General features: G+C 43.2%; 1 long non-coding RNA gene across 1 annotated transcript; it reads left to right on the top strand.

The window, feature by feature from the left end:
- The first annotated feature begins 33,960 nt into the window (after nt 1-33,960).
- Nucleotides 33,961-68,834, top strand: LOC100937940 (uncharacterized). Its single transcript, XR_008514883.1, has 4 exons — nt 33,961-34,410; nt 51,216-51,351; nt 58,347-58,435; nt 68,299-68,834. It is a non-coding gene; the product is annotated as an uncharacterized LOC100937940 (long non-coding RNA).
- The last annotated feature ends 3,255 nt before the right edge of the window (nt 68,835-72,089 follow it).

The following is a 72,089-nucleotide window of genomic DNA, read 5'->3' as shown; positions in this document are numbered from 1 at the left end:
GAAATCCTCAGCTGCACTGGTCAATCAGCCGTGCTATCCAGCCTGGCCTCCCTAAACTGGCTTGGTTCAGGGCCGGGGTCCCAAGCCTGTGTGTGTGCCTGACCAGAAGCCTCATGGTCCAGGGGTAGAGAGTTGCTGATGGGGAGATGTGGGGCAGGACACGAAGAGATGTGTCCCTGCCTGCCCTGCCCTAGTTCCAGGGGGAATCCACACAGCAGTGACAATGAATGAGTACATGGAGGCAGTGACCCTGAGAGAAATTGATCATCTAAGTTCTCGAGAAACACTGTGCACTCACAATTGACCTGCTGGGAGGCTCTGCTCAGGCAAATGGTAAGACACAGAACTGGTCTGCAAGAGACAAGAAAAATATTCCCATTTGTTTAAAAACACTAAAATCACCCATGGGCTCATTTCGCCAAAGCTGTTTTGGTTTTCACCGATTTCCTCTGGCCAGAGCGGAGCTGTGAAAACCAAAGCCAGGACTCCCATCCATTTACTCACTCTAGGCTGACCCAGGATCCTGCTTGGCTCAAGTGACCTGACTGAAATGAGCACGCACTGGATCATTTCTGAAGCCCAAACTAACACATAAGTGTTATTAGCAATAAGATTGATAATGTGCTGGATACTGTTTAAGTGCTCTTCTTCTATCAGTTCACTTAATCTGACAGGTAACATCACTGTCATTTCATCTGAGGAAACCAAAGCACCGAGAGGTTAAAGAGCATGGCTGAGATCACAGATTTGGGACTTTGAACCAGCTCATGGCCACTTAGCCATCCTGCCCCTCTGCAGAGAGGAAAGTAGATGGAGATGCTGCAGTTTACAAAATCACGTGAATGCTGTTAGTACAGACACAGTGTGTGGTGAAAAACGAAAGGAAGCAGGAGAAAAAGAGGCAGGAGGAGAAAGGAAGAAAGACATTTGGCATAAAGAACAGGAGGAGATAGGAAAAAGATAAATACATCATTAATACTTAATATTGTTATTTTTATTTATCAAATAAATAGTGTTCATGATAACCACAGGTAACATTTATGGAGAGCATAAAATACGCCATGCACTGCATTGTATGAAGCACTTCACATTCAGTTATTTAATATTCATAATGAAGCAATCAGTTATTACTACAAATCTCATTTGGAGAGAAGGAAACTGAGGCTCAGAGAGGTTATAACTTAGTCAGTATGGGACCAAAATCTAACCAGAGTAGGGCTGTGGGATTTAGCAAATAAAAATACAGGACACCCAAGTTCAATCTTAATTCCAAAGAAACCCCAAATCATCTGGCACACACTTACACTAAAACTAAAAGTCATTTAGGACATTCTTATACTAAAAAAAAAATGTATCCATTTATCTGAAATTCAAACTGAACTGGCATCTTATATTTCATCTGGCATCCCTAGGCAGAGGCATTATGAGGTTGTCTCAAGTTTTTATAGTTTTAAGCTGGCAGGAACTTGAAATGTAAGGTCCCGAGTGTATTCATCTGATCAGATTCTCAGTGCATCTGTATAGACGCCAACAGGATCCAAATTCTTAACTGGCTGCAAATCCAAAGTTTTAAGTGCCTGAGTAGAATCTCAGGCATGCACAATGACTGCCCAGCTCTGTGCTGGGGGGCATGCCCATATGGGGCCCTCATTTCACAAGGTCTCCCTTCCACGCCCTGTTACCTGCAGACTCCAGCATGGCCTCTGGACCACGTGCATTTGACCTCCTCCCCAGTCCAGCGTCTGCCTGCGTTCAAGCTCTTTCTGCCCCAAACAGGAGGCCAAGGATTTTCCCGCTTTCAGTGTGCACAGCTTCCTGGCAGCCAGAGACAGCGACCTCATCCACCCTTCTTCCTGCCTGTCCTTCCCCTAAAGTACTCCTGAATAGGGTCAGGTTCTGGCTGTGTTTTTCAGTCTCTAATTAGCAGATTCCAATTCATCACCCTGAGTATCTACTGGCATCAGCCCCGAGATTCCCTCCTCTTGCCTGGTGAATCGGTCTTCATTTAAAACCCTCTCTCTTAGCCCTAAATGAAAATCAATTCTGCAAGTTTAGCAAATAGTTAATTACTCCACAAAGAGGATTGATTGGCCTTTGATCACCAGAAAGCTCTGCAGTGCTATTAGTCTCTTTCATCTGTGATTAAACCACAGAGAGAAAGAAACAAAAACTAAATTAGGCTTCTCCTGTTATCCTACAAATATTTAATGACGGGCTAATCTCCTAGAGGTGTGTTCGGGGGATACGTGTTCCATTAGGAGCCGGCTTCCATTCAACCTTGAACCCAGATTCCATCTTTGTGGAGAGCGCAGCAAAGAACTTTACAGAGGAACAGAGCTGGGCTCAAAGAAACGCTTTGTAGGACACACTCTTTTCTGCCTTTTCTTCTCTCCTCTTCTTATGTATGTTTTAATGCAGATAAAGATTTTCCCAGTGGACTCCTGACATGAATAATAATAATAAGAGGAAACCTGGCTTAAAAAATTCTATTTGGGTTTTTCTAACTCTGTAACTAGAACCAGATCCTGGTTTGCACACACCGAGGAGTTCTTCTCTCGAGCCACAGACTCCTTCAACTAGGGGCAGAAAAGGCAGGTGCCATGGAGCTTTTTGGTGGCTACCTCTTCCTAAATAGGGACACTAAAGAGCAGGGCAGGAGCTGGGATGGTCTGCTTCATCCAGTCCTCAACATCGTCATGTACAGGAACTGACTCTTTAGAAAAGGCACTTTCTGTGATACAAGAGTCCTATAAAGGACATAAGGAAACTGAGGCACAGCAGGGAGGACAGATCAAGGACCTTGGAGTCAGGCAGAATTGAATTCAACTGCTCCCTCTACTTAATATCTGGGTGACCTTGGGCAAGTTGCTTCACATCTCAGACTATGTACAAAGGTGACCATAATGCCTACTTTCCAGGGCTGTGCTGCTGATCAGTTCCAACAGAGCATGACGGTACCAAGGACAGGGCTTGACACATAGTAGGAGCATTTGTTGCTAGGTTTGCTCCCCTCCCTTTCTTTTACTCAGGGTCACACAGCTCATTACTGAGAGAGTTGAGCCTGGAGCCGTTGTCTTTCCCAAGTCCAGGGTTTCTCTCCCCTGCATTCACGCTGCCTCTCCAGCAACCTTTCCACTGCACACTTTCCATTCTGCTTAGAATTCATCCCAGAGACCCATGTTTCTGAAATAACATCAAGGCTTCAGAATTAAAGAAGAGATCCAGGCCAAGAGTAATACAGCCAAGAAACCAACCAGGTTTTCGTTGAACGGGCACTTTCTGAATGGCGGATTCACCCCCTGCCAACCATTGCCAACCCACTGGATAAGCTACTTGGGTCTCCAGAAACAAACACAAGACAGGACGTAATTGATTGCTTTTCAGCCTGGTACGGCTGGCCCGATGAAGACCGCTGGCATGCACTTTGTAACACCCTCATTTGTTCTTCCTGCAGTCTCATGTACAGCCCCACGGGTCATTCTGGGGTTTTCCTCTTCATAATTTTATCAGACAAACCCTGCTAATTGGACTGACCTAGAGCAAGATGGTGATGTTGGCAAAGTCGGTGCTCTGTAATACTAGTTCCAGCTTTGTCTTCAACTTGTCCCCACGCTGAGATGGGACCCCTCACGGCGGTGACACATGCCTTGTTCTACATGCTAAAGACCAATGGACTCTGCACCAGATCATCCAGTGGGAGTCCCAGCTCCGACACTTACAAGCTGAGCGACCTTGGACAATACAATGGCAATGCTAACGAGTTTAATTAACATATGCTGAGCACCTTCTTGTATCAAGGACGGCGCTAGCATTTCCATGGGGATTAAGTAGACTAATTACCTGAAAGTATTTGTGGCTACCAATATTATCATTAGATTTTGTTCGGTTTCACTCACGTCCTTTCAACACTCATCCTATACATGAAGGCTGTTTGCTGCAAACACCTATGATACTCACCTGAGGGCTTTTTTTTTTTTTTTTCCTTCCTGGCCATGGGAGTCCACTAGGCCTGTGCTGGGAGGTGCCCAAGAGCTAACAGGGTGGGAAGCAGCTGTTAACCAGAGACTGACTGGGATTTCCTCCTCCCTCGGGTGGGACAACTCTGAGTGTGTGTCCCATACCACCTCCCAAAGTTACCCAGCAGAGCTCAGCTCCAATTGGCCATGGTGGAAATGTGCTAGATAATAAACATTTTATGGGCTTCTTTCCTTCCCCTCTTTCCCTTTCCCCACTCCTCTACTAGTGTTTCACCTTCCAAATAGATGATTTCTCAAATTTTTGTCTCTGGTTCTATGTCTGGGAAAACCCAAACTAAGAGAATAGATCTTAATAATAATGATATTACTCCCCACCACAAAACCCCAGCGAGAATACTTGTTACTCGACTGAAAATTTTGGGCACAAAATGCATCAGCAGGTTTGCATCTTGGAAGAAGGTTAAAATGAAATTAATTACAAAAAAATAACAAAAATTGAGAGAGAGAGAGAAAACAGGAATATGGAGAAGCAATGGTAACGTCTTCTGGGAGCAAACAAACGGTGACAGAAGTAACCTAGGGCAACTGAGATGGCAAGTAAGAAGAGTACAGGGAAGGCCAGAGCCTTCTAGAATTGAGAGAGAGGACAGAGACAGAGACAGAAAGACCCCGTTGGAGGCACACTGGGCCCTGTTACAGATGAGCTACTTTAATGTCACTGTGGTTTTGCCAGAAAACCAGAGGGCTTACCCTATAGGCCCCATTCCTTCAGGTTCTAAAAGGAGCCTAAAATGACAGGTTCCCCTTGGATCAGCAGACAGGGGAGTAGTAGGGTTCAGGCTGCACCTGGCAGGAATTTTTAGGGCGTGAGAATTTGAACCGTGGCCTGTGTCAGGAGGTGTGTAGTTTGAGTGGATTCCTCTTCTGGGTCACTCTCTCAGACTCCTCACATTCCTTTAGCTCTATCTAGAATTGCCCATTTCCCTCTTCCAGGCTTGTCTGCTCCAACCCACTTTCCATGCCCACCCACTGCTGTCTAAAATCCTTCAGGGACTTTGCACTGCTCTCAGGAGAAGGAAAGGTACCTTGGGCCAACCCAGCAACGTCTGGATCTTTCCCTGTGACCCTCCCCCCTCCCTTCTCGGGAGCATCTTGCTGCTCCGTGAATCAGCCCTGCTCCTTCCAGGGCCTCCCACCATTTCCTCCCTCTGCCTGGCTTCCCAGGCCTGGGCATGGACCTGGGCCAACTCTTCTGTATCTGTCAAGTGTCAGCTTAGGAGCTTCTTTGAGAGGCCTTGCTTTGTACGGATTTGTGGTAGGCAGCTCCCAAAATGGCCCCCAGCACCGTCCACTCCCTGGCATCCGCACTCTCGTGCAGTCCCCTCCCCTTGAGTGTGGGCTGGACTTAGTGACCCACTTCTAATGGATAGAATATGGCAAAAGTGAAGGCGTGTCGCCTGCAGGATTAGGTCACAAGGGACGGCAGCCTCCACGGTCTCTTCTCCATCACTTGCTCTGATGTGAGCTGCACTGTGAAATGGCTACGTGGCAGGAAACCGAGTGCAGCCTCTGGCCAAGAACCCATGAGAAGCTGAATCTTGCCAACGACCCGGCGAGTGAGTTCAGAAGCAGATCCTTCCCTATTCAAGCCTTGAGATGATGGTGGCCCTGGCTGACACCAAATGTAACCTTGTGAGGAACCCAAGCTAAGCTGTGCCCAGATTCCTGCCCTGTAGAAGCTAAGATGGTAAACGTTGTTTCAAGCCACTAGGTCTTACAGTAACTTGTTAGGCAGCAATGGATAACTAATGCAGATGACCTCTCATCCATATATGCAGACAGTGTACGATTTAGGGGACAATTTTGCAAAAGGCATGGACTGTAAAACAACTCTGTGTCCAGCTATGGGAGGCACAATGGCCTAGTGGCCAAGAGCAGGGCCTCTGAAGTCAGACCACCAGGATCTGAATTCTGGCTCCATTCCTTGCCAGCCAGAGGATCCTGTGTCAGTTACGTACCTCCGGGATTCAGTTCTTCATCTACAAAACAGAGGTAATAATAAGAGTCACCTTATAAAGTGGATGCAAAGATTAAACAAGATAACACTTGAAAGTTGTTTCAAACAGTACCTGGTCCATAATAAGTATTTAATAAATGCTGCCTATTATCATTCTTATGAGGAGATAAGAGAGGGTATAATATAATTTTTGGAAATTGAGCATCTTGCTTTCTGCCTAGGGAGATGCCACAGCTCGTAAAGGAAGATCATACAAGGTAATAGACAATTAGGTGCTACATCGTGTACTTTAGGTTCTAAAAGAAGGAGTTTAGAAGAGGTTTTTTTTTTTGTTGTTTGTTTGTTTGTTTGTTTGTTTTAACAAAAAGGGCTAGACTCCCCTGGAATGTTTCACAGTGAAGCTTTACCTAGGCAAGAAAGATTATTAGACTCCAAGTGGGCACAAAAGGAAGGAGTAGGGAATGGCATGAGCAGAGAAGCAGAGGTAGGGACACAGGGGTGAATAAGAGGGCAAGAGGCTTGGCTGGAGTGGAAGGTGAGTACTCGGGGAAAATGACATCAATTAGGGTAGAAACTTACACACCATCGGCAAAGGCTGAGTCTCAACTCTGTAGGATTGGGGAACTCTGTGGCTAACTCAGTATTTGTGAAAAGTGCTGCAAACAGGAGAGTTTAGAGGCGGAAGAACCTGAAGGCTGAGAGGTGCCATGTTCTTAGGACTGCAGACCAGAGGCTGGCTGGCTGGCTGTGTCTGTGAGCCCAGGGGCATTGGGAAGGAAAGGCCCCACGTGGGGATGGAGAGGCCACCCCTGCCGGACCGGCTGTGGCATGGAACGTCTGGAGCTATCTTCTCTCTGGAAGTGGGTGAGTCTGAGAGTAGCTCCCATTACCCACAAGCCACCGAAGCCCCGAGGCATGAGTGTTTGCAAGTTGGTGCGTGTTTAAGGTCAAGGGAACATTGATTTCCGCCCTGAGTTGTGGGAGAAGCCGCTAATTTGATAAGACAGAACATTAAAGATTCAGTGTGGATGGGTATTGATCATGGGGGGTGGTTCATGTTAGGTGGGATTTTTTTTTTAAATGATCAAATAACTATTGGTAGAAAACTAAGTAAGAATTACCCACCTGAACCTACCTTGTTTGAGGTGCTGTAAACCTGAGTAAGACATAATGCAGTGATTGAGTGCACAGCTTTGAAGGCAGAGAGATGTGGGTTTGAATCCTGAGTTTATCACTTATTAGTTGGGTGGCATTAGATACGTTACCCAAATTCTCTGTGCCTCAGGTTCCTTACAGGGACAATAAGACAGTTATTATCTACAGCAAGAAGTCATTGTGAGAATTAAATAGCAAGATACATATGACAATAATAGTATAATAATAATTGCAACAACACAACAGTGAGTTGTGTATAGACTAATTATCACAACCACCCAATGAGGAAACTTGCCAAAGCTTACACAGCATAAAACCAAGATTTGTTTTGTTTCTTTTTGTTTTGTTGTGAGACGAAGGCTTACTCTGTCGCCCAGGCTGGAGTGCAGTGGCGCAATCTGGGCTCACTACAGCCTCCGTCTCCAGGGTTCAAGTGATTCTCCTGCCTCAGCCTCACGAGTAGCTTGGATTACAGGTGCCCACCACCATGCCCAGCTAATTTTTGTATTTTTAGTAGAGACACGGTTTCACCATGTTGGCCAGGCTGATCTTGAACTGCTGGCCTCAAGTGATCCACCCACCTTGGCCTACCAGAGTGCTGGGATTACAGGCATGAGCCACCATACCCGGCCATATAAAGCCAGGATTTGAAGCTGGGTAGTCTGTGTTCAGAGCTGGCACTGTTAACTCTGGAGAATACAGTTTTAACGTAAGACTGCAGTGTCTGGTATATGACACTAAATAGATACTGAATAATTGACAGCATATATGCTGATAGGAGACCTAGAAGTTCATGCTGTCTCTTACATTAAGTCTTTGCAAGCTGCTGAAATCATAGTTGTGATTCTGGAGGGCCTCACTGTTTTTCTGATGAAACAATGCAGGGATCCATGCAAAAAAAAGTAATAGGGGGTCATGAGCCACCCCAGCCTCCATACTGGATGATGGAGACCAGAAAAGAAAAAGAAAGATAATGAAAAAGCAAAAGCACACATATAAAAGCAAATAAGGAAATGGGGGTAGTTTTGGCATTTTGAGTTTGAGGATCTAGGAAAGCTCATCAAAGCTTGGAAAGTGTCAGCAAATGCCACATGGCATGCCTAAGTCCCATTCCCAAGAGCATCATTTGGTCTGGAATAACTAAAGGACGCCGGTAGGCTGGCACATTGGTGGCCCCCAGTGAATCACACTTCTTGGGATTCGTGCCCTTGTTTGCCTCCTCCCTTACCAACTCTGACCTTGGCTGTGTGACTTGCTTTGGCCGATGAGACGGTGGCAAGCTCAAGGCAAGTAGAGACTTGATAGGTGCTTGCACTTGGGGCTTGCCCCCTTGGAAGCCAGCCACCATCCTGCAAAGATGCTTTGGCTTGAGCGATGAGAGAGAAAATGTGGAGAGGGACCACAGAGCTCTGGCCTAGCTCACAGCTGAATCTCCCAGCTGCAATCATGGGGAATAATACCACCATTGTGGTTTTAAGTCACTAAATCTTGAGATGTCTGGTTATGCAGAAATAAATAACAGAATCAATGACTTTATTTTCTCTCTTAAATATAATTTTCAATTACACAAGATATATAGGAATCTCTTCTTTTTTAAAAAATAGAATACTACAGATAAAGGCTGAAGTTCCATCCCCAATCTTGGTCTCATTCCCCCCACTGTAAAAGTTAGCAAATTAGGGGTCTGGTGTCCATCAAACCAACATTTTTAAAGAAACTTTCACATACACAAATATGTACTCATAGATAATATATCGGTTTTTGAGATTACTTCCTACTGCAACTTTGGGGCAATATTGTAAGTGACCGCCTTGATGTATTTGAAGATGAAGGTGACAGTTCTCCCCTGTAACACATGGTACAGTTTGGCCAATAGGAGGGATTTCTCTTCTTCAACATTGACACTGTCTGAAAAAAAATCAACTTGCCCCTAATCATGCTGCCCATCTGTCTGCTCTCATGCTTGTCATGAACCCAAATCAATCAGCCAGGGGATTTAGGAGCCAATTGTCCTTTCTCATATCCTCATGGAGAAGAACTCCATCTGGGACAACTTGTTCCAGGATTGATTTGGGAGGATGACAGCCAAGAATGGTTTGGTTTTCCAACCCAGGCCACGTGCCTCCTTGCCTTCCTTGCCAACCTCCACCCAGTACCTCTGTTCCCTGTTACATTCCCTACATAAGGAATATTTGTATCTGGGGAGAGGAATCAGGAGAAACTCAGGTCTCTGAGAGGCACAATGTTTCGTCTGAGTTTGCAAACGGGACATGGGGGCTTCTGGAGTTCCCCCCATTATCTACTTTGGAATCTCCTTATTCTGGGGCAGCCAAGGTCAGGCTTGATGCCTGGGGGCTTGGCCACCCATGGGATGGCCCAGGAACAGGGTCGGAGGCCGGAGGAACAGTTGAGAGTGTCTCTATCTAATTCACACCTTGGCACCAGCTCACGGGGGATGGCGCATCCAATTTACAGCAGGAGCGTCTAATGGGTGTTAGGCCTCACCAGACACACACCACACACTTCACAGAGTGTAAAGAAGGATCAGTGAACATCCTGCAAATGAGTCACAAAGAAACATTCAGAACCACCGATGAATTCATCTAATATTTCAATACCTATAATGTGAGCAGAATGTGTGGCATAATATAAGACAAGACAGGGCAAATAGGGCACCTGCCCACCAACCAGTGGCACTGTCCTCATGACTGTACAGTTATGAAGCCATCCTTATCTCCTGGAGGTGAAAATGAATAATAACATCACTCTAATGTGAAATTAGGGGGAGGGCAGATAGGCTGTCTGAATTAGGAAGCTAAAATAGCAAACAGAGTACGGTCAAACAAAACTCCTGGCAGCTTTGTATCTCTTTAGTTATCATGCTTAGTTTATATACAAGTAAGAATTACTAAAGTAACCTATAGGACCTAAAACATTTTTGGTAAAGGTGTTATATTTGATTAAACAAATGATCACAATACTTTGTAACTCATTCCATCAAGAGGTGGAGTCTATTTCTCTATCTGGGATCTGGGCTGGCCTCATGCCTTTCTTTCAGTCGTAGAGGACAGCATAAGTGACACTGTGTGAGTCCTGGTGGCCAGGCCACACGGAATAGAATTGAGGCACCAGGCTGATGGTCAGCTAGTCCCCAGCCAACCTACCAGTTCACAAATGAGCCCAGCCGTTATTGACTGAGCCTGGCTCAGGGCAGCAGCAGAACAACTCAGAGGACCCGGATCAAATTGCTGACCCACAGAGTCACAAATTAAATAAATGATTGTTGTTTCAAAATAGAGAGTTTTGGGGTGGTTTGTTATGCAGCGAAAGCTAACTGTTATGTATTTTAAAAATGATTCCAAATTCTATTGACTTTTTTAGCCGACATCATTTCAATACTGCGATCTATGAAGAAAGACACTCGGCATTGTTTTTCTCCCATTTTATCTCCATCTCCTCACCCCGTGCATACCCCTGAATATGCACTCAATGAAGATTTGTTGAGTAAAAGAATAGTGTGAAATAGACTTCTCTTGCTGGCACTTTAATTTTTTTTTTTCCCAAATGAGGCAGGGAATAATGATAAATACAAGATAAATAAATAAAATAGAAAGGAAAAACACAATTAAACTATGTCTTAATTATGCAGTATTCTTAATTAATGGGGCATGGATTGATGAATTTTAAAGCATCTATGAGCTCCTTCTATCCACCCTTCAACAAATATTTATTTAGTACATAATTTGTATTTCACACTATGCTCTCCCCCAGGATAAAACGGATAAGCAAGACAGATAGCATCCCTGGCCTCATGGAGCTGTAAAAATGTACACCATTACTTCTGCCTAACATAGAATTAATTTCATGTTAGAACTATAGGTAGCTACAGTTCTGGGTGTGGTAGCTCATGCCTGTAATCCCCGCACTTTGGGAGGCCAAGGAGGGTGGATCACTTGAGATCAGGAGTTGAGACCAGCCTAGCCAATATGGTGAAACCTCGTCTCTACTAAAAATACAAAAATTAGCCGGGTATGGTGATGCATGCCTGTCATCCCAGCTACTCGGGAGGCTGACACACAAGAACTGCTTGAACCCAGGAGGCGGAGGTTGCAGTGAGCTGAAATGGTGCCACCGCACACTAGCCTGGGCAATGAGTAAGTGAGATCCTGTTTCAAAAAAAAAAAAAAAAAAAAAAAAAAAAAAAAAGAACTTTAAGTAGGAACAAGTAAGGTCATGGGTACATATAACCATAACAAATGCCGTCTCATCCTGGTACAGGTATTTTCTTGCCTGTGATTTGATTTCTGACTGGTGTCTTTATTTTTTTTCTATTTATTTACATTTTATAATAAATTCAATAATAATAGCAATATTACTATAATATAGTAACAGTAATATTACAATAATAATAGTAATAATAGTATATAACAAATATAGTAGTAGGTATACATAAGAGGAACTAAACAAAAGTATTTCCTGACCTCATAGTTCTTTCAGTCTGGTCAGGGAGACAGAGATTATACGTATAATTACTCTACTAAGCAAATAATTACAAATTAGCCAAGTGCCACAAAGGAAAGTCCCACAGTATGATCACAGGGTAGCATGGCCTAGTCTGGCCGGGGAACTCAGGCACAGAAAGCAGCTTGGTATGATGTCATCACGACTCTAGCTGGTGAGCTTTCGGACATTCTTGTTATATAAGGTTTTGAGGACTTGGGACTGAGTTTTATGGAGTCCATGGACTTGAACTGTTGGCTTGTAAGCACCCTGGGACCGTGTGGTTCCATCTCCCTTTGTCTCCCATCTCACAGTTGCCATTTGTGGGCATTTTTCCATTCATGAGAGTGCTATAGCTAAAGTCTAGATATTGGGACAATATCTTTGCTTCCTGTGCCCCATTTCCCACGGGTGAGCCACTGAAACCTCTCTCTGCCATGGTCCACCTGTAGAATGAGGACATGTGTCGCCTCCACCCCACCCCCTCCTTTTTCATTATCGGCCCTCCTTTGCCATTTGCCCTTGGGGCATCTGGGGTGCCCTGTGGCGCCTCGGCCCCCTCCCAGGCATGTGGCGAAGATCACTGAGAAGATGTTTGTGAAGTGCCACATGTTTCGAGAAGAGAGGCGTTCTCCAGAGGAATTCCATGAGGGATTGTGATGATTACTGAGCCTCTGTGGAGAGACCTCCGGTACTTGGCACGGTGCCACCCTCTTATCTGGAGACAGCTGCTGCCTGGCCGCCTGTGCACTTGCAATCACAGTCTTTTCTGCTTCACATACAGATTGCCTGGGGCTGCAGCAGGCAACAGGAGGGGATGCAGACGAGAGCTGGTGCCCACACCTCTGAGCCATCAGTCCATGTTTACTCATTCAACAAATATTTATTGAGTGTCTACTATGAGCCCTTACATGAGTCTAGACATTGCTGGGGCATGAAAGCTTATAATGGAGGAGAGAAATTGTTTATGACTTGCGAGCTATGGGGCTCAGCACCAAGCCAAATAATATCTCATTAATCCCTTTACAGACGAAGAAACTGCTGTTCAGTGATATATAGAGGGGCACAGAGTTAGTAAATGGTGCAGCTGAGACTTGGTTTGATGTCAGCCCAATTCTAAACACTGTGATCTTTCTAGTTCTGCTTCAGGAACTTACAAAGATGCCCAAGATCTCCACCTCTGATCCTTAAATGTGGGCACAGATCTGTATCAGCCCTCTGGCCCCCAGCTCACCAAAATAAATACAGCCTGTAGAAAGTCACATTCTTCCCCTCCTGATCCTGGAGCCACCTTCTTAAAAAACGTCTTTCTTAGGCTCAGGCTTGATAGAGATTTCCAGGTGCAGGCAAGAGGAAAGAATGTTCCAGGCAAGGGAACCAGCACATACAAATTCACAGAAGCAACAGAGATGTATCTACAAGAGGGGACCTGGGTCTGCTTGGTGAAAAGGGAAGAGTCCAGGAAAGGGAAAGATCAAAGGTACAAGAGAAAACAAAAAGGAATAATTGATGGTGGCAAGATGGGATCAAACCAAACATCCAGCTGAAGTGATAAAGATGTTTTCTGCGCAGGCAGGAAGGTTAGATGCAAGAACATTTAAATTAAATAAAGGCAAGTGATGATCAGTAGGATACTTTAAGAGAATGGAAAAGATTTGGCAGCTTGAGTAGGGAATTGGAATGATGTTGGCAAATCATTTGCTGAAATGTTATTTAAAATAGCAAAAGAGTGGAACAACCTCAGTGTCCAGCAATAGCGGAGTACTCAGGAAAATTCTGAGAAGGATACTGGATGGGATACTATGTAGCTATTAATAGAGATCATTATGTAGCACCATTTTTAAAAGGCTCATGATGTAACACAGTGGGGGAAAACTATAGAAAATAAAATTCTGCTCTATTTTGATTCCTAAGTGGAAAAAAAACCAAATAGATGAAAAGAGAAAGACAGGGGCTGGGCATGGTGGTTCACACTGATAGTCCCAGTACTTTGGGAGGCCGAGGCAGGAGGATTGCTTGAGCCCAGAAGTTTGAGACCAGCCTTGGCAACGTAGTGAGACCCTGTCTCTACAAAAATACAAAACCAAAACCAAAAAAAAAAAAAAAGAGAGAGAGAGAGAGACAGATAAGCAAGTCCATGGAGCAATGGTTCCAGAGTAGCCCACAAATCCCATTAATTACGTGATATTGCTGGCAAAAGCATGTGTGTGCACATGCATGTGTGTGTGTGTGCATGCGTGCGCACTGCATGGGTAAATTTTTCCTGAGATGAGGCGAGAGCTCCAAAATTTCATTACTTTCCAAATGGATCTATGATCACATCAAGACTATAGAGGAAAGTTCAAATCATTGTACCACAGAGAATGTTCATTTTTGGTTGGGATTCTAAAGTCCTTTGATATAGCTGAAAAGTATTTTTGCCTAACATTTAGCTCCCAACATTCTGAGGACCCACATTACAAATGATCTGTGTGCGGGCCCAGGCCTTTGCTCTGCTAGATTCAACGCTGACACACTCATACACACTCACACACAGGCACACACACACTTTCTCTTGCACAGTGAGTAATTTCCATCTGGTCTCCCAGTTCTCCTTCCTTGTTCTCCCTCATTAGGGAACTCTTCTGAGGAGTGAAGGAATCTCTTACTAAAATCATTTCAGGGACCTCACAGGGCTTTACAAAACATTAAATCACCACCCAATGCATGGTCATGGGAAAATCGAGCTCCATGGCTTTGGAACCAATCTGAGGTACTCAAGGCAGAAAGAGATCCCATGAGGCTATTGAACCAAGATGGCTCACCGCCCAGAAGACCACATGCCCTTATATCGAGGTGGCACACTTCACAGCATGGAGCAGGAACAATGTGCAATAAAGAAAAGAAAAATAACCACTTAGAAAAACAAATGTTTCACGGCTATTGAATAATTAAAAATGATGGCACATTTGACTGGGTCACGTGTTCAAGCTGGCCCACAGAGACATGAAAACGTTCTGGTGCTGTTCTGATCCAGCTTATAGTCCTTCAGTCACCAAATGTTTACTGGCCACCTCCCACATGCTTGGTTTCTCCCTTTCCATCAAAGAACAAGAAAATCGTGTGGCTGTGGGTGTGGAAAGAATGAAAGGGACTTAAGGATTACAGGTGTTATCCAGCCCACCTTAGGCTTGAATACCTCTGTCACCAGTCAAATCAATGGTATCCTCTGAGCCTCATTCTTCTCATCTGTAAAATGGGTGGCATTACTTATTATGCAAGTCATATGAGAACTCCGTGAGTGAATGTATGTATGGCACCAAACACAAGATACAAGCACATAGTAGGTCTACTCTGGCGTATACATAGAGGTAATAATTAAGGAAGGTCTTTTTTTTTTTTTTTTTTTTTTTTTGAGACAGAGTCTCACTCTGTTTCTCAGGCTGGAGTGCAGTGGCATGGTCTCAGCTCACTGCAACCTCCACCTCCTGGGTTTTCAAGCAATTCTTGTGCCTCAGCCTCTCGAGTAGCTGGGATTACAGGCATGTGCCACCATACCTGGCTAATTTTTTTATTTTCAGTAGAGTCGGGGTTTCACCATGTTGGCCAGGCTGGTCTCAAACTCCTGACCTCAGGTGATCCACCCGCCTTGGCCTCCCAAAGTGCTGGGATTACAGGCATCAACCACTGCACCCAGCTGCAAAGAAGGTCTTAACACTACATCCCCTTTTATCAACCAGGCTGTTGGGCAGATTAAATGAATTAATGAAGTATGGAAGAGCTGCAAAACAAAACAAAAAGACTCTGTAAAATGTTACAGAAATATCATGATATGAGTAAGCTCCTAGCCTGTATAGGTGTGAAGCTGCCTTGTTTTACAAAGGTCACAGGCTCCCCATTTTACTTATGGTCTTTTCTTGTGCTTCCAAAGAGTGTGAATTCAGTTGCTGTGGTGAGCTTTTTTTCTAGGTTCTAGCTGAGCCTTGGATGAGCTTTATCATGCTAAGGGTCAACATATCCCCAGACAGAATCGTATTTTAATTCAACAGCATTCAGTAGTTATTAAACTATGATAAATGCTAAAGTGGGAAAGATTACACTTAGACATAAGAAGTGTCACTTGAATCACTTAAAAATATTATAATGTATGGCTAATTGCACCTTGACTATATTATCCAGTGCTGTGAAAACACTTCAGATCCTTAAGTAAGGTACCATTTAAATACCTATTTCGGTATGTAATGTGTAATATTCTTGAGTGCAAAGGTTGTTAAAGGACCCAATATTCACTGAGTATCTATTATGTGCTAGGCACTTTGTCCACATTAATTCATTTAATTCTTGAAACAATTAACTCATGGAGGCAATTATTACCAGCCCCATTTTACTGGTAAGGAAATTGAAATTCAGAGATGTCAAGTAACTTGCCTAAGGTCACACAGCTGATAAATGGCAGAGCTGAGATGGAATCTGGGAAAGCCATCTGCAGAATCCACTGTCACAGACAGATACAATGTGACCTCTGTGACTTCTCTGCCTCAGTGTCCTCACCTATAATATGGTGTCAGTAATTATACTAGGTTTTTGTGAGGATTGAGATGAGTGAGAAAAGCTCAGAACAGAGTGCTCAGTAAATGAAAGCATTATTCTCTATTGTCATTATTGTCTCCTAAAATGCCATTCTAGCACACTTAAGCTAACAACTCCAGGGCTGGGGTTTGCTTTGGAGAAAAATACTTTCTACTCACCAGCATGGATTTAGTAGGGTTGAAACAATACAGTGCACAGGTCGAGGCAGCAGAACTGGCTACATAATTTCCATGGTCCATTGCAAAGTAAAATGTGGTGTCCTTGTCAAAAAACATTAAGGACTTCAAGATGGTGATGGCAGAGCATTGAACCAAGCACCAGGCTTCTAAGCATCAGAATCTTTGCAAATGCACAAATCGAATGCCCGTGAAGCCAGCACCCAGGGTGGGAATCGAGGCTGCCTTAGCTACAATCTGTGGTCTTGGGGAATGCAGTGGAACTTTTTGAGTCTTTCCGATTGCTCATCAGTAAAATGGAGACAATTCCTGACTCACAGGTTATAGGAAGAACCACACAAGCTGTTGGATGAAAAAGTCCGGCTCCACCACAAAACAGCATGCCAGTGCTTCTCAATCCTAACCATGCACCACGACCACCTGTGAGCCTGCTAAAAATGTAGATACTGGCGGCTCTTGCTCCTGAAGATTTGGATCAGGAAGGCAGGGCTGTGCTTCTGTGTTATTAAAAAGTTCAAGGTGATTCTGATTGCGCTAACAAGCCAAAGACATTCTTTAGTATAAGAACACTAAGCTTAATTACTTAGAATTAGGATGGTCCTTTCTCTCTCTCACTCTCTCTCTGTCTCTCAAGATTATAGTCAATGCATATTTGAAGAGCCAATCTTTTGAAACTCACCCTATGAAACTGTTTCAATATATCACTTGGTCAGACTGTTTGTGATATGGCTCCAGGACACACAAAAGATCCCTTTTATACCACCAGACTTGGATGATTCCTCACTTGCAACTGTAATGTCAAGGCCAAAGTTTTCACACTGAGGTCAGTATCTTCCGGCTTCTTGCTGCCAAATAACTAGAACAGACCAGTGCCAGTGAGAATGGATATACCACAGCAGGCTTTCTTTGGAAACACTTCAATCAAGGGAGAAAACTGATCATCACATGGTGACGACTTTCATGCCACCTGGCACATGCTGCTGTAACTCAGCTGCATTTTCACCTGGGTGTCAGCTTCGGGAGTCAAAATGGCCACATCTGACAAGTCACATGCATCCTCTCATCAAAGCCATTTGATTTTTTTATTTTTATTTTTATTTTTTAGCAGACCGCGTTCTCCCTGAACAAAAGTATTAATGAAGGTTCGAGCATATGGGAGGTAGGTTTAAGACGTGTGAGAGCTTCAGGGCAGTGGGGACAAGGCAAAGCTGGCACATGCGTGTGCAATTAATGGGGTGTCATTTGGGTGGCACATAAACATGAATAGGAAGCTCAGAGCTCCCTGGAGTGGCTAGCTGGGGGCCAGTAAAGCCCATGTGCTAACCCCATAATATGATGCAAGCTCAACTCAAATTTCCAGGCTGTAATTTTTCCCCTACTATATATACTGGGGCTGTCAGTGTGATTACCAGGTTATGATGGTCAACTGCTGGGGGTTTCTATCCCCATGGTGCCATGCACAGCTCACCATCCTGATCCAATCAAAGGGCCATCTTGGACTGTCATGGACACTGCTGGCTCCTTTCTTTCGGCACTTGAATGCTTAAAAACTCAACCAATATATGCCTCACTGGCCACAGGTCTGTCCTTCACTTTCTCTTTTTCCAGTCATCTCGGACATAATGGGTTCTTCCCTGTTTTCTGGACAATCTGTGATGGATGTATGGGTGGCTGACAACCCAGAGGTGAAGATGCTTGGGAATGAAGGGAGCAAAGAAGCCCTTTGAGATAATGCTCTCCTGATTGGAATCCTTTTGGGAAGCCAAGTTTTTCTCTCTTAAGACCTCATCATTGGCCAGGTGTGGTGGCTCATGGCTGTAATCCCAGCACTTTGGGAGGCCAAGGTGGGTGGATCACCCGAGGTCAGGAGTTCAAGACCAGCCTGGCTGACATGGTGAAAACCTGTCTCTACTAAAAATATGTGGTGGTGCGTGCCTGTAGTCCTAGCTACTCGAGAGGCTGAGGCAGGAGAATTGCTTGAACCCAGGAGGCGGAGGTTGCAGTGAGCCGAGATCACACCACTGCACTCCAGGCTGGGTGACAGAGCGAGATTCCATCTCAAAACAAAAGACCTCATCATTGAATTGTAGAATGTTGCATATGCAAAGGTTCTTAAGGTCAGTCATTCCAACCCCCAATTTTTTAATTTTATTTTTTGAGACAGATTCTCGCCCTATTGCCCAGGCTGGAGTGCAGCGGCGCCAAGTCGGCTCACTGCAGCCTCCGCTCCCTGCCAACCTCCAATTTTATAGGTAAACAAACCGAGTCCCAGGTAAGTTAAGTGAGTTTCCCAGTGTTAAATGATAAGAAGTGGCACAGGCAGGGCAGGAAGCTCCATCCACCAACAGGAACTGGTGCACCTGGTGTAACCCTCAGCCCATCTTGGTTTGCTGTAGCAAGCACTAGTGAGGCTCACAGAGGCAGCTTCTATGGAATAGGAGCTTTCCTTTATCATGCTTCCTTTAAATATGGTTTCTTCATCCTCATGCTAAGCCCGTTTTCCATACCTTGCTCCACTGCCTGGTTTATTGCTACCTGGTTTGGGGCCCTGAAGTCAATGTCGCTGGTAAATAGTTCAAAGTCTCTCTCGCTGATCGCAATGCCCTTTCCCTCCCATTCAAGGTCTCGGCCCAGCCCCTCTGGGCGAGCAGTTAAGATTTTCAGTGGCTATGAGCCCCCTTCCTGGACCTCTTCACTCTTTTTCAAGCCTAAACATCAGTGCTGCGTTCACATGCACATGTCACACGAATTTTTCTACTCTTTCCACTTCCAACATAGCTTCTATTTCCAAGGAGTCAAAGGGCTTTTCAGAGTCCATAAAAGTCTATGTACACAATGGCATTTTATACTCAGCAGTCTTCCCTGGGACTTTTTCATTTTCTGCAGGTGATCCCGAGTTGAGAAATGACTTCTAAATCCTGTCTACTCTCATGGCTGATTAAAGTCCAGAAGTCCCTGTAGTCCGCCTACCAGTACTTTTGTGAAGATTTTGCATAACTACTGAAAACAGTTTAAAAGATCATGTCTGTGATCTATTAAACAAGGTTTTTTTTTTTTTTTTTTAAGGGCGATAAAGGGTTTAAAAGGAAGATGTGAGATAGAAATATCTGCGCTTTGCTTATTATCCATTAGAAATTATAAGAATAACACGTTTACTACTAATTACACAAGTCATTTGTCACGAAGCTCTTGCCAGAAAACATATTTGAATTCCCCCAAATTCAAATAAAGAATTAATGGGTAAATAATTTATACTCAAGTAATTATTTGCAAGACTTTATTTAAACTAGAATTTAGTCAAAGTTAATTCAAAGGTTTTATTCCTTGCATCCTGTAATGAAGTTGTTGTTTAATTAGAATGACAACTTGCTCCTGTAGGTAAAAGGAAAGGGAAATGTAAATTTCAGAGATGATTTTTCTCTGGCTGCTCAGAATAACCGTGGCCAAGATGGCTCATGATTTTGAGGAAGGACAGGACATTGGATGATTCCGGTGACACTGGAGAGAAGCACAGAATTTCCAGATGAATCAAAGTCCTGGGGCTTAGGGGCATTTCTTTAGTAGGACCGACACAAAACAAAAATAGTAATGAAACCCTCAAAAAGCTTGCACCCATCCATTAACACAAACTCAGTGACACCTACATCCGAAACATACACCCTCGCATGCAGACACCTTCACACACACCTCTTCCTGGCTAAAATAAATAACAGTCCCAATCCCACCCCTAATGACAAAATACATCCCAGATGCTGTCAAATTGCTTTCACAGAGTTTAATGAGTTGAACATCCAGAGACACACCTGTAGTTGCCGCTGGTCCTGAGGCTTCTAACTTTTCCAGTGTGAAGAATTAGAGACACCTGGGCCTGGGGACTTAAATTTGTGGGACACTGGTGGGGCAGGGGTTGGGGGAGTGGTTCCAAAGTCTCCAGATCCATTTTCTTTAAGAGAGAGAAATTGTCGACTGCTTTTCACCTTCTACTTCTCACCAATTGGGTGGCTATTCATTTCCTAGCCCTTTGGCCGAATTGTGTTGTGTTTCATGAAGCATCGTTCTCAGGTCAGGAATTTTGGGTGAGATGGATCAGATAGGAAGAGACCACCTGCATTCTACCCGCATTGACCTAGGAACCATGAGCATGCAGTGGCAAATGGTCCTCAGGAGATGGACCTTTGTGGGGCAATATGGAAGAGTCTCTTAATACTGTCCTGTCCATGAGAGATTCCTTCAGGGGTGACCCCAAAGAGTCTTAGCAGATCAACCCAATATGGAAACTCCCTGGGGATCCTGTCCCCTTCCAGTTCAACTCCTGCTAGCCAGAAAACCGAGCTACCACCAAATGAACTGGATTGCTAAAGGAAAATGAAAACAGAAAGTATAGGTTCTGCTAAGGACAGGTGCACAACATTATCTGTGTTCAAAGAATAAAATGAGGCGGTACATGATAAAATTATCCTTCTGTGCCTCAGGCCATGCCTCTGAACACGTGTTTGGTTCAGAAATTTACAAAGAGGGCTTCACAAACTATCTCTGACGTTACTATGATGTACGATTTCCCTACACAATACAAGAAAGTGTAGCTGGAAATTTTGAGTTAACCCTTCAGACTATTAATGATTGTGAAAACTTTGGACTCAAATGACTTACAAAGCTATTGAAGAAAGTTATGCTGCTAAAATAAACGCTATGTTATTGCACACGAGATTGACAGGATCTGCAAAAATCAAAGCTACATAGTACGTGCACTCTTGGGATGAGAACGCGGATGGAATGCAGCATGCATGGGGTAAATTGGGATGCGGCAGATTTGCCAGATCCTCCAGCCCTTCTGCGGGTCCATCAGAATCACCTATCGACGCAGAGGCAAGAAAAGCAGTTAGTGGAGAAAATGAGGGAGCCGGCAACGGGAAAAATGTGAAGCAAAAGAGAGCAGGTGGGTTATTTCTTAAAGAATGACATGTTTGGAATTTTTAAACATATATACAGACATATATAATTGTATAGTATATGAAATTATATAAATTATGACTTATTTTTTTTTTTATAGAAAATAACAAACCTCCATGTATTCATTGCTTAGCTTCAACAATGATCAAGGCCAGTCTCGTCATCGGCCATTCAAGGCCAGGCTTGGTCATTGGCCATTCAAGGCCAGTCCTCGTTCATCTATTCCTCCCACTCTCCTTCACTTTATTATTTTGAAACGAATCTCAGACTTACCATTTCATCTGTAACTACTTCAGCATGCATCTCTAAAACAATGATACAGTTTAAATACATAACCATCACACCATGATCACACCTAAAAAGATTTCCTTAATGTCATCAAACATCCAGGCAATATTCAAATTTCTCTGATTGTCCTATACATTTTACTTTTGAAGCCTGAATTAGGATCCAATAAGGCCCTTACATTGCAATGGTCGATAGGTCTTTTTAAGTCTCTTTAATCAAGGTGGTGAACTTTCAATCTCTTTTTGTCCTGGATTTTTTAAAAAAAATTGTTGTTGTTGAAGAAATTGGGTCATGAGTGCTATAGAGTTTCACACAGTCTGATTTTGCAGATTGCATTCTTATGGTGGTGTTTACATGTTCTGCTGTCTCCTTTCTCTCTGGTAAATTGGTGGTGAGATCCAATGGCTTGACCGGGTTAGTTAACTTCTTTGGCAAGACTGTGTCATAGGTGGTGGTATGGATCTCTATCAAGGGGTTTCATTGCCTGCTTGGATCTCTTTTCTTGATGTGAATAGTTATTTATAATAATTGCTTACACCCATTAATTCTTTAAGGTTCACAAAATGGGCATCTTAATTCTAACATTCTTTCTCTTCTTTCTCCTTCTCCTTCTCTTCTTCCTCCTTTTTAATAAAGCTGGAATACTTCTATTTCATGAATATTCCCCCCATTTGGTTACCTTGAGGGTTTGGTTTTCCTTTATTCATTTTGAATCATTATAAACTCATGGATTTAAACATATTTGATCTGTGCATTTCAATTGATTGAAATTCATGGTAGTTATTATTTTTGATAATCATTTTGTGTCATCTTTGGCTAATGGCACTTCAAGTTGACTCATGCATCCTTGCTTTTTGATGTGACAAAATGTTCTGGCCTCATCTTGTATATTTCCTTCCTGAGATTTGAAACTAGCCATTTCTCCAAAAAGCCCTGGGTCCTTTTAGTGAGAAGTAGTATTTAGAAGCCATAATTTGGATGTTAGGGTTGGTCACTGCTAATGGCTTAGCCACCCTTTCCAAGCCTTTTCAGTGAACACAGCAAAAATTGTAGACACACACACACTCCATATAATATGTAACATTATATAACTATATAGGCATTTAGAGATATTTAAGATAAAATACATTATAAGTTTATACTGATACTTCCCATTCAAATTCAGTTACAAGTTTTTATTTAACTTTATTGATCCTTCGGCTGTATCCCTTTTTCTTCATGCTAAAAGATCTCAATTATCCATGACAATAATCTAAATACTTATTTGCTTTATCCCACACTAGACACCCAACAGTCCCAGAAAAACAGAAATCCAACCATCAGTGATATCATTACTGAAAACAGCTTACTATTTTTTTATAGGTCTTTTTGTCCTTAAGGATGTACATCAAATTACTATGCTTTAAAATAATTTAGATGGATCCTTCTCTGTGATCATGCCATCCATTGGATACACCGTTGGGTTCATTTATTTCATGTTGATTTTGATTTGAAGGATGGCTTTCTAAATTTTACTCTTGGTTTATACCTCTGTAAATATTTACATATGTCCGAAGTCAGATGTACAAAACAAGGTATATTCAGAGAAGTCTATCTCCTTGCCATCATGGCTATCCTATTCCTCCTCCTTTCCACTACAGGTAACTTTAAGATAAGTTATAGCTTATTCTTCATTTGGTTTCTTTTTAACAATATAGACAGCTGCCTTATGTTAGACTTTATATAATTTTTTTGTTATAGAATCAACAGTTTTATATATTATACAATTAAGTTTTCTAAACTGTTGGTGGATCATAATTGCTAGTACAGTTTTAAATCCTAGAACAGTTCAAATTTAAGAAGGTCATTACCGACTTGTTACAATTCTTTAACATTGCGGAAAATGCTTGAAAAATTCTTTTAGGTTCTGGACCATTTTCTCTCTCTGACCTTCACTCAGCTCGTCCATAGAATTTTTCAGCCATGTCAGCAAGGCTTCTACCACCTATTTGCTGAACTTCAATTCATTTCATTTTCATGAGAGGAAGGAAATCCCTTGAAATCATTTATTAGTTCTTCTAAAAAGGCACAGCCATCTGGGACCTTTTCATGTTTGTTGTGTGAGCAGCCATGTCGTGCTTTTTGCATCATTGGCTGGAGTCAATGTTGAAATCTTAATCCATGGTGTTTATAATGGCAACAACTGTATGAGAAGATTTACGCTTTCCAGGAGGTGTGGTTGAGAGGCGGATGGAATGTGGCAGTCGTGAGGAGGAGGATGTGCATCCTCTGTGTCAATGGACGACACAGTAGATGACCCACCTTACATTCAATGTCCTGCTGAGTAACTGATTTCTCTGTCTTGATAATTATAAAACTGGTCAGAGAGTTGCTCCATGATCTAAGACATTTTACTAAGCTGCCAATATATCGGGGTAAGACCTTCTAATTATTGCCCTTTAATATCCTGGGCTTTGCAAAACAGTAACTCGAATTTTTTCAGAAACATTTTCACTACCATGACTGCTTTTTTTTTTTTTTTTTTTTTTTTTGAGAAAGAGTCACTCTGTTGCCCAGTCTGGACTGCAATGGCGCCATCTTGGCTCACTGGAACCTCCACCCCTCATCTTCAAGTGATTCTCCTGCCTCAGCCTCCCCAGTAGCTGGGACTATAGGCGCGTGCCACCACGCCTGGCTAATTTTTGTATTTTTAGTAGAGATGGGGTTTCACCATATTGGCCAGGCTGGTCTCGAACTCCTGACCTCAAGTGATCCACCCACCTCGGCCTCCCAAAGTGCTGGGATTACAGGCATGAGCCACCATGCCTGGGCCATGGCTACTTTTGATTGCTGCAACAGTGTCCCCAGTGGTCTCCCTGCTTTCACTCTGTCCCCCACATAGTGACCATCAAGGAGGACTCAGACCTACCAGGTATTAAGACTTACCATAAAGCCATAGTGATTAAGACAGTATCAGCACAGAGATGGACAACTAGATCAATGGAACAGAACTGAGAGCACAGAAACAGACCCTTGCACATTTAGATGCTTGCTTCATGACAGAGGTGGTATTGGAAATCAATGCGTAAAGATGAGCACACTGTCTCTGCACATCTTTCCATCTCAGCTGCCATTCACAGACATCACTTTCAGTAGCTACATGGTACTCAGCCATATGAACATACCATCATGGTACCACCATTTATTTAACCAATCCCCATCCCTTAACATTTAAGTGACTCCTGGTTTTTTTTTTTTTTTTTTTCCTATTATAAACAATGCTGCAATGGAGATTTTTGTATTTAAATATCTTATACAGGCCGGGCGCGGTGGCTCATGCCTGTAATCCCGGCACTTTGGGAGGCTGAGGCAGGCAGATCACAAGGTCAGGAGATTGAGACCATCCTGGCTAACACGGTGAAACTCCGTCTCTACTAAAAATACAAAAAATGAGCTGGGCGTGGTGGCGGGCACCCGTAGTCCCAGCTACTCAGGAGGCTGAGGCAGGAGAATGGCGTGAACCCAGGAGGCAGAGCTTGCAGTGAGCCAAGATTTTGCCACTACACTCCAGCCTGGGCGACAGAGAGACTCTGTCTCAAAAAAAAACAAAAACAAAAAAAAAACCTTATACACATTCTTATGTCCTTAGTTAGGATTAATTCATCAGATGGAGCTAATAGGTCAAAGGGCTCAGATATTTTGGGAAAGCATGGTCCACATTTCTTTCCTGAAAGGTCTGCTACTCCCACTAACAGCCTATGAAAGAGTCAACGTGCTTCCTCTGACAACATGGAATATCATTACTTTAAAATCTTTTTGTATTTCAGGAGTAAGGAAGGGTAACTTATAGTTGTTTTAATGTGCATTTACTTGATAACACATAAAGCTAACCATTCATCCCCACCAAATGATTGGCCCTTTAAGGTTTTTCTTTTGTAAAATATTTGTTTTTGTTCTTGTGTGGTTACTAAACTGCTCTTTCTCACACCACTCCAATCCACCAGGTATGCCACTGTGAAATTACTATCTCTAAGCAACTCTTGTGTACCTGGTTTCACTGTTCTAAGAAATTCTAAAGGTTAAATGCTAAAGGTTAAAAAAACTATAAAAATACGTACAGAAAAATTTAAGATAAAAGACATGCTTCTTGCTTCCCGCAAGATAAGGGCCAAAGTCTTTAACCAGAGGTTGATCTGCACCAAACTAACCTCAGTATTCTCTTCCACCATAACCCTCGTCCTTGACCAACTTGGTCTGCTCTCTGTTCCTTCTCCATGTGACATATTCCTCCCCCCATGCTTTGGCTCTCATTGCTCTCATCTCAGAATTTTCTTTTCACTTGCTCAGTTTCTTATCTCCCTTTATGCCAAGCTCAAGTGCATTATCCCCTTAAATCTTTCCCTGGGAGAATATCACCTCTGACCTTCCGAGATACTTACTGTAGTACCTTCCCATGCTTCATGCCATCTACCTTTTTAAGACTGTCCTTTTGGGGGCACATGTTCTAACTGAAGTGTAAAACTCTCAAGGAAGAAGACAGTACACCTTGAGGTTCTTTTATGCTAGTGTTTCGTACAGTCCCAAGAACTCAGTGTGTGGATGATTCTGATGATCCTACGAAGGAGGATCTGTCAATGGCATGTTGGGGAGGGGGAGATGAGATTTCTATACCTTTATATCTGCATGATCCCCAATATTTTTTAGGATGTTTTTACTGAATTTTCAGATGTTTAACGATAATACCTGATTTCCTAGTCATGGAGGAGTAAAGGTGTTAAGGGCAAGTAGAGGTTATAGTGAAGTCCGCTGAAGTTGGTAAGTAGCCATTATTGGGTCATTCTGGAATGCCTTGGCTTTTTGCTTCTATTGACCCCCAAGCCCCAATGTCAGCACAGGCCCCAATCTATCACCCCAGAAGCCCCAATCTCAGTGCTGTATTGTGGGCTGGCAGACTCTGGACAAGGGAAAAGCAGCATACAATAAAAAATGGAATAAAAGCCAAGTTCCACCTCTGCTGCTTACAAGCTGTGTCTCCATAGGCAGGTTACCTAACTCTCTTCACCCACATAGCAGAGACAGTAATATATTCCCCAGGATTCTTGTGAGAATGAAGTAAGACAATGTGTATAGAGTATGCAAAGTTATCTCCACAGAGCCAGAACTCAATGCATGGAAGCTATTAATGTAAGCAGAAAGGAAGAGGACCCCGCTGGTCATTTCTGTCTTGGCATGAAGCAAGAGGTTGGGTCAACATGAGCAAAAAAATAAAGTCAGGCATGTCCAAGGTAATAAGGGACAAAGGGTGGAGTCTTATTTGGGGTCCACTGCTAAAGCACTTATCCTACTCTGTAGGGCACTAATTCTTGTGCCAATTCAGGGGTAAATTAGGATGGAAATTGCAGAGTGTATGTGCAATGCTTACTTCTGACCGAAGGTAGCATCCAAGGCTACTGAGAGTCACTGGAAACAACCACCAGAAATTTTGGAGACTAGAAACACAGTAACTGTGAAACTCCTGGAGGAACTCTAGAGTATAGCTACATTAATTGATTCTACAACGAAAACTGGCAAAGGAGGGTGAAAACAGGAAGTACAGATGAAGCATAACCAAGCAAAAGAGAAAGCAAAAGTAGCAACGTGGACATCAGAAAGAATGAAATTTAAGATTGAAGGTATAAAACAGAATGGACAATGACATTATATAATGTTAAAAAGCACAACTGATAAAGGATATATAATATCCATAAACCTCTATGCACCATACAACACAACAGTTAAGTATATAAGGGAAAAAAGAGCTTAAAATACAAGATTTTAATGAAAATAAGAGTTGGAGGTATCCATAGACATCTCTCAGAATTAGACATATTTACAAGACAAAAAATAAGAACAGAGGGAATTCAACATTTTTTAAAGAACTCAGTGAATAGATAACTTGCTAAAGTTATGTTATCTGCGGAACTAGTGAAATGCACTGACACAAGAAAATAAAATCACTGGCATCAATATTGAGAAAAGTAGATAAAATTCTCACTTTTGTGTTGATATATCTGAATACCTAGAAAGCCCAAGAGACTCTAATGAAACACTAGTCAAATAAATTAGACAACTTAGTAAAGATAGTAAAGATAAATACACAAAAATCAACTGCTTCACTCTCTACTAGCATTGAGCACCCAGAAACGAGAATGGGAAAAAATGACAAGAGATTAAGAGGTTTTAAAAAACTTTAAAAATACTTAGAGAGAAATTTAACGTAAGAGGAACTTGAGCGGCCAGGCACAGGGCTCACACCTGTAATCCCCAACTGTTTGGGAGGCCAATGTGGGAGGATGATTTGAGCCCAGGAGTTTGAGACCAGCCTGGGAAACACAGTGAGACCCCATCTCTACAAGAGGAACTTGGACCCAGAGTTATATATTCCTGGGGTCACTCTATCCTCACCAGTGACGTCTGAATTTCAACCCTGGGTTCTCTGTTCTATCTTTGCTTGCTCTCTTTCAGTCCTAGATATAGTAGCTGCTTCTTGCATTTACTATTCCTATCTTCCTTAGAGTCTTCTTTTAACTCTTTTAGTAGTTAACCACTATTTTACTAGTTAAAAATCTTACATAAATTTTCCCTGTTTAAATTACTGGTGTGGTTTCTCTCTCCAGACCCTGACTGATGCAGACCTACATGAATAAACTATAAAATCTTATTGAAAGACCACCAAACAAGAACTAAACAAATAGATATTTTCTCAGATAGAAAGACTTAATATTGTAAAATAGCTTTTCTTCTCAGAAAACATATATAAATTTAATGGTATTCTAATTAGAATTCCAGTAAGATTTTCATTATTTTTGGAAATGGATAAAAATATCTTAGATTCTGTTGGTAGGGTAATTTTATGAACAGCTATGAAAACCATGAAAAATAAAAATTGTGATGAGGGATATGATTACCTGTATATAAAGCCATAGTAGTCAAATCTAAGTGGTTTGGGCAGAGAGAGAGAGACAAAGAGATGAGTGGAAAAGAATCGAAAAATCCTGGGAAAGATCTTAGGATACATTGGAATTTCATCTATTACAAAGACAGAATTTCATTTCAGAGGGCAGAAAGTGATTTATTTAAAAAAATGGGCTGGCACCAATGGCTAGTCATCTAGAGCAGAGATTGGCAAGCTTTTTCTATAAGGAGCCAGATAGTAAATATTTTAGACCAGGGATATACAATCTTTTGGCTTCCCTGGGCCACACTGGAAGAAGAAGAATTGTCTTGGGCCACACAAAACATACACTAACAATAACAATAGTTGATGCGCTAAAAATAAGTAAATAAATAAAAAATAAAAGTCCATGCATAAATCTCAAAGTGGTTAAAGAAAGCCTACAAATTTGTGATAGGCCGCATTCAAAGCCATCCCGGGCCGCATGCAACCTGTGGACTGCGGGTTGGACAAGCTTGTTTAGACTTTGGTCTAAAATATTATGGTCTCTGCTGCTAGTTCACAACTCTGCCATTATGGTGTGAGAGCAGAGCTAGACAATACATAAATGAATGGGCATGGCTGTGCTCCAATAAAACTTTATTTACAAACACAGGCAGCTGGCCTGTAGGCCACAGTTTGTCAACCTCTGGTTTAGAGGAAAATAAAGTAGTCTCCCATTTCTGACCAAATACAGAAATAAATTCCAGATGGAGTAAGGACTTAAATGTAAAATATAAACCTCTTAGAAGAAAAATCCAGGTGCAATAAGGTATGATTATATTACGAAAGGTATCCATCATAAGTCAGAAAATTCAGAAGCCATAAAAGAAAAGCTGGACCTATTTGAATTTATAAAAATGTAAAACTTTCATACGACAAAGATGTTATACACAAAGTCTGAAGATAACAGATTTGAGAAGAATGTTTGCAGTACAGATGACTGATATCTCTAATCTACAAAAGGCTTTTACCAATTGGCAAGAAAAAGACATACAACCCAACAGAAAAATGAACAAAGGGTATGGATTTTAGTTTAAGTGCGATTGGAGCCCTTGGAGGTTTCCAGCAAGAGAATAATATGATTTATGTTTTAAAAAGCCCACTCAGGCTGCTGTGTGGGGAATGGATTGTGGGGGGGCAGGAGGTAATCAGGAAACCAGGGAGGCTGGCTGGAATGTTTTTGCAGACTACCCCACTTCCCCCAAGAGAAGGCTTAATAGATGTTCAATAAACGTAGGCTGATTTTTGATGAAAACATCTATGCCATGCCCCGCTATGGCATCTAGGCCAAGCGTCCCTGAGCTGACTCCTTGATCCTTTCCTTGAGGGTATGTGAGGTTCAGAACGTGGTAGGCCTCTTTTCAACTTTCAGTAGAAACAATGTGTGTCTCTGGTTGATGAAACCCAAGAGCTTGGATGAAGGCTACCCCTGAGAAATCCTGCCATACTCGTCCACAGCTCAGTGCGGTTGCCCCTCTTGGCTCTGATTATGGAAAGGGGAGGCAAGAAGACCTGTTGCAGTCTGAAGGAACTGGTGAATTCTTAGTCTAATGAGGCAGGACACAGGAGGCAGGGGATGAAACTGACAAGGAAGGGGGATCCTAAACTAACACAGGAGATGACAGAGCACATGCTTGGCCGCTGCCCACATCCCCACATGGGGAGGAGGGGGTTGCACTGAATAATCTCTTCTCTTAAGGCTTGGGGACCCAATGACTTAACAGCAAGTCATTTGTCTGCACTTGAAGCCAACAGTTTTCAAGTGATCAATGGTCAAAACGAAGTAACGACTTGCTTCTTCTCAGCTAGGAAGTGGGTTTGGAAACTCCGGCCACCCATCCAGCAGCAGGAACAGCAGCTGGAGTGACAGGCAGCACAAAGAAACGTCCCTCCCTCCCTCTGCAAGGTTTAGGAAGCCCGAGGCAAAAAGCCGAGGCTGTAGAGTGGCACTGGGCCTGGAGCTGGTAACTCAGGCTCGATGGCTCCGTGCAGAGCCTCTGCTTTTTCAAATGTAAAATAAAAAACATCCTGGACAGGAGGGATCTCTGGAGAAAAATGAAAGAATGCACACAGACGAGAGCTGCCGGGCAGAGGCAGCGGAGCTGACATTTTCTGCAAAGGGAAGAGAATAGCATCGCCGCAGAGGGACCCCGCATCCAGCAACAGAGCTCTTGCGGCTTATCTTTGTGGAGGCCTCTCTGTTGCTCGAAATCCCTTGTGGAGCAAGCACAAGAAAGTGGATCCGAAGGAACTGGAGGGGTGGGGGGTGGGCAATGTTAGCTACCCTCCAACTCTGCCCCTCACAGCTGCATCCGGGCAAATTGAGGATGCTCTATTCTCCATGACTGAGCCTGTGTCTGGTTTCCCAGGGAGATGGGCACAATGGACCCTGCTTGCCAATGATGCTGGTCTTTAACAAAACAGCAGTGCCTCGTGCTCTGCACAAACACACATTTCTGCACACCCAGAAGAAGGCATGCCTTCCAAAGAGTATCTGCCGTGTGGTAGACACTCAGGAAATTCAGGATCCTGCAATCATTTTAAAGGCCTCCCAAATGGCGGGTGCTCCACAAACACACTTCAAAGAAATAAATGAATGAATGAGCAGATTATTTTGGAATCATGTTCTAATAATCCATCTGGATATGTAGACCCCCAAACAGAGGGAACAACTATGTGAATTCAATTCCTGCCATGATGTCAGATGCTCTTGGCCAGGAATTGGCAAACTGCAGCCCAAGGACCAAATCTGGCCTGCACCCTGTTTTTATAAATAAAGTTTTATTGGAACACTGCCACACCCCTGTGTTTACATATGGTCTATGGGCTGTTTTTGAGGTGTTAACAGTAGGCCAGCTTGAGTAGTTACAGCAGAGATCATATGGGCTGCAAAGCCTGAAATATTTATTATTTGGCTCTTCACAGAAAGATTTGCAGACTCTTGCTCTAGGCAACTTCCTGGATTTAGCAGGTCTGAGGTGAGGTCAAGGATTTCATGTTTCTAAGCAGCTTTCACTTGAAGATGATGCAGTTAGTCTTGGAGCCACCCTTTGCAAAGCAAGGTTTTAGGCACTATCTTTTTCCAAAACAAACAAAAGTATGATGAACCATTAAACATTAAGTACAAATCCTGTACACAGCATGAACTTGGCCCTGCAGTATCACATAACTTGAGTCAGCTGCAATCAAAGAAAGTCTTGGATATCCCTGTTTCTCACCTCATAGGCCTCACTTACTGATACGAGCCTAGCAGCATACACCAAGGAAGACACTGGAACATTCCTGTTTAGTTCATCGATAGCCACAAATCTAGACAGACAGCTCAGTGGACATTCATTGCCTTTTGACTTCCAGCATCCATTCATTCCTCTCCTGACGGCAGCAATTTTGAAATATTTCTCTCTTCCCATTTCCGTTAATGTGCTTTGGGCAGGGCTGACTCCAGGCTCAGCCCAATCAGCATCTTGCATCCTTCCTAAGTTACCCTGATTGGTTCAGGGGTGAGCATGTGACCCAGTGGGTTCCCATGGGACTTTTGCGGGGACTTCTGTGAAAACAATGTTCTGTCTTTCCTAGATCATCTGTAGTGAGACAACATAGAATCTGAGCTGCTGTAGGCATCTCGTGACCCTAAGAAGGGACTCTAAGAAGGAAAAGAACAAGCATGGAGGGGACAGTTCCAAGCAACACGAAGGAGAAGAAACTTGGTGACTTTGTTTAGGCTCCTAATCAAATGCTACCCCTAGCCACAGGATGTTCCCATGGGTTTTTCAGTTATATGAGCCCACACATCCCTTTTTGCTTCTGCCATTTGGAGTTCCAATTTCTGTACTTTGCAATTGAAAAAAAAAAATTCAGATAGGAAAAATTACTAAAACTTTCCATCTGACTGTGGCTGAGAAATGAGGGCCATGAACATTCCTGCATGTTTGGACACATTTTGGCACATCTGCAGGAGGAGCATGAGTAAACGGCTGCCTGTCTTGGAGCTGAGGCACTTGCTGCCTTGACCATCACCAAGGCTGCTATCACTTATAGACCCTGGCAGCTCCAATCTCTCCAACTGCAACCAGCTCATGTCAAAACAGTCCCTCAGTTTCAAGAAAAAGGATCCTGGGAAAGGGTTCAGGAATCCTGCTACAAGTCAACTAAGCAATGTGTTAGGTTTTGAAGGGAAGGTGAGGGTTAAAGAAAGACACACACAGAGAGGAAGTGGCAGCTCTACAGCAAATGCAGGCTTTATGTCCAGCATAAGACCTCCAGAGGCGGAAGACCAGCCTAATGCCAGTGCCCACCACTGCTTACAGGCTGGGGTACTTACAGGTATGGGCAGGAGGGGCCTGGGCAGTATGGCTTGCTGCCCGGGATGATATTGATAAGACATTCCCATGATGAGGCAGTTTGGCCTTTGCTCCCATGGAAGGTGATGTTCCTTGCACTTTCTCCCAGCAGGGTATGATAAGGATGTTCCTGTGCCTTGTGATCAGGTGGTTGGGCAGGATGTGTCTCATGCCCCAAACCCCCGTGGAATGTTTCACTTGACCAAGATGTGTGAAATGGTGGAGGGCGGGGGAGTTACAAAATGATGCGGTTTGGTCTAACACAAAGAACCACTAAAGAACCTACCAAAGGGTAGGTCATTTCAAGCGAAACTATACCAGGTAATGTTTTCTTTAGCACCATTCCATGTTCTCTTAGCATCTTCTCGACCCTAAAGTAACCAATGCTTGCTCTCACTCTCTTTCTCTCTCTGTTTCTCTCCCCCTGTCTCTCTCTCTCTCTCTCTCTCTGTTTAACTCTCTTACCAAAACAACTTTCAACTAGTAAGCAGATAGGAAAGGACCTTATTAAACAACCCACAGGAGTCAGGTTCACCAGTTTTTTAACCAGACAGATCTGGATTTGAATTCCAGGCTCACCCCTTACTGGATGTGCCTGTATAAATAAGCAACTTAAATGCTCTGAATCCCAGTTTGCTTATTTTTTTAAATATATGCTTCGCTGAGTTATCATAGGGAGACGAGATAAGGCATATAGTGGTTAGGTGTAAGACTATTATTATCAAACCATAAAAATAATATTACAGACATAACATTAATATTGTTTTAGCCTCCTGGAGGTGTTTGCATTTTCATAGGGAGCAATTCCTTTCTTAACCCAACATTAGGAACTGTAAAGTCAGAATTTCAGCCTTGGCGACAGACCTATTGCTAGGTTTATATCTGACAGGTGGCTACTTAAAGAAGGTGTTCAAGAGCCCTGCACAGTCCTTAGGCAATGACCCTGAGAATCAGAAACTCAGGCCATATATGTGGAAGGCAAAAAAAAAAAAGATTCTAGAGATTGGAGGGGTTGCTGAGTGACAATCAGGATGTCATCACTGAATTCTGATGGGCTACCTGGAACTGGCTTAGGGTGGGATTACATACGCCTCCTGCCACATAGGATTTCCTTCTATTTGGTCAGGGGTAGCATCATCCAGTGAGTAAATCTGTTAGTGATCTCCCTCACATAACCTAGGAATTCTCTCAGGATCTGTTTCTCCAGTAGTTTTGAGAAAGCGACCAACAACAGCAAAGAGAGTAGTTCTTCCATTCCAAGAGCAGCCATCTTGCTTAACTGACAAACTAGAGAGAACTGCAAGGACTCAGTACATCCCTGGCACAATCCATTCTCTCTCACAGCATATTATATGAGGCTGTGTGAGCCCTGCTTCCACGGTATGCTAAAAACCCATGGTCCCTGCATTATTTGAGCAACTGACAAGCTTCTGAAGTTAAGATTCATGAACGCTGAGAGCGGTACCCAGTGGATTTGTGGCAGGTGAGCAGATCCTTCTCATCTCCCATTTTGGAAATTTCACATTTCATTCTGCTTTGTGAATCCCACAACTTCATGACAATAGAGATTAACATTTTGCAAAAAAATAACAAATAATGTTCTGCTTGAGGGAAAAGCAGACATTAGGCTTCTTATAAGAAACAAGGGGTCATGTTGAAGACTTCAGGATAACGTATCTTGGAGAAGAAAAAGCCATTCAGTGGTTCACTCCCCAAGTCTGTGGGAGGGGTTTTTTTTTTAAAGGTTATTTTCATAACTTTGAGACCACAGTTAATTTCTGCAAAACCCACGGAAAAATTGCCTCTTTTCAATAATTTCCCCCCCATCTTTTTCCCCAAGAGCCTTTAAAATCTGACAAAATTTTTCTTTTCAATTAAAACAAAAAATTGAACAGATGTGCCTCAAGAGGGCTGGCAGTACTTTTAAGAACTGGTAATAATTTATTTAGAATGATGTATAGTAATATAATATATCTTTACACACAAGTTGCACAGAAACACCCACTGCTTTTGGTGTGGTACTTACTGTTCCTTGTTGGAACACCCAGGAAACTTCCATATGTCAGAGATCATGTATGACAGTCCTATCTTCTGTGTAAAAGGTCATCTCCCAGCAGAAGAATAGCTCGCCTAGTTAAAGGGATACCAATTTTTAAACGCTCTGCCAAGCTGAAGATGGAGAGAATGAGTGAGAAGGGGAGATGTCAGATTTCAAATTCAGGGCACGCTCATTGTGCCCTCGGATGCTGAGCTGGGAGGAGGGGGACAGAAACCTCTATTTAGAGATGATTGGAAAAAATCAGTGCCACACAGTGCACTTGAGAAGCAACGCGGCAGGCTGTTCTTGCCCTCTCCTTGGATGCGACAAAATGGCCACCATGGAAACGGGAAGCAGCAGCAAATGGCTGCCACAGGTCTTGGATGCTTGAGGAAGTGTCTATGTGTATCCAGGCCTGTGTGGGGTATTCCTAGGGTAGCAGGTTTTTAAAGTCAGGGTGAAGAAAAGGGAGGCATTTAGAAGGAATGGACAATTGACAAAGAAAGCGGTCAGACAGCACCAAAGGGTAATGATCTGGGAAAACCCAAGGCTCCAAGAAAGTACGTTGACCCCAAGAAACTTAGAATTTACAGTATTTTAGCCACCCTGAAACTATATAACCATGCCAGCTCAAGTAACCAAAAATATCCTAGTCCCTGCACTAGCCGCTTTTGAAATATCCTGTTTAAAATGACCCCCACACTACCACGGGTAAGTTGGCAGGGGATTGGAGGCTCCATGGAGGGCTATCCCTAAGCCAACCTACCAGGCAGGCAGGCAAGTTTCTGCCCTCCCCAACCTCCCCCTGCTAGCTCCCTTCCTCCTGAGAGTCGAAGACTTCCTGATGTTCCTGGTTGCATCAGACACCAATCTGGCCCAACTTCCCTATTAGAAGGCCTCTGTGACAACCAGCCAATCCGATGCACCAATCTGAGTAACTGTTTTCCCTCCTTCAGGACATGGTTACATTTAGTTCGATCTTTTCCTTCCCAAGGCAGATGCCCAAAGCAAAGAGAGTGAAGCAGTCAGAATTTCAGACACTGTGAACAACTCCCCTTGGGGTACCTCTGGGGCTGGCGTCTTTACATCACGACGACAGAGAGCTGGCCCGCACAGACTGTGGCCACGGCGTCTTAAAGGTTTTGTTTCTCTGCAGGCATCCATGTGCTCTGTTTCTTTCCCTCCTCACCACTGTCCAAACCACACTCACACAAATACACGTCCCCATATGCAAAGACGCGCATATGTATATTGTATATCAGTGTGACACACATACGTGCGGTGTTAGCATAGCTTTTCCCGAGTCCCTCTTGTGCTTCCCAGCACGCAGCAGCATCCTTCAAAGCAGGCAGTGGCACACTATCACTCATAAACTAAATCCAGCCACTGCCTGCTTTGTAAATAAAGTTTTGTTGGAACACAGACCTGCTGATTCGTTTGTGTATCATCTGGCTGCTTTTGCACTAGAACAGGGTGGAGTAGTCACAAAAAAAGACCATGTTGTCTGAAATATTTGCTCACTGGCCCATTAAGAAAATGTTTGCTGCCCCCTAGTCTAAAGCAGCATCTTATATCTAGAAAATCTATTTCTTAAAAATCGTCAAAAGGTCTTTCTCTTATCTTAAAAGTGATTCATAAACCTGTACCTCTTAGAGTCATGGAGCTATGTAATTAGAAGGTGTATTTTAGATGATTAGTCCTACTTATGGTCTAGTACGTGATTCTCTTCTAGGATACCTGTGGACGTCTCATCTCTCTTGATGGTTCCAGTAAAAGGCAACACACAGCTGCTCACAGGGAAGCTGTGATGTTTCCCAACAGCTCTATTGGAGAGTTCTTTTTTATCTGCAGTGAAAATCTGCTTTCCTATCATTTCCACCCACTGGTTCCCATTCTGCCCTTTGGGGCCAGTCAGGAAAAGGGGGACAATCCTCTTCGAAAAATCGGCCAGGCATGGCAGCTAGTTCCTGTAATCCCAACACTTTGGGAGGCAGAGGTGGGTGGATCACTTGAGGTCAGGAGTTCGAGACCAGCCTGGCCAACACGGTAAAACCTCATCTCTACTGAAAATACAAAAATTAGCCAGGCATGGTGGCACACGCCTGTAGTCCCGGCTACTAAGGAGGCTAAGGCAGGAGAATCACTTGAACTTGGGAGGCGGAGGTTGCAGTAAGCCGAGATTGCACCACTGCACTCCAGCATGGGTGACAGAGCGAGACTCTGTCTCAAAAAAATAAATAAATAAAAAATAAAAAAATAAAGCATCAAGTATCTGTAGGTAACTGGCATGCCTCACCTTTATATTTTGCTTCTCCAGGTTAAAAAATAACCCCAGTCCCTCTACCTGTTCCTCGGGTGGTGTAGTCTCAAGGCCCCACCACCTCTGTAGCGTCTCTTGGTGGCTAATATCCCTGTTAAACTTAGAAAGCCATGAGTACTGTGAAGACATCAGGTGCTTTCTCAAGATGAGCATTCATTCCTGGTCACCATGGTGCTGAGAGTTCACCAGTGAAGTGTTAGAAGCTTCTGGAGGGCAGGAGCAGAGGCTTGCTGCTCTCTTTCTGGAGCAGCAGGCACAGGGTAGCCCCATCATCTCATCAGGTCCCAAGATGCCCTCTGAAGCTGGATATGCCAAGCCTTTGCACCGGTGGCTGGAGGCCTAGTGGGGATTCCACCGGAAATCTGGTTGTAGAGAATGGTATATTTTGAATTAACCACTCAACAAATCATAAAGCAGGATTGTCAGACTCATTATGGGAAAAGCTGCACTGAAAATAATGCCTTAAGTATGTGTTGTTGCTGCTGGGGATACAATCGGTATTAGTGGCTTAAGGGGCTCAGGAAATTTCCATGAGACCGTAACAAAGGAACAGCCAGCATTTGGTGGGAACAATGGAGGATGGACCCTTTTTTTTCATCGATGAAAGGAGATCTTTCCTATTATTTAAAAATTTGCTTCTCCAAACACCCACTTCTCCCCGTGGTGTGCCATGTCAGAGTTACTGAGGAGGTTTAAAAAAAAATCATTAAACAACCCCCCCAAAAGAGGGCTCAGTGAGGTCTCATTCTGTGGTAATGAGCTCCAATTTAACGCCATCATTATTTCTGACATTAAAGGCCCAAGAATAGTGTCACACGCCCAGAAGCTTTTTTTTTTTTTTTTAAACCAGCTAATCCCAGAAATAAGAAACTGCCATGAGGGACAGTGAGTAAGGGCCTGTAAAAGTGCTTTAGGAGAGGACTGTGGCAATAGATTGACCTGAGCGTGGGAGGCACAGCCTGCACAAGTCCCTTAGCCACCTTGGGAGGACGGGCCCAGCTTGTGCAGTGACTGTCCAGTGAGTCATTAAGAGCGTAGGTTTTGGCTGGACGCGGTGGCTCATGCCTGTAATTCCAGCACTTTGGGAGAACAAGGCGTGCAGATGAGTTCAAGACTAGCCTGGCCAACATGGTGAAACCCTGTGTCTACTAAAAATTAGCCAGCCATGGTGACAGGCACCTGTAATCCCAGCTACTCAGGAGGGAGGAGAACTGCTTGAACCCAGGAGGCAGAGGTTGCAGTGAGCCAAGGTCACGCCACTGCACTCCAGGCTGGGTGACAGAGTAAAACTCTGTCCCAAAAAAAAAAAAAAAAGTCTAGGTTTGGTGTTAGATTCTAAGTTTGAGGCTTAGCTGTGCTGCTTGTGCCAAAACCTTATGACTTTAGGGAATTTTACTTAAGTTCCTTATGCCTTGGTTTGGCTCATCTGTGAAATGGAACCCATAATAGTACCTACTACCAGGTTGAGACAAAATTAAATAGGATGCAGAACACAGACTCTAACATATCAAAGAGAAGAAAGGAATCTATAGGATGATGGACAGGGAGGGACATCTGGAAGGAACAGCTGGGCTCCAGGCTTAGAGATCAACCAGTGCCAAGAGGGGCAGATCAGAAGGCTCTAGAAGAACTTTCATAAGAAGACAAAATTAGTAGAATGCCCAATATATCCAGATACATTGAGAGATGATGCACACAACCGGGGAAGACTTCAGGTATATGTCAATGACAGAAGACTAAGAAAAGCAAAAACAGAACCACTGAAAACAGAGTCATTCAGGAAAGGAAGAGTAAACAGAATACACTACATGGCTCAGCTAGGCTAAATACTGATCTGATAAAAATGACAATATCACGATATTGGCAAGATGGGAATTTTATGAGGGTTTTTTGAAGGGGAATTTAAAAGAGAGCTGGACCCTCATTTTTCGCAATGCGAAGTCAGTAGATAATGCCTAGAAATAAAAATCAAGAAACAGCAGCAACAAGGCCAGGCGCAGTGGCTCACGCTTGTAATCCCAGCACTTTGGGAGGCTGAGGTGGGCCGATCACTTGAGGTCAGGAGTTCAATACCAGCCTGGCCAACATGGTAAAACCCCATCTCTATCCAAAAACACAAAAATTAGCTGGGCATGGTGGGGTGTGCCTATAGCCCCAGCTACTCAGGAGGCTGAGGCACGGGACCCTTGAACCCTGGAGGTGGAGGCTGCAGTAAGCCAAGATCATACCACTGTACTCCAGCCTGGGTGACAGAATGAGACCCTGTCTCAAAAAAAAAAAAAAAAAAGAGTGAAAAAAAGAAATAGCAACAAAAGCATTTTATTGAGCGATATGGAGGTAAAGTTCTAAGGAATCAGTTTAAAGCATTAAAAGAGTTGATCCATAAGGGAGTAGGAGCTGGATAGGGGATTTTGGGGGAGAAATTATATATATTTTTGCAACAAGCTAGAAGGACTGTATGAATCTAAAAACTGTGTATATCAGTAACTTTGATAACAGTAAAACTAAATAAAATTCCTATTGAAATGGATCCCATCAATTGATTTCACCACCAGTTCCTCTGGATTTATTAGGATTAAGACCAGATTTAGCAGTTTCTCTGTGGCTCTCTCAACCTTCTAACAGATGAAACATCGAATAAGGCAGGTCAAGAGTGTTTCCAGAAGCGTATCTTTGGTTTTTTTTTTTTTTTTTTGAGACAGTCTCACTCTGTTGCCCAGGCTGGAGTGCAGTGGCCTGATCTCGGCTCAATGCAACCTCCACTTCTCAGGTTCAAGTCATTCTCCTGCCTCAGCCTCCTGAGTAGCTGGGATTACAGGCACCTGCCATGACCCCCAGCTAATTTTTGTATTTTTAGTAGAGACAGGGTTTCACCACATTGGCCAGGCTGGTCTTGAATGCCTGACCTCATGTGATCTGCCCACCTCGGCTTCCCAAAGTGCTGGGGTTACAGGTATGAGCCACCATGCCTGGCCAGGAAAGAAGTTTCACTGGCTCACAGCTCAGCATGGCTGGCTGGGCTCAAGTAATCCTTCCATCTCAGCCTTCCCAAATGTTGGGATTACAGATGGGAGCCATTGTACCTGGCCCTTCCCTCCAATTTAAGCTGAATATTTCTTTGGTCAAGTCAGTATGTTGCTTGTCAGTACGTTCTTGTTAGTCCCAATGGGCTGACGATTGGGCCCATGACATCCCCCATGATCACTGACAGTATTTTACTGTTCCTGATACTGCAGTTCCTGGTCCTCCCCCTTCCTCCATACAAACGTTACTTTCAGTACTCCTAATCTAGACAGCTGTTCATATGCTAGTTCCTTTGAGATCAAAATTATGAACTCAGATTTGAAGCAGAGATGAGCACATACCAAAGGTATTTGGTGCTGTTCACAACTTTAAAGTCGCTGGTGAGAAAATCAAGTTGCTACTGGACGTATGCATTCCTTCTCATGTGAATCTTCCTTCTGATGCTGTGTGCTGTTTCCTAGCTCTGATCACATTGAATAAACTATGAAAGTTGGGACCTAATCTCCAAAACGAGAGGAAAATGATTCCTGCAGGAAAATACATTCTCTTGGGAGTCACCATAGTATCCAGTGGGTAAAAGCACTATTTCAAAAGGAAAAATGCTAGAAAATACTGAATTGTTCAATTAAGAACATTAATTCTTTAGTGGTTTTCTACCTGTATGCCAACACTACAGATATCCTATTATATATATATGTATCTCATGTATATCATATATATCATATATATGAATATATGATATACATGAGATATATATAAAGTATGTATTGTATATTATAAAGTATATGATATATATATATATATATACACATATTTTTCTTTTGAGACAGAGTCTTGCTCTGTTGTCCAGGCTGGAGTGCAGTGGTGTGATCTTGGCTCACTGCAACCTCCACCTCCTGGTTCAACTGATTTTTGTGCCTCAACCTCCCAAGTAGCTAAGATTACAGGTGCCCCCCCACCACGCCCAGCTAATTTTTTGTATTTTCAGTAGAGATGGGTTATCACCATGTTGGCCAGGCTGCATTTGAACTCTTAGCCACAAGTGATCCACCTGCCTCGGCCTCCCAAAGTGCTGGGATTACGAGTGTGAGCCACTGCACCCAGCCCTATTTAATATTTTAAAATAATACTTTACATGAACAGAGACAGAAGGACACAGATATGCTTGTAATGGTACAGAAAACTCTATTGAAATCATAAAAACTGGTATGGTAAATAACTTTCTAGATTTTATATTAATTGAGGCTTTGACATTGTCCCAAAGTAAATTGAACTCTGTACCCCTTAGATCACATTTTCAGTGTACTTCTGACCTAAGCATCAGTGTACACTGACCTAAGCATCTTACATTTATCATTTATCTTACATTTATCACATTATGTCACATTCTTATTAACTCATTTGGCAGATAAGGAAACCAAGGCCCAGAAGAGTAAAGACATTTGCCTTGGGATTGAAAGTTCACATTAGCAAAGCCAGGACTTGAACACAGCTCTCATCCCAAAGACCATGCTCTTTATCACTAGAGCAGTGGTTTTCAATAAGGGGTGGTTTTGCCCCATAGAGGACATTTGGCAATATCTGGAGACATTTTCAGTTGCCATGCCTGGGGCTGGGAGTTCATCTGGAATCTAGGGTAGTATCTAGAGGGGAGATGTCAGGGATAATGCCAAACATAATACAATGCACAGGGCACTCTCACAAAAAAGGATCATCTGGGCTGAGCACTGTGGCTCACGCCTGTAATCCCAGCACTTTGGGAGGCCGAGGCAGGTGGATCACCTCTGTCAGGAGTTTGAGGTGAGCCTGGACAACATGGAGAAACCCTGTCTCTGCTAAAAATACAAAAATTAGCCAGGTGTGGAGGCGCTTGCCTGTAGTCCCAGCTACTCAGGAGGCTGAGGTAGGAGAATCACTTGAACCTGGGAGGCGGAGGTTGCAGTGAGCCGAGATCACACCACTGCACTCCAGCCTGGGTGACAAAGTGAGAATCCATCTCCAAAAATCCCCCAAAAAATCAATCATCTGGCCCCCATGCCAAGAGGGTCATCCTGCACTGTGCTCTGCTTGTTTTTCTTTAAGAAATTCTGAACTAATTGCCCATTATCCCATCCACAGCATCTAGAATTGTAGCTGGCACATAGTAGGCTGTTGTCTCCTAACTATTAGCAAATGGATTATTTTTCTGAAATTATTAAAGCCCCTATATGGCTACATAAAAAGACACCAATTGTTTTTTTTTCATAAGTGATTATGTGCCTAATACTTTAAAAAGGCCTATAGACTTGAACCTCACCACAGGTGCTTGGAACAGGGGCCCTGATGTGTAAAACTCCCCAGGGATGGTATACAAGTCCCACGAATAGACCCTAATTACTTACCTTAAGTGCAGATATATAAGACATCTACCAATTTGTTCCCCTACACACCAGATGTCCCACAGGACTTTGTTAAGTATGCTTATGTGTACATCTTAGAGTTATACTTTTAACAAGGTTTAGAAGAAAACAATGCTTACTATACACTTCTTGGGTTTTCTTTTCCCTTTGTTATTCCATAATCATCACCCTACCTGGAACAAATAGGCCAGGGCCTTAGAGGAATGTAGCAATTCTGTTGAAGTTATGGGGAAGTGGCTGAAGGGCCTAAATGGAAGATGGGAAGTTAGAAAATGGAAAGACACAATATTCCCTGTTAGCCTCCCAGCGGGCATCTTTCTCCACGCCTTTCTAGTTTGTATGATGGGAAGAGGCTTATGCGGAGGAGAGGACAGAGAATTAGGTCACACCCATGATAACTGAAGACTGGCTTATTTATGAATGTCTTGCAGGGTGCAAGTATACCACGTAGATTCAAAATGGAGAAGGCTGTATTTTACCCTCTAACCTCCTTTTGCAGCTTTAATGAAAGTTTTCAAAGGGGAATTGACATGTTTAATTGTTAACTAGAAGACTCATTAATTTTTTTTCATTCGTTCATTCAACACATACTAAGTGTGTTAGTCTGTTTTCACACTGCTATGAAGAACTGCCTGAGACTGGGTAATTTATAAAGGAAAGAGATTTAACTGACTCACAGTTCTACATGGCTGGAAAGGAAACTTACAATCATGGCAGAAGGCAAAGGGGAAGCAAGTACATCTTACGTGGCAGCAGGAGAGAGAGAGACAGAGAAGGGGGAAGTGTGCCAGACTCTTATCAAACAACCAGATCTTGTGAGAACTCCCTCACCATCAAGAGAACAGCATGGGGGAAACCACTGCCATGATCCAATCACCTCCCACCAGGTCCCTCTCTCGACATGTAGGGATTACAATTCAAGATGAGAGTTGGGTGGGGACACAGGCCAAACCATATCACTAAGCACCAGGGTATCCTCCTGAGTACACAGATGGCCTACATTTCCTAACCTCATTTGTGGTGAGGTGTGGCCATGTGGATGAGTTCTTACCAGCACAGATGAGCCTAAGTGATACCAACTACTTCTCTGCCCAGACCTTAACACTGATCCTGTAGGTGGTAGCAATGCCCCCTGCAGTGTGGAAGCAGCATAAGGAAATGAACCTAAGCGGCTCTCTTGTGAGCAAGAAATTCACTTCTTTGTTTATCCAGCTGCTCTATTTGGGGGCATCTTTGTCATAGCCTTTGTACTTACATGGATGTCTAATAGCAGTCTATGCACTCATGGAGTTCATAATCTAGACAGACAGTAAATACCAAAGAGAATCACGGAGGCCTCTCTGAGGAGGTGACATTTATGATGAGACCTGAAGAGTAAGGATTATCAGCCATGCAAAGATCTGGGTGCTCAGGCAGACAGAAAATCAAATGCAAAGGCAGAAATTAACCTGTGTCTGAGGAATAGAAGAGTGACATGGCTGGAAGGCAGTGATGGGGTCAGAGCGTCACTGGGTGAGGTTGAGAGGAGGCAGAGAAAGAGTAAGTGGAGGCAGTTCTAAGTGTGACGTGAAACCACTAGGGTGTCTTAAAGTGGGTATAGGCGTGTGTGTGTAGAGAGAGAGAGAGGCAGAGAAGGAAAGAGATAGCATTTGATTTGCATACTGAAGATCACCTTTGGTGATGGCACAGAAAACATATTGCAAGGATCAAGAATAGAAATGAGAAAAGTGAAGACAGAATTGCAGTGGTTCAGTGAGCAGTGATGGTGGCTTGGACCAGGCTATTAGTAGTGGGGATGTGGGAAAGGGCTGGATTCAGGGATGCGTTTGGAGAGAAAGTCAATGGGTCTGACAGATTGGAAGTGGAGGGTGAAAAACAGTTCTTATCTTGAGCAGGTGGGCAGTGGTGGTGTTTATTAAGCTGGGCAAGACTTTGGGGGGTCTTGAAAATGGGGGGACATCAAGAGGCCTGTTTTGTTTTTGCTTTTGTTTCTTTTGGAGACAGAGTCTCCCTCTGCCACCCAGACTGGAGTGCAATGGCACAATCTTGGCTCACTGCAACCTCTGCCTCCCAGGTTCAAGTGATCCTCCTGCCTCAGCCTCCTGAGTAGCTGGGATTACAGGTGTCGGCCACCATGCCCGGCTAATTTTTGTATTTTTAGTAAAGATGGGGTTTCACCATTTTGGCCAGGCTTGACTTGAACTCCTGACTTCAGGTGATCCACCCACCTCGGCCTCCCATAGTGCTGGGATTACAGGTGTGAGCCACTGCACCCAGCCAAGAGGCCTGTTTTAAAAGTGCTAAGTTTGAGATGCCTGTTAGAGGTTGACATGGAGAGTCTGGGGTTCAGGAGAGATTGCTAAGGAGTCTTCGGCAAATCAACAGAATTTAAAGCCACAGACCTAGATGTGTCCTCTTAGGGAAAGGGAAATGGGAGAAAAAGAGGAGAAGACCTGGGAAAAAGCATCTAGCAGACATTTAGGCATCTTCCATTTATCCTTGACCAGTGTCAAGGATAAACAACACATCAGCATTTCTAGGGAAGCGGGGAAGAGCCTGCAGAGCCTGCACTGTTGGTAATTCCAGCTGGCACCATGAGAATTTCTTTCTGTGAGTGCTGGTGCCGGCCTGCACTGGCTCATGATAGCTGTTTGTTAAATTTTCAGGAGTCGTGTGAGCCAGTTATTAAATACAGCTATTATTGTGGAAGTCAGGGTGGAGCATTTATAACACAGAAATCAGCTAATTATCCATAGGAGGATCTCTAAACATTTTTGAGAGCCTATTTATAAGCACACCACTGGTCCCCCCATACTTTGTGTCCAGACTTATCAGAGAAATGGCATGGGATCCCCAGATGCCATCTAACTCATTTCTCACATAAACTGACCCATAAGCACATCATTTGTAGTACATGATGGCATGATCCCATTGGCTGGGAACTCCTGTAACACTGTGACCTACATCCGGTGTTGCTTTCTTGCCAGCACAAGTACACTGTAAGTGGCAGTGTCTTTTTTTTGTTGTTTTTTTGTTTTATTTTGAGATGGACTCTCACTCAGTTGCCCAGGCTGGAGTACAGTGGCACAATCTTAGCTAACTGCAACCTCCGCCTCTTGGGTTCAAGCAATTCTCCTGCCTCAGCCTCCCAAGTAGCTGGGACTACAGGCGCGCATCACCATGCCCCGCTAATTTTTTATTTTTATTTTTTGTATTTTTAGTAGAATCGGGGTTTTGCCATGTTGGCCAGGCCAGTCTCGAACTCCTGACCTTAGGTGATCCATTCGTCTTGGCCTCCCAAAGTGCTAGGATTACAGGCCTGAGCCACTGTGCCCGGCTGACAGTGGATCTTAAGCAGCCCTACAAAAATGTTAAAGGGAAGGGTTGGGAACCTGAGTATCTGGATTTTTGTGGAATTAATTTTTAGAAAGGTAGAATATTCTCTATACTAAACAATAGTCACAAACGATCTGGGAACTTGGGGAGTTCGTTTCCTCTGAGGCATGGGTGGAAACACTGAGGTAAATACTTTGCCCCATGAAAGAAAGCAGAGGGGACTCCAGTTTCTTGGATATTCGAGACATCTCTCTAACCTTGGGGACACACAGCACCCCATGAAAGCAAGTTTGTTTTTTATAATCCTTCTTTCTTTTTCCTCCACTCAGTCTTGGTATTCTCTCTACCACACCTATTTCATTGACTCTAAGATGCGTTTTCACAAAGGTGCAAATGGGTTGATTAGTTTATTCAGGAGTATCGACATGCTACGGTGCACTGGAGCATGCAGCCAATCTCCCTGCACGCTTGAGTGGGCCGTGGTTACCTCCACTGCCTCCAACAGGAATCGAGTGCTGTTTTGTCTGCGTGCTGGGGGACTGGTGAGATGTGTCATTCCAGCATCACCCTAATTATGATTTTCAGAAGATGTAGCTGTCTGGATATAACAGGACCATCAAAAGTGTGTGGAAAGAGTGTGTGTGGTGTGTGGTGTATGTGTGTGTGTGTGTGTGTGTGTGTGTGTGTGTGTGTAGACAGTGGAGGGTACACCCCCAGAGGCTGGGCTTAAGAATGAAATGGAGTTATTGCATTACTGCCTGTGCAAAGCTAGGGCTGCACACACAATAACAGACATACAGACATAGGTGCTCACATGCATATGTACAAAACCCACGAGCTTTCCTGAGCAAGGCTTTTCTTTAGAGATGAATTTAGTGAATCAGAGAATATCAAATCTGTAAAAAAAAAAAAAATCACCAAGGTTATCAAATCCAAAGCTTTGTTGTTGTTGTTTCAGATGAGGAAACTGAGGCCCAGAGAGGTTAAGTGATTGCCCTGAAGCCACACAGCTAACCAGAGAAGATATAAGCTCCTGCCTTCCTTACTTCCAATTCTCATAAGCAAGTTTCTGCATGAACAAGGTGGCAGGTCTGAGCAAAATGCTAAAACCGTGGCCCCATTTTGTTTGTGCACGTGTGTGTGTACATGAGCTGTTGGTGTGTGACGGGAGTTTGCCGGGATGTTCTCTCCCTGTTTCATGTTTTCACATCTCCCACAAGACGGGAATGAAAAGGAAGGAAGAGCTGAACCATTCCCTCAGGCAAGTAGATCTGTGGCAAACAAACAGTACACAGCTCGGTCTCCGTGGGGTCAGTCTGACTTCCTCCTCTCAGAAGCATCCCGGGCTACATTTTCATCTTCGCCGTCTTCCAACCTTGCATAATCTATAATAATGTGATTCCGAATGCTTTTTAGCAAATGCAAGATGGAAGGGGACACCCCCGGCTGCTCCCAGACATCTGATCTATGAAACCCGTAAGGAGCTGCAGTGAAAAGTTCACTGATAGAAGAAAAAAAAAAACAACAGACAGCTGCCTGTGTCCCCGGTTAGGGGCGAGGATCTTCCGGGTTGGTGGCTCTTGGTCATCTCTGTTGTCCTTAAAAAAGGAATAACGCTGAGGAGTTGGCGGTTCACCTTTGCTCTTGTGTTTAATTGCCGCAAAAGCCATTTATTACCTTGTGTTCTTCCACAGAGGGGACACTGTCTTTCCCAGCCACCAGGCCTGCTGGTGTGTGGCTTCTCTACCTGCCCCACAAGCCATCCCCGTCACCTCCGAGTAATTCTGGGTCACTTCCATGGCCAGGTCTGTCTGGCTCCGGTACAGGAAGGCCCTCATGAAAGGAAGAAGGGCGGAACTGGGATTTTTTTTTTTCTTTCTTTGAATTTTGCATAAAATTCCGTCCCCAGCCACCTAATGAGAAAACATCCATCATCTATTTCTCCCCGGGAATGTCGGCGGCCATCTTGAGCCGGTTTGTGGTCCCGCTCATCTGTACGCAGGCAGGGCTTGTGAAATTGCTTTTCCCTCAGAAAAATATGTTCATTTCCACCTTCCTCAGATGGCCCTCACAAATGAAAGTGCTTTGTCATTTTTAATGCCCGGTGTTCCCTTTCTCCTGCACTGCCTCCAGTCATGATCCAGCCGATAAAACCCACAGGTACTTTTAAAAACACACACACACACACCTCAAAAGCCCAGAGGACTGTCAGATTCTACCGGTGTCCCCTTGTGGGTTTTCCTGGCACACAGAGCAAAAATGGCTGCAAGGGGAGGTTCTTTCTGTTCCCTGGGAATGTCCTTGGGCCTTGTGCAGCATTTGGATGGACACGCAGCGACAGGGGACGTGCCAAGTTCTAGGTAACAGACGCCTGCCTTAAAATGGAGGCACAAAGCCCAGCCCTGTCCCCTTGGCTGGCCAGCTCTGAGCATCCTGAGAATTAACAGAGGTACATGTGCTTTGTAAAAACTGGAAAGTGTACTAAAAATTCAAAGTTATTATTATTTCTAAAATGTCTCCAGCCTACGATTTGTCATAGACACCTAACATTCTGCTTAGATAATTGGGTAATTGTTCCTCATGCCGGAGGGAACAAACGTCTCTCTTTGAAATATGCATGGAGGCTTACACATAGAGAGCCCTGTTATAACAAGAGTCTGACTCCACAGAGATTTGTAGATGCCAAAAGACTAACAATAACCTCCTCCAAAACACAACTGCATCCAGCTTTTCATAGGCAAGTTAGTAGGACCACCTGATTCCAGCATTTTAAAAGAGTCACCCTCTATATGGAAATGGGGTCAAAATACTAGTCCAGGAAAGGAACATGATAGATTTGTTGGCCAAAACTTATTTCAAAGCAGAATCTTTGTAAAATATGATTTTTTTTTCCCCACATATCTGCATTTCAAGACTGGGTTATCTTTGTTTCTTTGTGATTGTTATTTAAATACATATTAGTTTTAACTTTTCCTGCCTTTTCTTGATCACACCATCCGCTCAGTTAAGGATCTGTAAACAAAGCTTGAATTGAGCCAAAATGATCTAACTTCCAAAGGGAACCCTTGTTTCCTCGGGTAAACTTGAACGTCTTCATTGATGATGGAGAACCTTGCTTCTCAAATAACCTGGCATGAAGGGCAACTTGGTAGTTGTTTTTGTTGCTAATATCCAATTCCCCATGGCCTGATACTTTTGTAAAATACGTTAACAGTTGAATTACCAGAAAAATAAAATGTCGCTTGAATGTTGCAGTCATGTCACATGGCTATAAAAGTCTTTAAACTCTTAACTCTGAATTTCTGTACTTAACTTGTTGAGAATCCCTATCAAATCGTTAACAGACCAGGAACGACCTGTGGACCCGCTTTGAGTAGCACTGAAGTTGAGACAACTGTCCTGCCATCTTACCCACCGTGGCTCATTTTCCAGCTATGAAACTGCTCACTCCTTAACTTATAAGAGTTTGTCAATCCAATGTTTTAATACCTTTTCTAAAGCAGGGACAGGTCTGTATACAAAGCCTCCAAGCTAAGTAATCAATTGATAACTGAGAGGGAGGGCTGTTAATGTCAATATGAGTTACACAAGGCATTGTCCAAGAATAAATCAGGAAGTTACCCTAACGTATGGCAGAGGGAGGGGAGGGCTTGGGGGTGGCTGTCGTACATATGGAAAATAAATAAAAAAAAAACATTACAGAGAAGTAATTCTTAACCTGTATTCCATAAGACAGTAGATTAAGAGGTAATAGAGCTAACACCAGGCTGGACTAAAGAACTGGAAGCAGAGAACATACACAACAGTGTAAATAGGCACACACACATGTGTGCATGTGCATATGTGTGCATGTGTGTGCATGTGTGGGCGCACGGTCCACCTGGCTGGCTGGCTGATTGGAACTGAGTAAGGAAGGGTGGAAAAAAGGTTGAGGGAACATTTTCAGAAAGGGGGTCCAATTTATATCCGTTGCAGTAATTGGTTTGTTTGTGTAGAGCAGGAAGAAGGGGCAGTGGGGGACGTGATGGAGTGAAACACCGAGGGCTGCGATTCCCCTGCTTGATGAGTTGGAGAGAAATTGTTAGTAACCAAGACTGGTCCCGCAGGGGTTCATTAAGTGACTGGCCCTCCACCATATCCTGTCATTTCCAACCTGGATGCATCAACATTAGCCCGCTTTGCGGTATGCAATTGTGCATCTGCAAGGGTGTGTGAAGGCGCAGGAGCGTCTGCGGGCTGGGTCTGTGTGCACGTTTGTACCTTTTCTTGTGGATACAGTTAAGTTTTCTGTGGGAATTAGAATCATGGAGGCCACATGCAATTTTTTTTTTAAAGGCAAAAAGCAAAAGGTGCTTTCTTACTGGAAACACAAATTTGCTTTGACACTTAAAAAATACCGTGGAGCCGAACAATAGGAAAACTAAGAAAGGGTCTGAACAGGGCGGGCTGGAGGGAGCTGAGCACTGAAAGGCTGGCCAGTGGTGAACACATCCAAATGGTAACTTCTTAAGTCAGCCCTGAAAGGGACAGTGAGCAGTGTTTGTCTCCGGATTGTGAGGCCTGTCAACCCCTGGGAGGCAGGGGCCCAGAAACTGGAGTTCAGGCCAAGAGCCACGAAGGAAGGATCGGCAAATTTGCCAAACATGCAGACTGCTCACAATGTCTGGGCGCTGGTGGCATTTGGAGTCACGGATGCTCTGCCTTTGGATCTTGGGATTTTTTTTTTTCCAGGCAAGAATGGAAGAAAGACTCCTGTGGGGAGTTTTAAGGGTAGGAGTCCCTTTGGGAACCCCATAAATTCAGATCTTAGAAAAGCACTAAGAAAAAAACCCAAAATGCTTTCTGCACCAGTGGGAACTTTGAGGATTCAGTCTCCTAAGTGCTCTGCCTGTCTGGGTTAGCCAAGAATCCAGCTTCAGGGGCTGGGGGAAAGCTAATGCCATCTAAAGGAGGCCAGCCCCTCCCACCCCCTCAACCCACTTAGCTCAGTCCTGGACAAGGCTGGCCTGTAGCCTCTGGACAGAGGATCCCCCTTAAGGCACAGAAGAGGGCTGGACTTCAGCCTCTATTCTGTGGTTTGTAATGGTTTCCTGGAATGAACAATCAAAATGTAAAACCTGCAAGACATGAAAGTGACCATCTTTGAGTGCTTTTTCTATTTCCTAAAACAGGGACGCACTCTATCTGCGCAGAGGAAAACTCGTAGGACCTCCTAGGATGCATCTTGGCTCCAAGTTCGTGCAGTGTTATTAGGAAATTACAAGTCGAAGCAGCCACAAAGAGACCATTAAATCACATCACCTGCAGGTTTGCAAATATATGAAGATAGGCAGAGCTAATTGCCATTATTGTTGTTGGTATCATTACTGTTAATAGATGCCATCCGTTGATACTTCATATCTTATACATGTCTCATTTTCATCTTCATTATAAGCAGGTAATAGAAAAAGGCAAGTACTATTATTATCCCCATTTTACACATAAGGACACCAAGTCTCTGAGTTCAGGATGTCCTCGCGAGCCCAGACCACCTGAGTCCATAGCCATGCTCTTAGCAGCCTGTTTTGCTGCGCCTCCAAGTCCTGTTACCATTTCCTAAGTGTTTCCCAGGTGGAAGGCCCATTCGAAGCACTTTACATACATTATCTAATTATCTCATTTGGTCCTCAGAGTCACAAATCAAGCTAAGCAGACTGCCCAACCTCCAAGCACTTATGAGCTTGTTGTTCCCACGGAGTCACATCATCCTTAGACCATTTGCAATGGTCCAAGGTGGCAGAGAAATCACTTCTGGGCATGAATGTGGTCATTACCAATGGCCGTGATGGGACCTGGGGCTGTTGCTCTTCAAGGCTGATATGAGCCTCTAGATAACTCAGGAAGGAAACTTTTAATCCTCATCATTACAACCATCCGTGTTGTTCTCAGCATCAGCGACCAAAGCCAGAAAGGAAATAAAGAAGGACTTTGAGAGTCATGTGTGTTTTGCAATGAACCAAAGGCAAATGGGGCTTTCCTGAATTTTTTAAATTTAGGGGCCAGAATGGAAATTATTCTGTTTTTTTCCACATCTACAAAAAAGGACTAAGGTTTAGCTGTACTGCTTTCTACGATCCTGGCTGATTTTTCTTTTTCAATAGAATAACATAAAAAAAGAAGGCCAGGGTGCTCTCCAAACAGAACCCAGATCTAATGAGGGGATTTTGGAGTTGTTTATATAGCATGTCTCTTTATCTGTATAAAGCAAAGAACATCTCCAGGTATTTTCAGTGGATTGATCTCATCAAGACACAGATTTATTAAAAAGAAACACAGAAAGAGAGAAACAGGCCACTGTAATTTATACATTAGGTTTTTTTTTTTTTTAAGAAATAAAAACTAACTCCAAGTTTTTTAGTCATTGCAACGGGGCCCTGCACATCATGTATGTAATGTAATGACAGCTTCAGACTAGGGATGCTTTTGATGCATTATTAACCATAAAAAAGACATTAAATACCAGGCTTGAATGCCATGGGGATGCATATTTCACTGGGAATTATTTTTCAATGTATGCTTAAAGTTTATTTTGGTAAACAGATGACTGGAGGCTGTCAGAGCCGGAGTAAGATTTATGTTCATTTGGAATCTTCTTGAAAGGAGCGGAAATGCCTGGGACTTGTGGAACACCCACAGCAAAATGTAAATCTTTTCTTGGCCCCAGGGAAGGTTGGAGAGTGCCACACAAACAATTCCTCCTAGGGATGTGTGGTTTCCAAGAAGCATCAGCGTAGATGCCCGTAGGGGCACACACCGAGGGGAGGGGGAGAGGGAACACAAATTCCATCGTCTCTAGGAGGAGGGAGCAGAACAAAAACATCTGGACTGGGAAGCCAGCCTCAGGATGCCCCATCAGATGCCTGTGCATCAGCTGCAAAGAACGCCCCGAACTAATTCCTCCGTTTCACAGTCACTCCCATGTTGGCACCAGGAGCTGTTTCCTTCTGTGCTGACACATTTGTAAAGCATTTCTGGTTGTGGACGTAGAACTTATTGACCATGTGGGTTTTCCTATCCTTTGTAAATGATGGAGGCATCACTGCATCCATCTACAAAGCCCTTCCTTGGAGCTTCTACAGCCCCAGGAGCTGTCACAGAGTTACAGTCAAGGCAGGACCAATGGGTACCTTTCTGAAATTGAAGACAATTTCAGATGATCACAGTGTCCACCTTTAGGACCTGCTTCTGCCTCTTTACTATTTGATACTTAGTAAGTTTCATCCTAAAGACATACCCATTTTGGCAGATACTGACAGCTTCACGTAGCTGCTCCAGGCTCAACAATTCATATGGAATGCTATAAATTCTGTTTAACATTTGTTACATAGATACTTAGCTACAGATTCAGAGCCAAATGGGCACACCTAACCCATATGCATCTGTAAAATACTCTCCTGCCCAAATCCTGCCTGTACCTGGAACACTCTGAGTGCTCAGAAGATGTTACTACAATTTTAGGGCCGAAGGATGGTCTATTTCAGGTCAATGATCTGTGATTTGCACTAAAGGGATATTAGGGGCATGAAGATGTCTGCAAAAGAACAGAAAGAAGGACTTGGGAATGTATTCTTTTTGCAGCCTTATCTTGAGCTTTGGCTGGGGCTGGTTTATATTATCTGGTGACACTCCTGTTTTTAAATATGGCACCAAATTAGCCTAGGCACTCATGTTTCAGTTTCTTAGAGTAACAATTAATTGAATCAGGGTTTTGGTGATGCCCTCCTCCAAGGGTGGCTGATTCTGTAGCAGCAGTTCTCCATAGGAAGGGTGATTTTGTCCTGCTGGGCGTATTTGGCAATGTTTACATATATTTTTGGTTGTTACAACTTGGGAGTGCTAGAGATATTCAGTGGGTGGAGGCCAAGGATGCTGCTAAACATCCTACAATGCACAGGATCTCCCTACCTCCAACCACCAAGGAGAATGATCCAGCCTCAAATGTCAGTCGTGCAGAGGTTAGAAGCCTTGTTCTAAGGGACTGTAAATGCGGCCGCTATGCTTTGTGACTAAAAGTAGCTGGAATGACAGTTCAGCTGTGTACAATCCAAAACCAATTGCATTGGAAAATGAGGGAGGGGCCCGAATGCTGGTTTTCCACTGAATGGTGGTTAACCCCTTGGGTCCTTTGTTCCATGGCCTGTGGTATGATGTCATCAACGCTCTGAGACCCACACAGCTTGGCAGAGGACACATCAGTAGTCCAAGAAGGTGTCACTGTGCTCATTCCATGGTTCGAGAAATGGAGGTACAGTCCAGTTCAATGACTTGCAAGAGACCACAGCATGAGGGAGTGGCAGGGTCAGGAAGAGACCACTGAGCTTTCCACCTTCAGTCTCCCATCTCCTTGTCTGGTGTTAGAACCAGGAGATCCCACTGAACACACATACTCACTCCCTCCCTTCTTCTCCTGCATATAGAGATATAGCAAAATGCAGGTTAAGTTGACTTTCATCTTTAATTCATACACAAGGATGTGCAGCACAGAGTGAAATAAAGAGTAAACTCCAGAGGCAGCAGTTCTGTAGGTTTGGCCAGATCTTCCTTTTCAAAGACAGACAGCCCGGGGAATCACGTGAATGGCCTTCCATTGCCCTCTTAGATTCTTTTTATGGCAAAATGCTGGCTTTTATCAATTCCTAACCCTACCTCTGATTCCCACAGGCTGGGGAAAGCAAACAGCAGTTGGGGGAAGTGCACTCACCTTCTCTTGTGATGGAAACAGGAGACTTGGACCCCTGGAGAGGCCAAGAAGGACGGGAGTGAAAAGGGGTGTGCTGCAGGAGTGGATGGGGGTGGGTGGGGGAAGAAGCTCTGGTTGCAGACGCCTGTGAAGCTCGTTTTTTTTGCTTGGGTGGAGGGATTTGGCCTGGGACCTAAACAGATGGTTGTTCATTCTGAGCCCCTAATAGGCATTTCTGCATTAAATGATATCAGAGTGGACACAGGAGAAAGAAAAGTCTATTGCTGTGTCCACCATAAAAATAGATGTGTGGATGAAATGATCTTGGAGCAGAATCGACTAGAGAGGGTGAACTTGGGCAGAAGAAATCAACTTGGACAAGCCAGAGTCCCTGACAAGGTCTTGAGGTCTCAAGCCAATGGGGTGACATAAAAAGGGATTTGGACGCCAATAAATGTAACCAGCAGCAGATGCAGCTGCTACTGGTTCCTCATTGACACATCCGCCCTTCCTTTTCATCCCCAGTGCAGTCCAGCCAAGAAATAAAGGCAACTCGGAATCCCAACAGCTGGAAGTGCTGCGGTTCCATATGTGTCAATTGTCTGGAAGCCTCTGGGCTGGGAATACTTACTCCTTTGGGAATGAGAGGAACACGAGCAGAGCGGGGCTTTGGAAATCCATTCCCAGCTAGCCGAACTTGGCGCCCTCTAGGCTAGAAGTCAGGACAGTGGTGGCCTGGACATTTCCAGAGAGTGGCTCAGAGGGTTGGGTCATTGGCCAGATGCTGCTGTGTGCCAGGGTCTGAGCCCTTGCTCAGAAGAGAGACAGGCATGGCTTTGCATGGGACTCAGGTGTTTGGTCTTCTCCCATGGGAGAGGACCACAAGAGGCATCAAATTCCAGTGGGCAACCACAGTTGTCCTCATCTGCCAGATCTGCTCAAACTTTATAGACATGAAAGCCAGAGATTATCCCACCCCCCGCCAAAAAGAAAAAGTTGGCTGTCTCCCCATTCATTTCAGGATGGCCTTGTGCAAGGGACTCCCACTGTTAGTTTAAACACTTCTTTCTCTGCATTCAATACAGGGATTCATTCATTTGGTCAAGGCCAGCCACAGTAAAGTAGAAGTGTTAACTTATCTGCTACATGAGCATTCACCCAAATGAGCAGCTTACTTGCTACCAAGCCAACTATTAATACCTTTTGGTTTATAGCACCAAGATACAGCATTGCAGGCAATAAGCCAGGAGAACATGTCCTGACCTTTAAAAGCTTAGGGTTCCCTGGAGACCCCAGTGATATATCTCAGCAAGGAGAAGACATATCCTGGCTGATTCCTCAACCCTGGCTATGGCCAAAGACAAGAAAATATGGTTTCATTTGGTCTGGGGACAGCCATGCCTTGGGTACATGGTAAGAAATCTTGACTCCTGGAACATGCTTGCACCTTTCCTTTTAAGAACTGTCTTCATGCCCCAGTTATAATGGCTTTTATCCAAAAGACAGGCAATAACAAATGCTGGCAAGGATGTGGAGAAAAGGAAGCATCGTATACCACTGGTGGGAATGTCAATTAGTACAACCACTATGGAGAACAGTTTGGAGGTTCTTCAAAACACTAAAAATAGAGCTACCATATGATCCAGCAATCCCACTGCTGGGTGTAATCCCCAAAGAAGGGAAATCAGTATATCAAATAAATATCTGCACTCTCATGTTTATTGCAGCACTGTTCACAGCAGCCAAGATTTGGAAGTGACCTAAGAGTCCATGATGAATGGATAAAGAAAATGTGGTACATAATACAATGGAGTACTATTCAACCATAAAAAGAATGAGATCCTATAATTTGCAACAACATAGTTGGAACCAGAGGACATTATGTTAAGTGAAATAAGCCAGGAACGGAAAGACAAACTTCACATGTTCTCACTTACTTGTGGGAGCTAAAAATGAACTATTGAACTCATGGAGATAGAGAAAGAGAGTAGGTTGATGGTTACCAGAGGCTGGGAAGGGTAGTGGGCGGGGTTGGGCTGGGGGGTGCAGGTAGGAAGTGGGGATGGTTAATGGCTACAAAAATGTAGTTAGATAGAATAAATAAGATCTAGTGTTTGACAGCACTGTAAGGTGACTGAAGTCAACAATAATTTATTGTACATTTAAAAATAACTGCAAGAGGCCAGGCATGGTGGCTCACACCTGTAATCCCAGCACTTTGGGAGGCTCAGGTGGGTGGATCACTTGAGGTCAGGAGTTTCAGACCAGTCTGACCAATATGATGAAACCCCATCTCTACTAAAAATACAAAAATTAGCTGGGCGTGGTAGCAGCTGCCTGTGATGCCAGCTACGCAGGAGGCTGAGGCAGGAGAATCACTTGAACCCGGGAGGCAGAGGCTGCAGTGAGCCGAGATTGCGCCATTGCACTCCAGCCTGGGCAACAGAGAGAGACTCTCTCTCAAAACAAAACAAAACAAAACAAAACAAAACAAAGCAAAACAAAACAAAACTACAAGAGTATGATTGAATTGTTTGTAATACAAAGAAAGGCTAAATGCATGAGGTGATGGGTACCCCATTTACTCTGATGTGGTTATTATGCATTGTATGCCTGTATAAAAGTGTCTTATGTACCCCAAAAATATATATATAACTACTATGTACCCACAATTAAGAAAAAAGTCTTCAGTTTGTAGCCACAGCCCAGATGAGTGCTGTCCCATCTCCTGCTCTTGGACCAGTGTGATCTGAAAGGGTAACATCCAGCAGATGGAGAAAGGACCCAACAAGAGAGGCTGCATCCTCTGATGATACTAATGGTATTCCTAAGAATGAAGAATCACAGCATTTACTATCTACCGAGTATAAAACATGTGTGTTACACACACAAGCATGATTCCATCTCCTTCCCATAACAACCCATGGGTGACGGGAAACTAAAGCACACAGACTCAAAGTTACTTGCCCAGGTTCACAGTGGCAGGCCCAGAACTACAGCCCAGCACCGAATAATCAAAATGCCAGGCTATAAATATCCAGTTGTCATCCCACCGACATAGCACAGAGCTCTGATACATAAGATGGATACGGGTTGCTCTCCTAGAGCTGCCGATGGCATTGAGCACTTCTGAATATGTCACGGATGGCCACCAACTGGACAGCTTTCATGCTGCTGGAATTTTAAAGACAGGGCCCTGTGATAGAGAATCCGAAGAGACTGGGAATAACCACAAGCTAGAGCTGACTTCAGAAATGCTGACGTGAATTTCCGTCTTTAGAACCTCAGTCCTTGGCCAAAAATGTGCTCAATTTTTTGACTTCTTGTACAGTGGGATTTAAAGAGCTTAGCAATTAAATTTAACAGGAGATTGGTGCATTATTGTTAAAATTTCATCAGAAATTGGCACCTGCCCTTTGAAATATGCACATAAACTATTCCCTGAAGTATGATTTTTCAAGAGTGTTGTTGAACAAAAATCTTTATCTGTGGGAATACCTTTCTGAAATTTTAATGGCCATCAAATGGGAATATATGATTCTCTCCACAAAAATTCCATTTATACTTCTTTATTTTTTTTCAGGATCACATTAAGTGAAATATGACCATATACAGCAAAGACGTCATGGCTAGGACCCATAAGTGTATCTGTATGCCTGTGAAGGTGTTGGGGTATGTATATAAGTTTACCTTGTTTTAAAATTTTAAAATTAACTATCAGCATATAAAATCCAGGAGATAGTACATAGAAATTCAGATCGATGGCTTCTCTTGAAAACATGGAATATTTTGAACCGTGGGTGGACATGTGACTGAAGCTTAGTTCAAGCTGGTCCTTTTTATGGGACATGTACCCTGCAGGTTACTGCCACGCCCAGCATCCTTACTCCTGTTGTGTTTCATGAATTTCCATGGCCTGCCTGCCCCCTTAGACATTTGAGTTTGTGACCTCCAGTCTACAGGATAGCAGGTGCCTCCATGTGTTGAAATAAGTCTTTCTTGGTTTCTTTGTTGATGTATTTAGTTTCTACTGGGGGTAAAACTTAAGGAAGAGCAATTAAAGACCTCTAAGACAGATAGGCAGTCTTCCAAAGACTTTCCAATAAAAGTAAATAACAGCCAGGATCTGTGGCTTATGTCTATAATCCCAGCACTTGGGAGAGGGAGGCAGGTGGATCACTTGAGCCCAGGAGTTTGAGACCAGCCTGGGTAACATGACGAAACCCAGTATCTACAAAAAATGCAAAAATTAGCCGGGCATAGTGGTGCACACCTGTAGTCCCAGCTACCTCAGGAGGCTGAGAAGGGAGGATCATCTGAGCCTAGGAGGTCAAGGCTACAGTGAGCCATAATCACGCCACTGCACTCCACCCTGGGCAACAGAGTGAGAGACTGTTTAAAAAAAAAAAAAAAGTAAATGTCAGAGAATGTGTTTGTCCCCTGAAGTCCCTGCACTAGTGCACACTGTACCCATTCCACTTGAGTTGCCACGGCAGACCGGACCCTTGCTCAGTTTGTCATGGTCATGTTCTTTGTGCTTCCCTCATTCTTGCTCACAGTAGACAACTCCCTCCCCTCCCTTTCCTTTCCCTCCATCATCCACCTTATCCTCTTCCATCCCGGCCTCATACTTTGCCTCAGGGCAAGGTTTGTAGTGTTAAGACTGTCAATGGCCTGAGAGAAGAGGCCGATGAACCCCTGGGGCTGCTATTAGTATCGGACTTTAGACACATTACAAGTTAAACAGGCTTTTGTGGGCTGGCGGGAGACACAACCACCACGCATGATACTATTTCTAGGGGAATATTTCACCCAGTTTCCAAACAACAGACTTAAAATGAACTTCTGCAACATCATAGCCTATTAGTACATTTGATTCTTCCAAATTCTAGAAGATAATTGGGCTTTCTTATTTGCAACGTGTTTTCTTAGGGCAAGATCTATGTCTGTCTCTCTGCTACGCTATTGAAGAGCAATAATACAGATGCATTTATGGATCTTAACAGGAGCGCTCAACTCACCAACTATAGCTGAGGGCCCACTGTGTGCAAAGTACTGGGGGAGAAAAGTATAGAATGCTGCCTTGCAGGAGTTCACAATGCAGTGTGCATGTTGGGCAGGAAGGTGGAAATGGGGCAAATAGATGGATTACTGGCGATTATGAGTGATATCAGAGAAGGCCACAGAGATTCAGAAAATAGCAGGACTAGAGACATTCTTATGAAGAAGATGGTTTGGAATGAAAGTGAAAAAATAGGTAATAGTTCAAGAGGCCCTTGCCATCAATGACGTGGGATTCCCCAGGCATTCCAGACACAGAACAGAGCAAAGAACAGCACAGGAGTGAGAAAGTTCAAAGGAAACTTGGGAAACAGAGGGGAGGCTGGTTTGGGTGAAATGCAACCTGTACATAAGGGAGTGAAGGAGGATGAGGCTGGAAGAGTGAGTTGGGACTGTGTTGGAGAGGGCTCTGGGCACCTTGCGGAAGGACTGCCATGTAATTGACCCCGAGACATAGCAGGCCTGCGTGGGGACAGATTGGAGGGCAGTGAGACCAGATGTGGAAACAGCACTTAGAAGCTCCTGCAATTAGCAAAAGGCAATCAGTAGCTCTATGCTGGGGGCTGGGGTGGAGGAGAGAGGCAACTGAAGTGAGAACATTGTGGTTTTGGGGAAATCTCAAGAACTCTCCCAGATCTTGGTGCTGATGATGTCATTTATCTAACAATATTATTCTGATATAGTCACTAAACCATCCATCCATCTATCCATCCACTGAACAAATATTTGTGTACCTAGGGGCATTGTTCACGTTATGCATTTGATTTGGAAATTTTTCTACACGTATGTAATGAGTTCAAGGTCAAAGACTGGAGAAACCAAATGTTCTAAGATGATTTACCCAAGTAAAAATGCTCTGCATATTATAAACAATGTTTCTCAAATTGTGATCATTGGATTATTAGAATGAAGGATACTTTAAGAAAACAAAGATTCAATATTCAAAGTTTTTATGCCTCCCTTGGTAAATCCCAGCACCCATGCAAGTGATCAAAGGCCCTGACAAGTCCTGCAGTTAAAAACAAAAGTAAAGAAAAAAACTGTTTAACCTTTCGCAGTTCACACTTTGACCACAAGACTCTTTTACTGAATAATATCCACTAACCTTCCAAGGAACACATTATGAAAAATATTGTTACAAAGTAGTATATAAACTTAAGGCACAGACCTTCAAGTGTAGTTACTCCTTTTAGGTTACCTCTAGCTCCAACCATTACCTGAAAGGTAAATGAAAGGGACCATAAACACCAAAAGCAATGGCAACGAAAGCCAAAATTGACAAATGGGATCTAATTAAACTAAAGAGCTTCTGCACAGCAAAAGAAACTACCATCAGAGTGAACAGGTAACCTACAAAATGGGAGAAAATTTTTGCAGCCTACTCATCTGACAAAGGGCTAATATCCAGAATCTACAATGAACTCCAACAAATTTACAAGAAAAAAACAAACAACCCCATCAAAAAGTGGGCAAAGGACATGAACAGACACTTCTCAAAAGAAGACATTTATGCAGCCAAAAGTCACATGAAAAAATGCTCATCATCACTGGCCATCAGAGAAATGCAAATCAAAACCACAATGAGATACCATCTCACACCAGTTAGAATGGCAATCATTAAAAAGTCAGGAAACAACAGGTGCTGGAGAGGATGTGGAGAAATAGGAACACTTTTACACTGTTGGTGGGACTGTAAACTAGTTCAACCATTGTGGAAGTCAGTGTGGCGATTCCTCAGGGGTCTAGAACTAGAAATACCATTTGACCCAGCCATCCCATTACTGGGTATATACCCAAAGGACTATAAATCATGCTGCTATAAAGACACATGCACACGTATGTTTATTGCGGCACTATTCACAATAGCAAAGACTTGGAACCAACCCAAATGTCCAACAATGATAGGCTGGATTAAGAAAATGTGGCACATATACACCATGGAATACTATGCAGCCATAAAAAATGATGAGTTCATGTCCTTTGTAGGGACATGGATGAAATTGGAAATCATCATTCTCAGTAAACTATCGCAAAGACAAAAAACCAAACACCGCATGTTCTCACTCATAGATGGGAATTGAACAATGAGAACACATGGACACAGGAAGGGGAACATCACACTCTGGGGACTGTTGTGGGGTGGGGGGAGGGGGGAGGGATAGCATTAGGAGATATACCTAATGCTAAATGACGAGTTAATGGGTGCAGCACACCAGCATGGCACATGTATACATATGTAACTAACCTGCACATTGTGCACATGTACCCTAAAACCTAAAGTATAATAAATAAATAAATAAATAAATAAATAAATACATTTAGTTAAATCAAAAAAAAAAAAAAAAAAGAAAGGGACCATAATTCAGGGTATAACCCACACAGAGATAATTTCTACCTTTTAACCATTTATTGCTGCATCACAGATTATTGATCACCTACTATGTGCCAGGCACTATGTATGGAATTCACAGTACAGCAGTCACTAAGAGATGTTCGTCCCTGTCTGTAAAGAACTAAACTTACAGTTTAATCAGTAACACCGAATCTTCACTACAAGTTGTGACAAATTGGCCACTCGTTCTCCTACCCTCACTTTCCCTGTTATTCTCCAACTTATATTTACCAAGGCAGTTTTATTACAGTGATATTTCAAAAGTTCTTTATTTAAAATGGGTAATTAAGAGGTAGGATCCCACTGGGGGAAATGGGAGGCCAAGATGAGAGAATTGCTTGAGCCCAGAAGTTTGAGACCAGCCTGAGCAACGTAGGGAGACCCCCATCTCTACAAAAATGTAAAATAATCCACCAGGCACGGGGGTACGTGCCTGTGGTCCCAGCTGCTTGGGAGGCTGAGGTGGGAAGAACTTGAGCCCGGGAGATCGAGGCTGCAGTGAGCTGTGATTGTGCTACTGCACTTTAGCCTGGGTGACAGAGTGAGATCCCGTCTCAAATAAAACAAAACAAGAAGCTGGATCCCAAACCAGTACATTCCTCTATTAGCCAGCAGATGTGAGAACAGACTAGCTAGGAAAGGAGCTTCACAAGAATGGGCTCAATAGCCGCAGCTTGGGGACAAACTTTGATTTTCTTCATCTCTGGATTCTTCTCTCTCTTTAACAAAGACCACTACCTATGATCAATTCCTGGGTGTCTAGCCCAATCCAGCATTCACAGTTCACTCCTGGGAGCCAAACTTCCCTTTTATAGTTTCAAATGTTTCTCTCAGTATTTTTTTTTTTTTTAAATAATGACCGATGTTCTAAAATCAGCCAGCAAGATAGGCAAAATAATCAGTAATTTCTAATTGTATATTTAAAATATCAATACAAAGTGGCTCTGGGCTGCAAACCAGAAGAAACAGACTTGGCTTATAAGACATTAAGAAAATTTTTAGTCTTGAGGTCTGCATGTTTTGTGAGCTTTATATAGAGGATAAAAGTGAACTTCAGCTTTTAAGCCATGCTGTTAAAAACTATATTTACATCCAGTATAATTCTGCAACCATTAAGCCTTAAATGGGTATTAAGCCTGATTCAAAGTAATGAAACAGATGGTGGAAACACACACTATGGATTCTTCAATCTGGGGAGAAAAGGGCTGATTCATCTGTTTCAAGGGCCAGGCAAAGATAAAAGACCTCATCCCAAATGGAGCTGCTCCCTCCTCAAACCTTAGCATTCCCTCCAACGTATTTCTCCATGTGGAAAGTATTATTAATGTCAGTATCCCTAGTGCTTGTAAAAGATTCATAGACCATTTCCTCCCCTTCCTGAATTCCCCTGTCTGTCCTGTCACCGCCCCATGTTCGTTCATCTCACTGTTGGGCAGTTTGGTGATGCCAGCTGCAGATTCCATCACAACCCAGCTGCCTGTCATAGGATCACAGCATTTTAGAGCTGGAAGGGGCTTAGAGATGGCATTTTCAGAAGAGAAAATGGGGCTGGGCACAGTGGCTCAAGCCTGTAATCCCAGCACTTCGGGAGGCCAAGGTGGGTGGATCACCTGAGGTCAGGAGTTCAAGACTAGCCTGGCCAACATGGTGAAACCCCATCTCTACTAAAAATACAAAAATTAGCTGGGCGAGATGATGGGCACCTGTAATCCCAGCTACTCGGGAGGCTGAGGCAGGAGAATCGCTTGAACCCGGGAGGTGGAAGTTGTGCTGAGCCGAGAGATAATGCCATTGCACTCTAGCCTGGGCAACAAGAGCAAGACTCCATCTCATAAAAAAAAAAAAACCAGAGAGAGAAAACAGAAGCTCAAAGGACAGTGACTTGTTCAAAGTCACGCAGTGAGCACAGACTGGGATCACTGTAGGCATTTTTATTCCTTTGCTTGTCTTCTCTCCCACTTCTGAAAATATTTACAGAATCCTTTATAGGGACCAGGGTGGGAAATTAGGAGAAATTCTACAAGGTGAGAATAAAAATGTTGTGGACAGTCAGCCCAAAGGTTGTGGGAGTGCTGATGAATAAACGTAGATGGAATGGGAGGACTAGAAAACCAGTATTGGACTCATTCATTAAGAAAATTAATTTCTAACTTTAGGGAGAACACGGAAAAGTCCCTGTGAGGATACCACAGTCATAAATGTCGTAGGCAAGAGCAGTGCTGCCAGGGGTACTCAATTTAGCAGATGAAAGTTGAGAAGTAGGATATTATCATCATCTCAATGTATCTCCCAAAATACACTTAACAGTTACAAAGGGAAAAATAGTAACTTTAAGGCATGAAAACCTGGCAGACACCGCCTTACCCAAGTGACCAAAGGGACTATCAGTTATAAGCCACACTGACATCACGCACCCCCCATATAACACCTTGAGAAGGGCATGTCACCTCTGCTATTCCTGCCCAGAACACATGCATGTCTTCAATCAAATCATGAGAACCTTTAGATATATTCTATCCAGTCATGGATAGTGTCCATACTTTTCAAAAGTGTCCAGGTATGAAAAACAAGGGAATACAGAGAGGCTGTCATAGATTAAGGGAGACAAAGGAAACATAGCTAAAAGCTGTCCTACATTTAGGATTGTGGATAGGATCCAAGAAACAGGACATGAGTGAAAACACTGGTGAAATCCAAATACAATCTGTACTTTGGTATTAGTATTGTACCCATTAATTAAGAAAAGCAATTTCTTTTTCTTTTTTTCTTTTTTTTTTTTGGAGACAGGGTCTTGCTATGTTGCCCAGTTTGTCTTCAAACTCCTGGGCTCAAGTGATCCTCCTGCCTCAGCCTCCTGAGTACCTGGGATTCCAAGTATGCACCACCATGCCCAGCTGATTTCTTAATTTTGATAGTTGCACCACAGTTATCTAGGATTGTTATCATTGGGGAAGTTGGGTGAGGAATACACAGAAACTCTGTGAACAATTTTTGCAAATTTTTTGTTGTCTAAAATAATTTCAAAATGATTTTTTTTTAAATGATTTTTGAAAAAGAGGCTGGGTGCGGTGGCTCACACCTGTAATCCCAGTACTTTGGGAGGCTGAAGCAGGTGGATCACGAGGTTGGGAGATCGAGACTATCCTGGCTAACACGGTGAAACCCCGTCTCTACAAAAAATAAAAAAAAATTAAAAAATTAGCCGGGCATGGTGGCAGGCGCCTGTAGTCCCAGCTCCTCGGGAGGCTGAGGCAGGAGAATGGCGTGAACCCAGGAGGCGGAGCTTGCAGTGAGCTGAGATCGCGCTACGCACTCCAGCGTGGGCAACAGAGCGAGACTCCATCTCAAAAAACAACAACAACAACAACAAAAACGGAAAAAGAAAAGGCTGTGGGATGCAAGGAAAGACAGTAAGTCATGGGATGGAGCTATAAAGCACAGCAGCTGACCATTCCTTCTAGAACCTTCTAAATCCTAAAAGATGAACAGAGGCCACTGGGAATTCGCCATTTCCCTTTTGGGTTAATCAGAACTTGTACGTTATTATAGCCATAACATTCACAAGTTAGATAAACTTCTTAGAATAAGCCCCAGGGCGTGGAAGGGATTAAGGAAGAGTCCTATTTCCTCATCAGTTGCAGCTGGTAGATGGTGGTACCAGGACTGCCGTTGAGTGACTTTGGGGCAGCCACCCTACAGGCTCAACTCCCAGAAGCTACCAGGCCCGATCACCTGGAATAGGGAGTCCCCCGTCACGGGAAAGGATGAGAAGTGGGTACCCAAGGAAGGAGTGGTGGGGGGAAGAGGACATCTTTGTTCAGGCTGTGTTTGTTCTACATGGTGTGTATATGTTTCTGACAATGAAATGTGTTCTTGGAAATGTCCCCTTCATTTATAGATGTATCACTGCAGAGTATGTGTGAGAAAAAGAAAGAGACATGTCAGAATCCCACAGAAAACAGCTTAGCCCTGCCTTCCATTATATATACAAAGCGTTGTGTACGTTAGTGATACATTTGCAGAAGGGGTGGGAATGTGGCTTTGTTGGTATTTCCAAATGTAAAACAGGTCTCCCATCCCCTCTGTTTGGTTGTGGCTGTTTCCTTACAGAATGAAAATACCGGCATTGGAGGCACTGTTGCCAGAAACTTGCTTGGCAAAACATTTACATTCCTTTGTATATATATATTTAAAAAATCACTTCTTCCAATGGGTACTTTTCCACGTCCTCCCTGATTTCTGTGGTAATAATGACCACATTTGGCTCCAAACCTGGGGATGTGGTAGAGAAAGCCACCTCCCAATTCCAGATCCTGAAATCTCATGGAAGATTAACATGGACGTCAAACTGACGTTACCAATTTAAGGGATTTAAACACATAGCTCTAGAGTAAACAAAATCCAGTGGCAAGGTTTTGGACAACTTCAGCGACGTTTGACAACACAACCCAGATGTTGGGGAGTGCAAACCTTGTAAATGTAGCCTTTCCACTGTGTTCTGTACGAGCAAGATGTTGAGTGGGACAGACCAGCTAATGAAGGAAAGAAGCACTGATAATTATTGAGTGACTTTTATGGGGCAGATAGTGTGCTAAGTGCTCCACAGACACTGTTTCACTCACCATTTGCAATGAGGTAGCTATTATTTATTGATATGGACATGAGGCTTAGAAATCTGCAATTTGCCTTACTTGGCAAGTGACAACATCAGTATTTGACTCATGTGAGTGTGACTTTAAAACCTGTGCTATTTCCAGAAGTCAACACTGACTGTATGTAACATTCCTTTGCTTAAAACCTCCCAATTTCTCTCATTGCCACTAGATCAGTGAATGTCTCAGCTCAGCCTTTGATGCCTTGGTAGTCGCCCCTGCTGCCACACAGAACTAAAAGCTATTTACCTAAGGTTGGGGCTCTCTTAAAAATGTGGTTCCCTCAGTCTTCCCACCTTTGCTAGCATTTACTATATGCCATGTGATTTTTTTTTTTTTTTTGAGATGAGGTCTCGCTATGTTGCCCAGGCTGGACTTGAACTGCTGAGCTCAAGCCATCCTCCCACCTGCCTCAGCCTCCTAAATAGCTGGGATCATAGGTGCGCCCCTCCATGCCCAGCTTTGGCTATGTGATTTCTTCATTCACAAGTCTGCCTGGAACTCCTTGTCCATGAGGGTGTTGATACTTTTTCAATCTAATGATACTATGTGCTTAGTGGTTAATACCTGCTTCTTGCTGAGTGAATGAATGAGAATTAACAGATATATATATATATATATATACACATATATGTATATATATACATACATATATATATATATGTATATATATATATATTTTTTTTTTCTGGAGACAGGGTCTCGCTGTCACCCAGGCTGGAGTCCAGAGGCATGATCACAGCTCACTGAAGTCTCGACCTCCTGAGCTCAAGTAATCCTCCCACCTCAGTCTCCCAAGTACCTGGGACTAAAGGCATGCACCACTACTCCTGGCTAATTTTTTGTACTTTTTGTAGGGACAGGGTTTCACTATGTTGTCCAGGCTTGTTTCAAACTCCTGGGCTCAAGCCATCAGCCTGCCTCAACCTCCTAAAGTGCTGACATTACAGGCATGAGCCACTGTGCCCAGCCAGGAAATGTTTCAAATACTTGAGGTAATAAATATTTTTAAATTTTATATCAGATTCTATGTAAGCGCTATGAATGTTACAACTCATTGTGAATAATTTACTAAAGCAGAATTCCTAAAGATTCATATTAGATAGTATTTAATGGTTTTATTTCAGTGGTTCTGAAATAAAGCCGGGGTTATTTTGACACCCCCGCCCAGGGGACATCTGGCAATGTCTTGAGACATTTGGGTTATCAACACTGCAGGGAAGGCGGTGTCACTGGCATTATCGGGTAGATGCCAGGGATGCTGCTAAGCATCCTACAATGAATGCCCTAGAAACTCCCTCCAATGCCAATCCTCCCAAACAAAGCCCATATTGCCAAGATTGAATAACCCTGCTTTGTTTGATGTAATGGCATGGCATATACTTGAAGGCAGTCAAACTACAGTTCATTTTTTTTTTGTTTTATTTCAGATTGTTGATTAACCAAGCTGGCTGGCGTTGCCTCAGTTCATCTAAATTACCAAGGACTGCTGGAATTTTCATGGGAATATGTTTCGGGAAAGGTCAGAAACACTTCAGTCGTCTTCACGCTTCCACTCAGTAGCAATGTTTTTGCGCATTCATAGACTATCAACTGGTTGTCTATGACTCAAATTACATAATGAATCCAGCACATAAATTATTTACTCAGATTTAATTCCAGCAACTGTTATCTTTGTATTTTTTTCCCCTCTGCCAGCTAATCTGGCTCATTTCATTGGAATTTTGGTCATGCCCATTCTCCTTCTGCACTAAATTATCTCCATAACGTAGTATAAACAGAACAAGCTTGTGTGTGATATGCTTAACTGTTAATTTACCTAATTAAACTAATTCAATTAAATCATTTACATCTTTTTGGTAACATGCCAGGTGATACCACAGCAGAAGTGGGATGTTTCAGAAGATGATTGTTCAGCAAATGAATGGAAAAAAAATAAAAGGAAAACAAAATGAGATAACCGTCCAAATCTCTTGGCTTGAAAATTAAATGATACTAAAAAAACACAGCTTTCACGGGGTACTGTGATTAGATATTTTTCTTAAATCAATTTTCTCTAGAAATTGGTATTTTAACAGAGTGATCACAATTTATTGTACAAAATATTTTAAACACTATTTGTACATTCACATATTTGGTATGTTTAAGTAATGTGTACTTGTTCCCACATTAAGGTATGATTTGTGAAATGTTTTGTGATGCTAGCAAGACGTGAACTGAGCAGATTCTTTTGAATGAATTTGCAAAATAATTTTGCTAAATTACATAAATATCTTTAGGATACATCCATATTTCATTTACAGTCATCATCTAAACATCCATACCATAGTGATAAATGTACAAAATGTACATTTTATGCCAGTAAAAATCAACAGAAAAAAGACAAGAAATTCTAAGCAGGAGAACCTAAATAAACTGTCATCTTTGTGGATCTCCATAAACCTCCTGTATCATTTGACTGATACAGAATCTACACTTGTGGCAAAACCTAGGTTTGCTGATGGATGGGCCACCCAAGTTTCATCTCTCCAGGGCTTCTGTCTGGATGGGGGACGGGTTTGTAGGTCAGGATTTGGTTTTCTCTTCAGGAGCACACACGCCCAGGGCAAAACTTGAGGCAAAGCTCTGCCTTGACTTATAATGAGGGAATAAAGCCCTAGATTTCATAGAATTCAGAAAAGCCTACATGAAACCCACCTAGATTCCTCCAACTGAGCAACCTCCTGACATTTCCCGGTAAGGCCTACAAGATTCCAGGACAAATCACAACATACAATAAGACTTGGCACCTGGTTGGAGCTTCCTCACCCAAAAGGTACATTTCCTCTACCATGCTTCAGGGGCAAACAGGCAGCACAGGTTATCTTCTAGATGTTCTTGCTTTCTACCTATTTCTACTCTAAATCCAAGCATCTTTTTCTTTTCTTCTCCCATTTAAGAAGCCCAAGAAGATAATTCGTGGAAATAAAACAGGATGTTTTCAGAAGATCTTTTTTTTTTTTTCTATTTGGGAGGCCACCTCTGCAGATACTTTCCTCTGCTCAACCCTTGGATGGGGTCATCTGTCTTTACAAATCAATGGCTCCAGCATATCCTAAACTTCCCAACAACAGAGCTTTGGAGGTTGGCAATCAAATGTCTGAAACTAATCTTCCTCCCACCACTCATGCTAAACTTATTCTCTTTTAGTAAATACCAATTCCCTGAAGTCACGGGCCGCCCTGTCTATCCATTTCACAGCCCAAGCACAGTGACTGGCACACAGAAAATGCATAAATTATTGATTTCATAGTTAACAAACAGTAAAGAGACTTTTCCCCAAATCAAAGTCATTTTTCTGCCCAAAGCAACTTTCCCTTCCAACTTCCCAGAGGTCAGTGGCCTCATGACTTCCTGGCACCCAGACTTATGTCTAGATTTACTGCCCAATGGGTCAAATTTCCAAAGGCATTCACATTTCCTCTCCAATACTCATGTGCCCTCCTTCCTCTGCCTTCTTTGCTCTATTCTTTCCTCTTGATAATTGCAGTCATCCTCCCAACTCCCTCTACCATCTCTGTCATTCCCAATCTCCAGTGAATACTATGGATTTGAAGGAAACTGTGAAACAGACAACCCTCCTGGGTTAGTTTGCTTAGGTTTCCATAACAAAGTAGCTCAGGCTGTAGAAATTCATCTTCTTTGTGAGAAAGAAGGCTACAGGTTCTGGGAGGGTAGACATCTGAGGTCAAGGTGTTGGCAGGGTTGGTTTTTCCTGGGGCCTCTCTCCTTGGCTGTCTTCTCATTGTGTCTTCAAATGGTCTTCCCTCTGAGTCCTAATCTCCCCTTCTTTCTTATAAGAATCCCAGTCAAATTGGATCAGGGCTTACCATTCTAACTTAATTACCTCTTCAAAGACTCCATCCCCAAATCCAGTCCCATTCTGAGATACTGAGGGTTAGGACTTCAACATATTATTTTTTGCAGGGGCTGGGGAGGGACAAAATTCATCCCATAACACCACCTTTTGTTATTCAAGAGCTGTTAGGAAAAAAAAAATCAGAATTCCTTCAATTTTGCTGAGTATTGGACAGACATAGTTTTTTTTTTTTTTTCTTTTTATTATTATTATTATTATTATTATTATTATTATACTTTAGGCTCTATGGTACATGTGCGCAACGCGCAGGTAACTTACATATGTATACATGTGCCATGCTGGTGCGCTGCACCCACCAACTCGTCATCTAGCATTAGGTATATCTCCTAATGCTATCCCTCTCCCCTCCCCCCACCCCACAACAGTCCCCAGAGTGTGATGTTCCCCTTCCTGTGACCATGCGTTCTCATTGTTCAATTCCCACCTATGAGTGAGAATATGCGGTGTTTGGTTTTTTGTTCTTGTGATAGTTTACTGAGAATGATGATTTCCAATTTCATCCATGTCCCTACAAAGGACATGAACTCATCATTTTATATGGCTGCATAGTATTCCATGGTGTATATGTGCCACATTTTCTTAATCCAGTCTATCATTGTTGGACATTTGGGTTGGTTCCAAGTCTTTGCTATTGTGAATAATGCCACAATAAACATACGTGTGCATGTGTCTTTATAGCAGCATGATTTATAGTCCTTTGGGTATATACCCAGTAATGGGATGGCTGGGTCAAATGGAATTTCTAGTTCTAGATCCCTGAGGAATCGCCACACTGACTTCCACAAGGGTTGAACTAGTTTACAGTCCCACCAACAGTGTAAAAGTGTTCCTATTTCTCCACATCCTCTCCAGCACCTGTTGTTTCCTGACTTTTTAATGATTGCCATTCTAACTGGTGTGAGATGGTATCTCATTGTGGTTTTGATTTGCATTTCTCTGATGGCCAGTGATGGTGAGCATTTTTTCATGTGTTTTTTGGCTGCATAAATGTCTTCTTTTGAGAAGTGTCTGTTCATGTCCTTTGCCCACTTTTTGATGGGGTTGTTTGTTTTTTTCTTGTAAATTTGTTGGAGTTCATTGTAGATTCTGGATATTAGCCCTTTGTCAGATGAGTAGGTTGCAAAAATTTTCTCCCATTTTGTAGGTTGCCTGTTCACTCTGATGGTAGTTTCCTTTGCTGTGCAGAAGCTCTTTAGTTTAATTAGATCCCATTTGTCAATTTTGGCTTTTGTTGCCATTGCTTTTGGTGTTTTAGACATGAAGTCCTTGCCCATGCCTATGTCCTGAATGGTAATGCCTAGG

The sequence above is a fragment of the Pongo abelii genome, chromosome 18 (genome assembly GCF_028885655.2).
Source record: "Pongo abelii isolate AG06213 chromosome 18, NHGRI_mPonAbe1-v2.0_pri, whole genome shotgun sequence".
NCBI classification, from domain to species: Eukaryota; Metazoa; Chordata; class Mammalia; order Primates; family Hominidae; genus Pongo; species Pongo abelii.
The sequence above is the reverse complement of the archived record's forward strand: the minus strand, read 5'-3'. Positions and strand labels throughout refer to the sequence as shown.